The sequence below is a fragment of the Erpetoichthys calabaricus genome, chromosome 1, assembly GCF_900747795.2.
Source record: "Erpetoichthys calabaricus chromosome 1, fErpCal1.3, whole genome shotgun sequence".
Taxonomy (NCBI): domain Eukaryota; kingdom Metazoa; phylum Chordata; class Cladistia; order Polypteriformes; family Polypteridae; genus Erpetoichthys; species Erpetoichthys calabaricus.
The window spans coordinates 137225613-137297701 of NC_041394.2; positions in this window are offsets into that span (position 1 = coordinate 137225613).

The following is a 72089-nucleotide window of genomic DNA, read 5'->3' on the forward strand; positions in this document are numbered from 1 at the left end:
CAGAGCTGGAGGTAGCAGAGATAAAGATGCTAAGATTTGCGCTGGGTGTGATGAGGATGGATAGGATTAGAAATGAGTACATTAAAGGGTCAACTCAAGTTAGACTGTTGGGAGACAAAGTCAGAGGCGAGATTGCGTTGGTTTGGACATGTGCAGAGGTGAGATGCTGAGTATATTGGAAGAAAGATGTTAAGGATAGAGCTGCCAGGGAAGAAGAAAAGAGGAAGGCCTAAGAGAAGGTTTATGGATGTGGTGAGCGAAGACATGCAGTTGATGGGTTTAACAGAACAAGATGCAGAGGATAGAAAGATATGGAAGAAAATGATCCTCTGTGACAACCCCTAATGGGAGCAGCTGAAAGAAGAAGAAGATTGATGGTTGGATAAATATAAAAGCCTTAAATACAGAAGTAGCTCCTTTACATAAAATCATCTTAACCTGTTGTCTAATGGACATCTGCTCATCTTACAAAATGCAGTAGTTCCAATTATTAACATTTTGTTCAGCAAGAAGGTTGGTATCTAGTTTCTACCTGACAACACTCTTTTAAGTCGAACCTTCACCTGGTAAAATTATTTTCCTGAGGTAATAATCGATTTGAGGTCCTAATGATTGATGTAATTACTCAGTCTATCATAGTTCTATTACAACCCAGACTCACTTAAGGAAAGCAGTGTGCACAAGAAAGAGTGGTACATTAAAGAAGCTCATGAACTAACCCATAGAAGATGTATTTTTATGCTGTATTATGCATGTGTGCATTGCAGACAGCTGAAGGGCACTAGTGACTGTAATTATACCACCTCATTAGGGGTTGGTGCTGTACTTTAATGCCTTTCTCTCTTTCTTCCTCTGAAGACCAGATGATTGAGAGCTATGACATTACTGATGTATCTTCCTGTGTCCTTCCACTTGGACTGGCCTCTTCCTGTTCAGAGGGCTGAAAACTGGCAGCTCCACCATCTTAGCCAGTTCCATATTGAACTTATATCTGAAAACACCTTTTTCAATTGATGTTCTATCCTGAGTGGGACCCCAAACCTTACAGCTGGCAAAGGAGGACCATGTTGTGAGATCTTGAAAGACTATGTGCCGGTTTCTCAATTACACACGTTGAGAGTCTCATTTATTCACTTCTCACTAGTCTCTCACCAAGCTCTTTTGTCTGTTCCTTGAAGGCTTGTGAGAATATCACTAAGAATCAGGAAACTGTGAAAGACAACCACACGGGGAAAAAGAAAAAATTTCCCTTTAAGAGACGTGGTCTTCTAAAGTTTGCACCGGATCTCCTCTCAGAATTACATTTTTAATTTCGGCAATTACTGGCCTCCTTTTAAAGAGAACAATGGAACGATAATTCCTTAAAGTTTGCCAAGAATGTGGTTGTTCTGATAGATCAACAATTAATGTTAAATCCTATGCCAACAGGTCTTCAGTTTGTGCTTAATAATGATTTGTATCGTGTAGCCGAGCACGAGGGTGAAGTGAGGTCATTGCTGCTATTCCTGCAAAGTTACTGGCAACAGGTTTGTGAGTTAGCACATGCCCACCTCCTAGGTGCCCAATTGGGAGCTGAGAAGACACTTGAGTGGATTAAGCTTTGATTCCTTTGGTCAGGATTAATGAGTTGGTCCACCATTTTTATGCTTCCTGGCCAAAATATCACATGCAGCAGATTCCATGGAAGGATCACGATCCTTTTGTCCCCATTACGCTCATCAATGTCCCATTTAAGCACATAGGGGTTGATATTGTAGGACCCCTTGAACCCTCAGCTCATAGCCATACATATATATTAGTAATCATTGATTATGCTTCATGATACCCAGAGGCTAACCCCCTGACAGTAGTCAATTCCAAAAAAACATCTCACAGGAACTGGTAAGGGTTTTTGCACATGTCGGCATCTGTAAAGAAGTTTTAACGGACCAAGGGATGCCTTTCACCTCGGAGATGTTCAGGGAGGTTGTCAAGTTACTCAAGATTAAGCACTTAAAAACCTCAGTATATCACCCTTAAACTGATGGTTTAGTAAAGCTGCGCAAGGAGGTCACCGAAGATGGGAGGACCTGGGATCAGCTACTACCCCCCCCCCCACACACACACATTATTTGCATACCAGGAGGTTATTGTTTGGACAACAACCCTGTGGATTAATGGACATTCTTAAAGGGGGGTGGGAGGAAGAGGCACTCTCCTCCATTAAAATTTTGGAATATATCACACATTTACACGATAGATTTGAGAAAATCAGGCCTATTCTAAAAGAAAACATGGAGCATGCACAAATATCACAGGCCTGCAATTATGAATATGGCACGACCTTTCATGAGTTCCATTCTGTTGATCAAGTCATGGTCATCCCCTCTTCACATTCCAAATTACTGGCAAATTGGCAAGGCCCCTACAAAATTAAGGAGTGAAGGGGGCTGGTTGATTATTTGGTGACACAACTGAATCACTGGCCAGAGGAATGAATATATCCCGTGAACTTGCCGAAACCATTAAAGGACCGGGACCCTGATCGCTACACTGACCTGCCTCATTCCTTCTTTGCTCAGAAAATGACCCTAATTTCAGTATGGACTTGACACCCAAACAATGGGAAGATCTTAATCAAGTCCTCCAATTCGATGCTTACCTGATGCTGAGAGTGAATGAAGTCCTTAAGCGACTTGGGAAAACTTAATATTTGACCACTGTTAATGTGATGTAAGGGTACTGGCAAAGGAGAAGACCTTTGAAAACATTTTAGGTACTTGTATTGAGAAAAGCATTTTGGTCAGGAATGATCCATTTGCTGTTCATTTTTACTAGTCTACATCACATTAGAGCCTAAATACCTCCATGCAGGACGAAATTATATGTATATTTTGCTAATTAGACATTGTTTCATTGGCAAAATGTTACTTCATGTTGCATAATCTTGCATAAGTGTCCAGTTAAACACCATAAGTATGGATGCCTGCCACTGTCCTTCCAACCATGTATCATGTGGTCATTGTATGTCTCACAAAGCCATTGATTTCTTTTTTAAAGAACCTCAAAAGTTCATTGTTCATCAGGGTATTGTTTTACTAAGGAGTCATTGGATTTAATATTATGTTTGGCAATGGCTATTTTTTTACATTTTAACGACCTAAAAATGATCCAGCTGCTAAAAGTAAGCACTGAACATACTCATTGCCTTCATAGTGGCTTATGAATTGTTATATTATACGTTGACATATTGGATTTATTAGGGCATTCTGATAGCAGAAGCTGGAGAAATGCTATAGTGCTTTACCTTAGGTAAAGATGACATTTTCTCCTCCAGTGTTAGGTCTTGTCTCAAGGGCACATGTCTTCAGTTAGAATTTATGGCTTCGGCATCTGTTATGTTGTTTGATAACACTACTATAAGCAGTAAATGCACAAGCAGCGATGTGTCAACACAGAAGATGCCTAAATGGCATAACACCTAACTATTAGCTGAATGCAGAAGTGAGAAAACTAAAGCTGCCTGTTAAACAAACTTGTCATGTTTAATTAACACTTTATATGTGTGACTAAAAATGTTGTTTTAGTAAGTACTGTACTGTACATTGGCCACAAATATTGTTTAGTACTTTGGGCTGCTCTCCAGCTTACAAATATTAATTACTTTTGAACCTTTTACATTTCAATAGGTTTTGTGCATAGATCATATTTTCAATATCAGCAATTGTGCTATTACAGCATCTTCATTCATCCTTTCAGCATAGCATGAATAACAGTCTGTGTTCTCAAAACAGAGATGAAATGCACAGTGCAAAGCTTGATGGGGAGTTTAAACATTTAAGCATTTAAACATCTAGACCCAGCTATGAGTGTTAATGGGCCATGTATTTCATATGACATAAATCACTTTATATTGTGAAAAAATATTGACTGATATATTAGGTAGTTTCCATAATGGCACACTTCTTTGAATTATGATCATGTATGAGATGGTTTCATAATAGTTCTGAGAAAGCATAAGAAAAGACCAGATTAAAACAAAATCACACACTACAAATTTAATTTACTACTTCACAAAAAATATATGAATACTATAAAAAGGATATGTCCAAGTAAAAATTTAGCAAATAGTCAAAAGTGGAAACCCAAAATCAGGCAATGTGGCAGTAATCCACCAGAACAGCTTCTTTGATTTAATGGAACAGAATCAATAATTTCTGTGGGATTCATTCTTCCATAACAAAGAAATTTAGTTTAGGATTTTGTTGATGCAGCCAGAAACAGTGGTCCAAATATTTTTTCAGCATGTCCATTAAATGCTCTGTTGGATTAAAATCTGGTAATAGAGAATGCTATGAAACACAGATGTGTTGGCCTGATGCTTCCTAAATTGATGGTTCATTTTCTGTGCATAGCAGGAGAGACATCTTCCCAGCATACTGGGAACAGAAGAATGCAGACCAATCTTCACTTGTGGAGAATATTTTTTGAAGAATGAATCATTTAACCATGCCACGCGTATATACTGCTCAGTAGTTCACTGCCTGTGGTATTTGTACCACTGTATTAGTAAATGTAGTTAAAGTCCAACTGTGACGTAGTGTTCTGTAGTACACAGACCATTCGAGAAATAACTGTGTAGTTCATCCCTAGATTAAAGTTTGGAGTTACTTAATGTTTTAGCCTGCAACTGCTAACTATTGCACAGATAACAGTATATTTTTCTTCATCTGAGAACTAAAGCACTTCTCCAAAACTTCCTAACATTCAATGAAGTCTTTTATTTTAACTATAATTACAGGCATATAGGCTTGGCCAGCATTTAAATATGTAACTATGAAGTTGTCCACAGGTTTGTCAATTTAAATAGGAATCAGCCATGCTTAGTAGCACCTCTTTTAAATAAGAATAGAAGAGGTGTCCTGGGAAAAAGAGATCGCCAAAGGTAAAGCTAGAGAGAGCAAAATTCCTTACCAATAAACCAATCAAAAAAGAGGTCATGTACAGACCATTGTGCAAAGCTAGGGATCACTGGGGTAGGATACCCTAAGAAATATGGTGAAATTGGCAGTAGCACCATTATAAGAAGCAGAAAATTGAACACTGAATGGAAATATGCCATATCACTCCAAAATGCAGATCGAAAAAAATGGAAGAAATGAAGCAAATGATAGGGGTGTTCCAAACTGTCCTTTTGGAAAGAGAGAGAGAGAGAGAATTAGGCAGTGATTCAGTGGAATGAGGCCAAATGACTCATAGGTGGACGTACAATGTCTCTAGCAGAAGACATGGGGTCAATTTTGCCCATTTAAGGACAAAATCTGGGAGGAATGGCCGGATGCCTATACCTCCTGCCCAACCACTGGTTTAACACTAGAATTACCAAAGCCTATGAAAAAGCTTGTAAATCCGGCCCACCTTAAATCCCTTCGCACTTCTCAGTCAGCGTCTTTAGTCTTGTTAATGTGCCGATCAAAATAGACAGCAAGCAGCCTACTATTCCATCCCCCTGTAGCGGGGCCACATAGTTAGTGTTGTTAAATGTCAGTTCTGAGTGCATCTCGTTTCATTGTCCCGTTTGCTGTTTGTATGTGTATCAGTTAAGATGGAAGGAGACCACAGCCGCAAACCTGGAAAACACCTGTTCACGATTAATCAATTACCGCCGTCACAGGACTATTTAAGCCAGCAGGAGGAGAAAGAGAGAGGAGGAAGGAGAGGAGAATAGGAGATTTTTTCACATTCACGACCACGAGCCATCTGTACCTGTTATATTCCACATCGCGCATTTCCATCCAGTTTGTTTTTCTATCCGCCGGACTTGCTTCAAGAACCTCATCACGAGAGACCCCGGGGTCGGAATTAATCATCCACCACGCACCGAGGATTCACGGTGAGGCTGCTCCATTTTGTCCAGGGAAAATCAAACGACTCATTTTTCGCTAGTTCAGTCAACCGCATTCAGGACAGTTTTTTATAACCGGACTCAAGTTCACATTCATTTCCGTATCTCATTCAATTTTTGTTATTCGTGTTGTGTGTTTATATATTACAGGGACAAGGGAGGGTTTTTGTTGTATTTATATTTGGTGGTGTCTTGTTGTTGCTGGGGTGGAGGGATATTTATATTTATATCTGTTGTCTATTTTTTGCATGTCTTGTTGTTTCATTTAATACATTTAATCCATTTAATTTTACATCCTGCTTTTGTGTACTTATATTTACACCATCGGTTGTGGGGAAAAGTTTAATTGGTTAGAAGTACGGCTTGATAGTTAGATTCTTTCTCAGTAAATTATCCAGTGAAGCGCTGGAGTTTTAGAATGGAAATAATAGATCGCATGCATTTCATGTATGTTCCGTTTCTACAATAATCTGTGTAAACATATCGTTAAAACATAAACGTTTTTTATATTTTATTTATAAATTACAAAATGTAGACATAAACTATATGATGTGTAAAGCCTGAAGTGCAAAGATCAAATAAACACTTTTACAAAAGGTTCAAGGACGATACAACAGTTTCCGTGGCGCAGCGGTAAGAATTCCTGACTTGTAATCAAGAGTCCCCCAGTTTGATCCTGACGTCCTCATATATTTACTGTTTTGAGTAGTGAGCTGCTCTTATTGTTAATATTATACAATAACCACATACATTTGATTTGCGTCTGTAACAGCCGCTGTAATTGTATAGTACTTGTAAAAGTTACTGTTTTTTTTTTTTCACTTTTATTCTCTCAGTCACGATCACGATACATACTACACCCCCCCAAAGGGATCTGACACTGTTACTTTTTATCTGAAACTGGGAATAACTGTAGATGTAAGTGGTGTTTTGAGACAATCAAACTGGAAATTCTCTGATCTGGATGGATAAAAGCTGACACACAAACTCTGGTGAATCTGCCTTATTCATATCTCATTGTCACTTGATTTTTTTTATTCAATTTTATTAAGTATTCCTGCTTACGCTGAATTAGTATGCGCCTTATGGTCCATGATGTCAAAGCTGCACTGACAATAAAAACAGAGACATAGGTATATATGATATTTGGAATTATTAATTTTATGACCTGTATAGTACATTTCAGAAAACATTGTGGCATGGATGCAACATTATTCATATTATTCATATTCATCCACGAACCTTCTTGCGCTTGTAATCAGTGACCGTGTTTTTTTTTTTCCCTGATCTTGCCCAGTCTGCACAGGACTCCAGGACATGCAGAGGAAAGAATGTTCCTCTACAAGGTGAGCCATGAACGCTCTTCTTTTCTCAGTGGACCCCAAACATGTCTTGCACAGTACATGTGTTCCAAATAACAATATAGTATTTATAAAAGGTGTCATTTTGCTTGACTTCTCACTCTATACAACCCTAAGCAACTGACACACAGGTTGGGGGGATGTGATAGCAGGCTGCTTGCTGCTTATCGACACGTTTACAAGACAAAAGACGCTAATGGAGAAGTGCAAAGGGATTTAAGGTGGGACAGGTTTACGAGTTTTTTCGTAGGCTTTGGTAATTCTAGTGTTAATCAAGTATCCTAAAGCAGAGAGAAAACAGACGATTAACAACCAGCCTGGGGAACTAGCTCTGTACATCCATCCATTTTCCAACCCGCTGAATCCGAACACAGGGTCACGGGGGTCTGCAGGAGCCAATCCCAGCCAACACAGGGCACAAGGCAGGGACCAATCCCGGGCAGGGTGCCAACCCACCCCAGGACACACACAAACACACCAAGCACACACTAGGGCCAATTTAGAATCACCAATCCACCTAACCTGCATGTCTTTGGAATGTGGGAGGAAACCGGAGCGCCCGGAGGAAACCCACGCAGACACGGGGAGAACATGCAAACTCCACGCAGGGAGGACCCGGGAATCGAACCCAGGTCCCCAGATCGCCCAACTGCGAGGCAGCATCGCTACCCACTGCGCCACCGTGCTGCCCTAGCTCTGTACAATCATGTGGAAATACAAAGAACCAGGGAGACAAATTTCATCAGCAAACCTTTTTTTGTGAAAAACAGGTGGGTCATAAATTCAAGGGGAAAATGTTTAAGGCACATTGTACCAATGTAAGGTCCTGAAAAGACTCCAGTTATTTTTGACAGGTACCAATGACATTAGTGTAATAAAGAATCCACCATCACTACCACAACAAATGTTTGAAAGATGGAAACTTTCAAGGGAAAATTAAGCAACCAGGTCAGAAAGGTAGACATTATCACTGATATCAGTTAATGAAAACAAAAGAGGATTTTTTCACTAATCTATATACAAGCCAGCAAATTCTGGAAATATTAGTGTGCAAACTTCAGAAAAACTGACAATGGTCCAAAACTGTAGAATGTAGAGCTGCTTAGCACAATATAGATGCAGCATGGGTGTGTGTTCTTTTATGCTGCTCCATTTCATGTGCTTGTCTATAAATTATTTTCTCTTGTACTGTATGGTGAATAGAAATATCACATTTGGGTTAAGCTACCATTCAGTTCTTTAGATTTAAGAATTCCCTGAAAATGAGAGCTTCCTTTCATACTGTGCACATCATAGTCCACATGTTTTTCCACGGTTCCTTATTCATGGTATGTCATGTGGAAAAGATGAAAAGTTCTGTTGTGACTTAAGTCCTTGGATCATTGTTCAAATATCCCAAATGGTTTTACGTATAAACCTGCCATACATTCAATTACTTCTTAAAGAGACTTGTACCCAGGGATCCATCCACATTCATTTGTGGCAGGAAACCTTTAAATAGAGGTGAGTGCCCAACTCTGTTATTCCATAGCAAGTTTGTCACTATTGTGTAGTCATTTTGATGGTTGAGATCTTGCAGGCTGCATTGTGTATTCATGAACAGGCATGTGACAGTATGCTATTTTTTTAAAAAAAAAGAGTCACATAGACATGTTATGACTGTTGCTGTGGAAAAGAAATTCCTCTATTTTCAAAGAAATCACTCTCAGAGACCAGATGAAAATGCAGATCAATTCTTTATTTGTGCACAGGTATGCACAAATGTCTCAATACATGGAGTGAGCAATCAATAAAACAATGTATCAGCTTTTATGGTTTTTGCTTACATTACGTCATCCAATACACCACTTCATCTGAATCTTAATATGCATAATATGCAGAGCTTTTTCCAATCAACAAGTGCCACCAGTATTTTCTGATTCCTTTTGACTCTTCCATTAATCTGAATATAACCTTGCAAATAGGGGTGATCTGCATACTCATCTATTGGTTTTAACACCACTTCATAGATGGGGTGTTTGGGCTTTCCCATTAGTTTATTCACGATTTTTAGAGGGGTGTTTGTTACTCATTTACTTCATTTTTAACCTTAGCAACTATCTTGGAATTGAAACTATCTAACAAAAGCCTCAATTGACTAGGCTTAAAACAATATTTAATTTACAAATTAGTTACATTCAATTCTTTTCCTTATGTTTAATAATTCATTGTTACAACTTCATATAAGTATATACTTGTATTAATTTGTAAAATTATATCATGTATTGATTAAAATATTGATAACATTTTTAATTATTATGATTATTTAGGCAGCCAGCCACCACAAAGTTTTTAACTTTAATTTTATGTAGCAAATGACTTTTTACTTATTACACATCCTCTTTCCAGCACTTTGGTTTTTCTTTCTGCTCAGTAGAACCCAGTTCATTTAGATCAACATTCACTTTTGACCACACAATGTTAGGGTTAGGTAATGGTGAAGAAAACACAGATTATAACTAATTTTTTAGTACGGCATAATCAGATGAAATAGAGGCTTGAACACAATGTTATTTTGAGAAAGCAGATCAGAAAATGAAAAAAGGGAGAATCCAACCTTTTTGCTTAAAAAAATTATAAAAGTCATGATAATTATAAATAACTACAAAATCTAATTATGCAGTTTTTAGAGAATTCTAATTTAGCTTTGTAGATAATAGTATTTAGCTGCCTCACTTGGTTTGACCAAGAAGCTCCATTGGTATTCATATTTGTGTCTGAAAAGATACCTTTTCAGTGGTGTTTTGAGCTCATCTTTTTTGTAGTTACTGCGCTTGTTAATTCATATTTATCTACCATTAGTATCAGAGTTTACAACTTGTTAAGCATATTTTCACTCTTTCTTATTTATCTCATCGTATATTTTAGCTTCCTTGTTATTTTGCTGGGCTGAATTCAACAGTCAGTTAAAACTACCATATAGCCATTCCTTTCAGTTTCAAGATGGCAGCACTGATTCTTTTTTAGACTCCTTGTCATTTTTAAATCTACTGATCTTCTGTTGTTCTTTAGGTTATGTGCTACAAAAGTCCTACCCAATCATTTTGTTTTGTTTGAAAGTACTCTAATAAATCTGACATTGCCTACTTTGATTGCTCTTTTGGATCCTATTTAAAAAGACAAAAAAAAATATATAATATAAAGCTTCCCCTACAACATCTCTGACACTCATCCCTAAAAGCTGTCATGAGATCATTACAAATGTCATTGTAGTACCAGTACAGCTACATGGAGTTTGCTCAGGACACATGCCCCGGAGTATAATGTAACAGTGGCATTTGTTATGTAAAAGAAAATTGAAAACACAAATATTTTAAGCTTTTCTAATATATATCAGATTTGCTCTTTTACCAACATTTCTGGTTTCTTTGAACATTGTTTTAGATCCTTTTGGGTATGTGTCGTTGGGGGGTAATTTTGTTCTCTTTTCAGTACTATAGTTCTTGTTAATCCTAATTAGGAACTAGCCATGTAAGCATGCATTCACTTCTGACAATAAAACTTTAAAGAAGCCGTTATGGGTTAAATGATATGGCCTTCATTTTGAACTCCTTTCCTCAATCCAGCAGATTCTGTTAATAGGTGAATCTTTCTGTTACTGTAAAAAATAAGATCCGCAAAAGCACATTTTTTGGCTGCTAAGCCATGACATGGTGATGCTGAACCTATCGAGCTGTTAATCAACTCTTATCTTTAACCAACTGGGAATATTTTTACTTCTATGGACTTTCTTACTGTAAATATTTTTGTAAATTTGACAAGTCATGTAATGTACTTTTTTACTTTATTGATTTTAACTTTATTATTTTGTGCTTAAGTGCCTTGTGATGTTGTAAAATGTTATACTGTACGTATATGGAAATAGAGATAGATAGATAGATAGATAGATAGATAGATAGATAGATAGATAGATAGATAGATAGATAGATAGATAGATAGATAGATAGATAGATAGATAGATAGATATAACTTGTTTGGTAGCAGTGGGAAATATGGCTTTTTACAGAAGCTCCTTAAATACATATATTGTAGCGAGACAGAAAACAAGCACAAAAATGTTTTAAAGAGTAGAACAAAACGAGTAGTATTTTGTGACTGAGTCCCAAAACATGACTGAGCATGAAACAGAGGAGTGGTGGTTTTGTAGAGGAGAGAAAAGAAGAGGTGTGTCTTCAGTGGTGCACTCAGAAGTGAGGGCAGTGATGGGATTGGACAGGATGTCTGTATAGAAACAGGAAATGATGTCAAAAGCAGTACTGTAGGAGAAGTTGGAAGGAATTGGAAGTGGGATCAGGCAGATTTTCCTTCAGAGGATCTGTAGAGGAGGGAGAAAAGGTGTTAGTGTGCACTGCCAACCTTTGTTCCAGCATAACAACACATTTAGTGAGGCCTATCGACTGCCTCCCATGTGTGCATGTGTGACAATATACATAAATAGATAAATCAATATACAGTAGATAAACATATACTAGGCTGTAAAAATATGCCAGAATCATTAAAAAGATGCATCATGCACACTTCTGCTGAATAATTTCCTGGCTGTTAGTGTGTCAGAGAGAGGATGTGCAGCATTATCCATAATGGCACTCAGTTTTGGTTAAATTCTCTCCCCCGCTACTACCTCCAGGGTGTTCAAAATGTGTCCAATAACTGAGTCTGCCCTTTTAATTAGCTTGTTGTTTCATTTTGAAGTGATGTTACCAGCATAGCACACCACAACGTACAAAATCACACTGGCCATCACCAAGTTTTAGAAGATATAAAGGATGTCACTACCCACATTGAAGGAACCCAAATTAAAGTAAATGACTGAGTAATTCAGAATGTTGTGTGCCAGGAAGAAGTGAATCATTTATTAAGTAAATGTATTTTGTGATGAGCTTGGGCTGCGTGCATTAACTTTTTTGCACTGTCTGTTGTATAAGAGACTGACCCCTACTTATTTTAAAACAAAACTAAAAAATCCTGTAAATTTACGCCTATGTATTTTAATAAGATAGAAGAGGGCATTAGGGCCAATACATAGAGACTCCCACTCACAAAAAAACATTATTTGCATATATGTCTAATTGATTTATACATAAATAACATCAAAGAATGATTATTTAATTAACTCTTTTTTATGTGAATCATTACTGCACATTGTAATATGCACCTTACATGTTCATTTTTCTCACTGTGAAAATAACATAAATATTTAAATTTTTTAATGGTAACTATTTCCCTGAGCAGCTAATTAGCACTTAGAGAAGAATTTTAGTAATAAATAATTAGTTTTGAAAATATTGTGGAATTTGCTAACTTTTTCTCCCTTGGAAATCAACATATTGGAATGTCAGCACCCACAAATGGAGATTTGCTTTACATTAGAATAAGCAGAATGCAAAGTGATTGAAACTACAACTAGTGTATGGTGGCAGTTTCACACAGTATAGTGGGGGCTGAGTTAGAGAGAGAGCTCAGCTGATGTTAGTAAGACACCATTCATTTTATTTTCCTTATACTGTATTCCTAATGGAGTTCACCTTTAGCTTGCACTGATAACGGGGACTATTTCTGAGGGTCCTTGTAATCCAGATATCATGTGTTTGTGGCTGACCACCAGCAGTCACTACAGTGCGATCATGGCAGTTACTGCAGTGACTTCACGGCAAAACACTATAGAGGGATATATTTATCTTACTGTTGATTAATATGTATTCAAAACAAATCATGAGCACATAAAAGAAATAAGTATTATATTTTGTTAAGCATGAACACTTTAAAAATGAAACTGGAAAGTTTTAGGCCCGCTATTTTTCATGTATCTGAATAAGCCAGAAACCACCAATATATAGACTGCAAGTCAAGTGTGCGCTGAATGATAGGGAGAGTGAATTCTACTGCTCCAGATAAGAGATATGAACTTGAGGTTGTAAATATTGGTGGCGACAACTGGACCAGTACCAGGTGGGATTAGGCTCTGTCAAGCATATGTGATGTATGGGAAAGATGCTATGCCCAGAGTACTGGGAAATATTAGTGGAACCAGTTGGAGGCAAGATAGTAGGGAATGGAATGATAGGGTGACAGAGACAAATGTGTTGGGAGATAAGAATTGTAATAAAAGTATGGTTTGCCCATCCTTGGGAACTCATTTCACTAGATTTGAGTCAGTGTATGCATCACACAATAAATGCCTGATTCTGCTGCCTTCCTGAGACTCCCTGTGCCTTCTTGAGAAAAGTTGGGCCGCCGTGACCTCTGCCATGACATCACTGCCTTTGCACTGTGGATTGGTCGAGTGTGGTGGCAATGATATGCAGTACTGTGAGGGCAGCATAACAGAGTGAGGTCAGCAGTTGTCACCAGGAAGTGCTTAGCCTTGCATTGCTCATAGCCTGTCCCTGCCTGAGCAGTTAATAGAGTTCCCCTTTATCTTAGGCGGATAAGGGAGAGCACTTGTAATCCAGAAGTCGTAGATTCACATCTGAGCACTAGCAGTTACCACAGTGCAAATCTTCAAACTGAGATGGCTCATGATATGAGGTCACAGCAATACACTGTGCATAAAGGTAAATCATGTAAGACAGAATTATATTTGCATTGTTTATTTTCTACTAATACTACTGTAAATTAAACACGGGATTGTAGAATCGTCTTTGCTATAAATTATCAGTGTGAGCTTTATTTAAGTATGAATTCTCTTAAAATAGATAACACAAGTTTACCCCTGCTTCTTATGTATTGTAGGCAAGATATACACTTGATACTCTACTTTGTTTAATTACTTAATCTCATTTCAAAAATTTTATTTATTATATCAAGAATCCAAAAGTTTATCACCAAGGTTGGTACATTGGTTAACACTGCTGCCTGACACCTTAAGCTAATCTGGACACTTTTCTTTGTAGAGTTTGCACATTCTTCTTGTATGTAAATGTGTTTCTTCCCACATCTTTAAAGTGATTAGGGACTTAATTGGCATGGTAAAAACAGCAATGGTTGTGGGTGTGTGTATATTTGTGTATCTGCTGGCTTTCTGACGTACTTGCAGTCTGATCACTATATCTTTCTTGCTCCTGATCCTTGATGATTCTGTATTTGGAATAAGTGGGTTAAGAAAATAAGTGAATAAATTATCAATTCTGAGACCTGGTTTATGAACAATTAGATTTATTTCTACAGCATATGTTCATACAAAGAATATAGCTCACAGTACTTTACAAGATGTCAAAGAAAAAGCAACTGGAAGAAAAGAAAAACAAATTAGAATTAGATAAGAATAAGAATTAATAAATTATATATCAAAATTAGTTCATGAGAATAAATCAATATGCACAAAGTCCAGTCCTTATATACGTATAGGTTTGTTTTCAGGTCTATAATTATAAGTCCAATGCTATGCTAAGATGGCTAGGGAGGAGAGAAAAGATTAAACATTCCAGGGGCATGTTGCTGCAGAAAAAAATAAAATCTTCATGGGTTCCAAGACCAAAAGACCACCAATCCCCCATTGGGCATTCTGCCTAACATAAATGTGCTTAGTAAGTTAATATTGGTTTTTAATGCTTTGTGCTAGAAGATATATTATATAGAAAGAAATATCTGAAATAATATAAGAAGTATTTGGAAATCCCTCATTCACAATGTAAAAACATTCTCATTCATTGATGTTGTATACATGTGTTATTTGTCTGGGGGGTATTTTTTGTATGTGGATTACTCGTTTAGCTGGATGTAATTGTTGACGATTTGGCCTGATCCTGGATCTGTCGGTTTTTTGAAACTCTTGCTGGAAGTGTTGTCATAGCAACACATCCTAATCCTCAAACCTGCTTGGAGCAGGTTTGTTCTACGTAAACAAGGATTATTTTACACACGTAATCAGTGACAGTGCATGGAAGTCATCCAGTCATGGCTTCGCCATTCATGAATGAGTGACCGATTGATATTGGTGCGCAAATTATACGAAGAGAATTTCATATAGAGAGGGTTTTGCGCAATCAGCAAGATCCTTTATTGCTCCCGGAGGAAATCTTTTCGAAAGATACCGCTTTAGCCAAGGGGGAATATTGTACCTCAAAGATTTATTAGCACCTTATATTCGAAGTCAAACTCTGCGAAGTTGGGCTCTCACAACCACACAGACAGTATGCATTGCTTTGAGGTTTTTTACAAGCGGCACTTTTTTATATACTGTAGGTGATGCGGAAAATCTAACTAAAAGTGTAGTTTGCCAGGCAATTCGTAAAGTCTGTTTGGCTCTGAAATATTTCCTTCAGGTTTTCATTGTGTTTCCTGGACACCTGCGTGTGCAGACAATAAAAGAGGCGTTTCATGCCATTGCAGGTAGGTAATACACAGGCAAAAACACCCACAGTTCCATAAAGAATCTCACAATCAGCCTAACATTCTCATTACCAGGATTTCCAAATGTGATTGGGGCACATGGGACTGATCAGAGTGGAGTTTGATCAAACATTATTTGGAAAATGTACCTCTCCTCCTGATGAATAATCAGACACAGTGTCTTCATCAAATATTTGACCTTCGTCAATATCTCGTTGGTCAGACACAGGTTCAAGGGATATGACATTCCCTGCAACTGACCCAACAAAAAAGAGGGCTATATGGAACATACCTATGGCACACATGGAGGACAAATATATGCAATGACCATCCTTTACCTGAAATGAAGTGACCACTGCATCCTGCCACTGGTTCTGAGAAGGAGCTTCCCCCTGGAATGCCCTCAGAAACAGGGCGATGGGCATTTTGCTGGAGAGCCAACTCTTCTGCAGGGGTTAGGTCTGGACCGCATGGACCTCCACCTGTTTTTTGCTTGTCTGCCTTCTTATTAGCTTTAAAATTAATGTTTTTTTATATTATATATGATTATTTATGACAACAATTCTTTAAATAGTTATATACCAATATTTACCAGTTTGAAGTATATTCTTGCGGTGGGTTGGCACCCTGCCCGGGATTGGTTCCTGCCTTGTGCCCTGTGTTGGCTGGGATTGGCTCCAGCAGACCCCCATGACCCTGTGTTCGAATTCAGCGGGTTGGAAAATGGATGGATGGAAGTATATTCTTGTACTTCACTTTAACCTGTTCCCATGTTCTCCATGTGCTCACGTTTGATCTGGAATTATGACATATTAAATAATAATTGATCTGACACATAGGAAATGAAACGCTGCATTCAGTAAGTACAATGCACACTACTTAGCGTTTAATTTGTCGGCCACTTTTTGCCAGCCGTCTTTTCTGGTCTGGGCTACTTTTGCAGTGTTACCCCTTGTGCATATTAAATCTTGAAATTCTTCCTGTCCTTCGAATAAAAGGTCTTGCGGCGCGTGTGTGAAAAAAAAATGTGCCTGTTCTTTCGTCAGTTTGTTACAGCCTATCAAAGACTTGCTGATCATGTTTTCTAGACTCAATATATATGGGCTTTTCACTCAGCGCGGGCGCGCGCATTCATCTCGTATGATTAGATCCAGCTCGTCTAATCTACTACACAGCTGCGTTTGAAAAACCGACCTATGTCGGATGAGTGTCACCGGCATTAACTTATCCAAGATGAGGCACCTGATCTCAGATGATTTAAGCGACATACGAAAAATACCCCTCTGTTGTGCTATTATGCTGTTATGTCAACTGTCAACACTTGTGGTGCCACCAAGTAGTATGTAGGATAAAACAAAAAAATATTGAATCTAAAATAAAAGGTGATGTATTATTAACAAGATTGCTGTAGCAAAATCCATAAATGAAAATCAAAAAACAAGTAAATAAATAGATTGCCTGTAGCTGCGTTTTCCCAAAATTACCAAAGTTCTAGCATAAAAAATGGGATTCAACAAAAGCCTGACGCGCTGAAATAATTCCACAGACAAAATATCTTTGTTTTTAAAAGTTTTAGTTAAAATTCAAAGTAAAAAAGTTCACATAAAAAAAGAAAATTAACATAGCAAAAAAATAAAAGTTCTTGTTAAGAAAAGTTTTGTTCAAAGCTTAAATCTTGTTACATTTCAAATTGTTACAAATCACTTCAAAATGTTTCTGAACAATTTCAAGATGGTCAGAAAACTGTATGCCTAAGCTGAAAATGGGTCTTTTAAGTCCCTATGTACTGGGACCTGTTCTAAACAACAAGTGACTCGATTAACACACTTTATCTTAGTTATAGCATGAAACTTACAGGGGAGAAGACTATACCATTGACTATGACTATGAAACAAAATGATATTCTATTGAAGTTAAGCAAACACTAATATGAGTTTAACACTAATATGAGTTTAACTCAAAGCTTTAACTTTCTAAGATTGGCTCTTACACTGCCAATATAAGCACATCTTCAACTACAATACAGTAATCCCTCCTCCATCGCGGGGGTTGCGTTCCAGACCCCCCCGCGAAAGGTGAAAATCCGCGAAGTAGAAACCATATGTTTATATGGTTATTTTTATATTGTCATGCTTGGGTCACAGATTTGCACAGAAACACAGGAGGTTGTAGAGAGACAGGAACGTTATTCAAACAAACACTTTTCTCTTTTTCAAAAGTTTAAACTGTGCTCCATGACAAGACAGAGATGACAGTTCCGTCTCACAATTAAAAGAATGCAAACATATCTTCCTCTTCAAAGGAGTGCGTGTCAGAGAGAGAGAGAGAAAAGCAAACAGTCAAAAATCAATAGGGCTGTTTGTCCAGCGGTGCTTCGCATACTTAAAAGCCAAAGTAGCTGCAAGGAAGGGAGCAAGCATTTTTCAGCATTTTTTAGAGGAGCGTCCGTATCCTCCAAGTCAGTATGCGAACAGCCCCTCTGCTCACACCCCCTCTGTCAGGCGCAGAGAGAGAGAGAGCAAACAATCAAAAATCAATACGTGCTGTTTGATCTTTTAAGTATGCGAAGCACCATGCGGGAAGCATATCGCTTGCAAAGCAGCCAGCAAAGAAGGGAGCACTGTGAAGGTAATCTTTCAGCGTTTTTTGAGGAGCGGCCGTATCTTCTAGGGGTGCGAACAGCCCCCGTGCTCACAATATATTTGAGGAGTTTTATTTAATACATAATACGCGCTGTGGTTGGGTAGCTTCTCAGCCATCTGCCAATAGCGTCCCTTGTATGAAATCAACTGGGCAAACCAACTGAGGAAGCGTGTATCAGAAATTAAAAGACCAATTGTCCGCAGAAATCCGCGAACCAGCAAAAAATCCGCGATATATATTTAAATATGCTTACATATAAAATCCGCGATAGAGTGAAGCCGCGAAAGGTGAAGCGCGATATAGCGAGGGATTACTGTATTGTAACAGCACTGACAATTTGTATCAGCCTGGGGATGAGTCACTAACATTATGAACTGACATTTCGTTCTGCAAATGAGCAGCTTCAGAGCCAGCTGAAGAGGATCATATAAAAATGCCAAGCCAACAAGAGTGTGCATGAATTCCATCTAGTGCGACAAAAGTGAGTAGTCATTTTAAGGCTATCAAGCTAACTAATGGAACCTGGTAAAGAAAAACGAATTCATATTGGTATTTGGTGCCAGTGGTACAATATTAAGAAAATATGTATCAATATATACAGTATACACTGTTTGTATAAGAATATATATATATTGTAGCAGTAGATGCTCGTGTCCACCTCTTGAACCCTCAGGTACCACTCTTCGGACCAGGTGAAAGTATAATAATTCTTTATTATAATATTATACTGTGCACAAAGCACCCTCCACTCCACACTCATTAAACACAATTCTCTCTATAAACAATACTCCTCCTCTCCCAGACACGTCGCCACCCTACCTCCCAGCTCAGCTCAAATGTCTGGGCTCACCCAGAGTCCTTTTAAAGCCCCTGACCCGGAAGTGGCTCCAAGCCAAACCCACAAGTCTGTTTTCCTTCCGGGTCAGGGCGAAGTCCTTTTCTTCATCCCGGGAGCACATCGCTTCTTCCAGTCACGTGACTGGGATGCACTCCCGGGTTATAGGGCACACAAGAGCTTACTAGCCCCCCTACAGCGACTCCTGGCGGCCCCCAAGGTATCCAGCAGGGCTGTGTCAAAACACTACAAAGTCCATGAGGCCCTGCTGGAACTCAGGGCACAAATATGCTGTCCGGAGGGCTCCTCCTAGCGGCCTGGGGGTGACGACCGGAGTCCATAGCCGGTCGTCTGTCACAGTCCCTCCCCCTTAGCGACGACCAGTGGGGCGGAGCGTTGATTCCCGCGAGGGACGTCTTCCTCCAGGAGAACGCGAGATCCGGGCCGTGGTTCTGCTGTCTAGATCCCCCAGCGAACCTTGGGGGAACGGTGTATCTGGTATCTCTTCGCTCCCCTGTCCTCTGGGGACAACTCCTCCACACGTGGCTCGGTTGCCGGCAGTTATAGCACCGCCGACGTCCTCCTGGTGGCCTCTCTTCCCGAGACCTGAAGCACCTCGGGAATTCTGTCAGCTCCACCCTGTCCTCCGCCAAGGAGGGGTTAACAGCCGCTTTGCTGCTCTTTGCCCTTGTCTTTTCCCTGTTAGGAGACCCGCATTTCTGTGTGGGGATCTCCTGCTTTCTCTGGGGCTTGTGCACAACGTGAGGCTCTCTATGGAAGAGAGAGAGCCTCTTTGCTGTTTGCACGCCCGTTGTCCTATATAAATTCGGAGGCGGCGTCATTAGTACCGTATCGCTCCGGGTAACAGCACTATTCAGCTGCCCCGGGACGATCGGTGCTTCCCCCGCCTCTTCATTAACCAACGGCAACCCCTTTTCCACGCGGGTCGGGCTTATAACGTCCGCATTAGTCCAGAGCAGCGTCTGATACCGCTGCTCCGGTTCAAACGGACAATTTACCGACCCCTCCGTCATGGTGCCACACTCAACTGTCGGGCACACCGCGCTTTGGCAACCACAACTTATTAAACGCGGTGCCGATTCACACTGCGTCCCCTTATTATATACGGTACAGAGGGCACCTACCTGCACCGCCGCATTAATCGAGGCCGGGGCTTCACGGCCTAACTGCCGAAGGTATTCCTGTAGTTTTCTCAGCGGCGCTTCGACCGTGGCTCCCAGCTCCTCTAACCGTCTCCTCAGGTCCTCGATCCCCTGAAAGAAACCCAGTACGGGCTCGAGTATCTCTTCGAGATCCCGTATCATATAATCAGTTAATTCGGCCGGAGGAACATACATTTCCGTATTTTGGTCACCTACCGACCGGGAACCAATGAGCACGTCCACTCCGGGCACGTGCTCTGCTGGGCTTCGCGAAGGCTTCTGGGACTTGGAGTCTTTAGAGGAACGGGTAGCCTCCTGCGGCTGGCTGCGGTCTGCCTTTTTAATTTTGCCGGCAGACACTACAGTCACGTCCCGTCCCTCTTTATTAATTAATGGCGCCGCTTCGCTCGCCGCCCCCCTTCCCCTTCAGGGAGCTCAGACGCGTCGGGGAAGACGTGTCCTCACCTAAGGAACCAAGGAGGTCTTTCCCATCCCGGCATCCATCGCGCGAGGTCACGTGGTCGGTATCGGCGTATGGGCTTCCCCTCTGCAGTTTCCCAGACTGGCTCGCCGTCTTCTTGTCGCGGCCATCTTGCTTGGGTCTGAGGCAGGCATGCTCTCTGTCCGCTTTGTGCAGGCAGGCCTCTGCAAACAGAGAATAAACAGTCTCCGGCGGTTTGAGTGCTCCTCCAGCACTTACCTCGGCCCGTAGATGATCCCGCTCCAACTCCCGGTAATAATTGTCGGGAGTCGCGATTCTACGCGGCTCCGGTTGTCTGTCCGCTCGGGTTTGCTCGGCTTTGAGCCGTGCCTGATCCTCCTCACCGCCTGTTAGGTAAGTCCACAGCGTCTCCATCGGATCTGGGACCGAAGTCTTCTGGACAACTCCAGCCTTCTTCCCAGTCTTCTTCCCCATACTCGCCTGCTGTAGAGGACGGCTCTCAGCTGCAGCGCTCTTGATCGCGGGTGGAGTTTTCACCTCCGCGGCTACTAGAGGGACCTTCGTAGGGTTCTCTGCCACAACGAATTGAATTATTGATGCAGATCCTCTGCCAACAGACGGCCAGAGAATCCTGCCGACTACGCCAGTGTAGCAGTAGATGCTCGTGTCCACCTCTCGAACCCTCAGGTACCACTCTTCGGACCAGGTGAAAGTATAATAATTCTTTATTATAATATTATACTGTGCACAAAGCACCCTCCACTCCACACTCATTAAACACAATTCTCTCTATAAACAATACTCCTCCTCTCCCAGACACATCGCCACCCTACCTCCCAGCTCAGCTCAAATGTCTGGGCTCACCCAGAGTCCTTTTAAAGCCCCTGACCCGGAAGTGGCTCCAAGCCAAACCCACAAGTCTGTTTTCCTTCCGGGTCAGGGCGAAGTCCTTTTCTTCATCCCGGGAGCACATCGCTTCTTCCAGTCACGTGACTGGGATGCACTCCCGGGTTATAGGGCACACAAGAGCTTACTAGCCCCCCTACAGCGACTCCTGGCGGCCCCCAAGGTATCCAGCAGGGCTGTGTCAAAACACTACAAAGTCCATGAGGCCCTGCTGGAACTCGGGGCGCAAATATGCTGTCCGGAGGGCTCCTCCTAGCGGCCTGGGGGTGACGACCGGAGTCCATAGCCGGTCGTCTGTCACAATATGTATATATATATATATATATATATATATATATATACATATATATATATATATGTATATATAGAAAGAGAGAGAGAGAGAGTGACTAGAATAAAGGAGAGGGAACACAAAGCACAATTTGCCCTAAATTGTTATCCAGATGCCTTACCCAATCAATGCCTGGTCATAATGAGGCCATAAACAAACTGACAGGGTCACTTCTGTGGTTTGTGGCTACAGATCTAGGAGCTCCTATTGTCCCGTCAACCCTGAGAGCTTAGTTAACCCTTTAAGGTCCATTGTCACGCACTTAGTGCCAAAGCTGTCTGCTCTGTGACGTGTTACATTTTGGTTGGACATGCAAGAAACAATTGTACTGTACTCTGTGCACATGATAATACACTGCCATTAATATTTTGTTAAAGGGACTAATGCACGGTAATGGACAGGAGTTCATCAAGCCGGCTGTTAGCTTTTAATGGGAGAATCAGAATAACTAGATGCCAAGAGGTGTTATGACCTCCTAGAAGCCCTCCTTGCCCTCACTTTTTTTTGCGGAAAGGTAAAGGGGCCAGGTATTCCATTCCTCTGTTTGTTTGTCTCCTCCTAGTTTCTTAGTTTTTGTCAATGTCAGTAATCAGTTTGATTTATTTTTTTATTGTTGCATTTGTTTTTCAGTTGGTTTATAATTTTTATTATTATTGTTGATGTTATTTAGTTTTTAGCTTTTGTGTGGTTGCCACTGTTTTGTGTCAAACTTTGTGTAGCTGTGGCTATGTTGTTTATTGTTGCTACTTACCTGAAATGGTATGCCATCATTCCTGACTATTTAAGTTGGGAACACACAGCATAAGATATCCAAGACTCAGGATTCATTTCTAAAAAATCTGCTAAGAATTTTAAACTTGAGATACAACATTTTGCAATGTAGATTTTCAGTACGATTGTGGGGTTGCACTTGTGGCTTTGATACTCACTTCTGTCTGTTTATCTTGTTAACCAGATTCTATGCAGCTCTTCTGACTAATATTTTTCCTGCTCCTATTAGCTTTGTTTTATCTCTTTTTTTTTAAATTGGTGAAACATATTCCGCCCATCTCTCACTTTGCCACCTGTACTGATGTATGGCTCAACGGTCCCTGGCAGCTTCAAATTAACAGATTAAACAGGCAGTGTCCAATAAATACTTGCAGTGCAGTCCATCCTTTAATGCATAAATAAGCCAATAAAATTGTGTGCAAAGTGTATGTTAAAGACAATAATCAAACAATAAAAGTCCATTAAAAATAAGGTTAAAAATCCTGGGCATAAAAACATGTCTTTAAAAACACAATCTGGGCCAAGGTGCTTCCACTGTAAAAACCAGCATCTCCTCTGCTTACCCTTATAAGGTCTCTTCAATCTGAAGAGATTTCTACCAACCACAACCCTTAATCCTGACTCATGTACCTTGTGCCTGTCCTATAGTATTGTGTAGGGTGCCGCTCTGAGCCTACTCCTACTTCCACCACCAGACTTTTGGCATCTGTGGGAGCCTGAGCCCATGGTTGCTCCTGCTCCGTAAGGTGCTCAGTAGGAGCATCCTCTACCCACCCTTGGCCAGCACTTCTCTTGGGCTGACTCTCTTCTGCCTGCTTCCTCTCTTGACACTGCATGTTCTCCTCTGTGATCCCATCCATCTTTACTTTTGTTTCTGTTTCTTTAACCTCCATCCTATTTTTTTCCTTCTTTTGTCTTCCTGTTTCCTGCCAATGCTGCCTTTTATGCACCGATTGGGTGCAATTGCTGCAGTCACCTACTTGGAGGTTTAAATGAAACACTTGACCAGTCTGCTCACATTTGCACATGAATGCATGATCAGACAAGCAGCCGAATCAACCTCAGAGTGACACAGGCATGTTCTAGTGTTCACTTGCACCATTCTGGAGCCTGTACATTCTGGGTCTTTCATTTATTTATTTTAAAAGCTTAGCTCCACAATCCTCCCTCATCATATGGTGTTGCTGCCTATTTATGTTTCAAGGCACCTAGCACATGTGCAGGGCATACCAACCTTTGTTGGTCCCCTTCTTCCATCAGCAGTATCTTCAGGACCTCTTCAGCTGCCAGTGCAGCTCTTTCGTTCCTCTAGATGCTTTAAACAAGACCTAAGCCTACTATGTAATACTCTGGAAATGGGGTTCTAAGATCCATATAATAATAACGTAGCATTACTTTCTCATATCTGATTCATTGAACGTCATGTAATAGTGATGCCCAAAATAATTTAGTCTAGAGCAAATGGTAGGCTTTAGTTAAGATATTCCTTTTTTTAAAAAAAAAAAAAATTCAGAACTACAGCATATTTGTAATCCTTGAATTTTACATTTTATCTAAAACCCCTCTCTGCAAAAGTCCCAAAAGTATAGTCTATTAACTTCCTAGGTCAATCTAAAATTAATCACTGAAAAAGAATTTAATGTTCATATCCCAGGTGGGTTCTATCTCTGTTTAAATTTATAAATGCCTTGGATAAAAGAATGCAACATTAATAATCCCACATACTAAGACATATTATTTTTAAATAACCTATTAAGCTCTTATTAGAATCTTGAGATAATTTGGAACATTGTGACCTGTAAGAAAGTTACTTTCAACACAACATGAGAGAATGATAGTTGCAAAACCAGCTGCATGAAAATATTATTTTTTAAAAAGCATGCCCTCTGAGGCATCATTCTAAAAAGTTAACTGTATAGCCTTGAGCTTTGCCAAATCCTTTATCTCCCTCCTATGGAGCTCAACCATGCAAGCAAGAGTTTTATAAGCACAGCTACAGGGCAAATAATTGTTTGCACAGGGCACATTAATATAAGGATGGTATCTTTTTTGCTTGCTGGGGATGTGCAGCATCATATTTTGATTCTGAAGTACAATGAAATGGTTGCTTCCAAAGTTGGAATATTTAGGAAAATGGAGACAGAAAACCTTTGATAAATTAATTTACAAGACTGAGCAAAACACCCTAATACAGAGAATATCATAATAATATCATAAGAAATACTGCAAGTAACGCTTTGATTACTTGTATAGTGGATAATAGGTGTTCCTTTTGGTAAATGTAATGCACAATGCATTAAAACAATACGCCACACAGTGAAAAAGTAAAACCTTCATAGCTAGGCCATGTTATATCACTGATAATGTAAGGCACTACATACTGGCAGGAATAAAATCCTTACAATGGACTGGGTCTTTTTCATTAATTGAAGGAAATTATGCTTAGTTATCTTTACAGACTGTAATACATCTCATCTAATCAGGTTACATGTATTCAATTAATGGTAAAAATTAACCTCTAGAAGAAATAATTTGCTGATATGACTTCAATAATTTGCTCCATGAACGGCAGAACTACTGCATGGGTTAACCGGAGCTGCAGTCAAGGGCCCTGTAGTCTGTAAGGGCACCAAAAGTGATCAAGATCTATGAAAAAAAGATTGTTTTTTCTTCAAACAAATACTTTTGGTGCTAGGCTGGCTGATTGAGTCCTCTATAGTTAGACTTGAGATAACTTGTCCACCGTTAGCTGCACACACTCTATAATTCTTGAGTTTTCTCATCTCCAGTGAACTGCAGGTAGTGACAGAGGGTGGCTGCTAACACAGGTTTTGTAGCAGCAGCAGAGCTGAATACAGACTGTTGAAACGTAAAGCGTGTGAGGGAAAAAAGCAATTTTTTTGTATTATAGTAATGAAATGTGACAGCATGATAGATTCTAGTTCTAGTGATTGTGAAATATATGAAGGTGACAATTTTTTAGAAGCGGTAAACTATAGTGGCACTTCTGAATGTGTGTTATGTAACAAGAGTGTTAGGAGGCTTTTAAACATTCCGGCTAAATGATCTCCAGGGTGCAAGACACATGCATAAGGCACACATGTTCCCTTACAGAATTTGGACCTGTTCAGAAATGTAAGATGTGATTTGTGACTGAGCCCAAAAGTCTTGCATAACAGCACATACACTGAAACCTAATTCCGGGGTGCTCATGTGGCCAGATGTCAGTTATGACCAGCTGCTGGCTTTCTTTGCACTTCTTTTAGATCAAGGTGTAATTTGGAAGAATGAAGATGAAATAGGCCAATCAACAAGATGTTTATTTAAAACTACTTTTGGACAGATCATGAGTGAAAAATGTTTCAACTTAAGGTGTTTTGTTATAGAAGTGTGAAATCCCTTTTGAATATGACATTTTTCTTTGAAACACTGAAAGAGATTCTCTGAAGTCTACTGTTGTTGACAACTTCCTATGGTTTGTAAAGGACATTTGAAAAAAATGAAGCAAATACAAACAGTTAGTGAGTTGGAAGTGTCCCTACTAAATAGCAAGTTTATTGGAAGCTTGACTAAAGTGCTCAGGGTCTTAAAACCAGTGAGAAACTAAATCTGCTGATGTTTTTATTTATATTTATTTTTATTTTATCTTAAGGTTTCCATTAACATCTGAAAATACCTGATATAGTGAAAATAATTAGTTGCCAGAAAAGTTTTGTTTAAATATTTTCGTTCCCTCTCTTCTTCTCTCTCTTTCTCTCTCAAAGTAGATAGTCAAAGAATCAAACTCTTTGTTTTAATATTTGACATGGCATACTATGTTATATTATCTAAAGTACCAAGCTCTGACATTGCATTCTATCTTTATATCTATAGTCTTTATTTCGCTCATATTCTCAGATGCTGTTTCTATTTTCTTCAGGCAACTCAGACAAATTGTATGCTCCTGCTCTACTTGCTGTTCTTGTGTAATACTTATTTAATAGTTAACAGTTAGATTTTTTCGAATGAAGTAGGTAGAGCTCATAAAGTGGTTCAAGCTTATTGGACCTTATCCCCTTACTCCGCTCCTGTCTCCATGTTTATTATTATCAAATACACATGGAGCAAATTATTTATGGTGAAATATATTCTAACTTATTTTCATGAGTTCGCTTGTAGCCAAAATGAATGAATTATCACAGTATGAAGCTGAAAATTAACAGAATATTCACACATACACATTTTGTCAAAACCAAAAAATGAACCACTCTGCAGTTTCAACACAGAAAAGAATAAATGGAGGGTCTTAACTGAAACCCAGTGAGACTGGAGGTTATGACTGTTATGTAGGTCACACATATTTCATTTTTTTAATCTTTTACAATATGTCAGTATTTTAGAGCCTGGCTATCAGCATGCAAAGGTAGTATATTTGCCTTGACAAGAATGTTTAAACATAACTGTAATATTTTCTGTTTCAATTTAAGTGATAATAATTGAATAAAACAAGTGCCGATACTTTGAAGATAAGTACTTTTCATACAATAAATTATAAATGTTCTTTATGCCTCTGAAATAAATTATTCACTTTGATATTCCTAAACAAAAAACGATTAAAAAGAAAAAAAAATCAAAGACTATATTAAAAGAGTGGTTGTGATTAGATTTATTTGGAATACTAACTACAGTCTTTTGTATAAGGAGAAACAAAAAAACATCAGCTATGTGAAAATCAAGCCTGAGGTGCTGAATTGGCTGCTTTTCAACCCTGGAAAAAGAAATATCAGCAGGTAGCCTAATGATCGCAAATAAATAAAAGAATAACTTCATGCTTAAATGTGGCAAAGAAAATACATTTTATTCCACTCCTTGGGGCACTTGTGAGCAACAAACTCAGTCAGCATCATTTTCATCTCTGCAGAACCAACATCATAATAAAAAGTAAACTGCACCTAGTACTTACATCTCAGGTTTGTCCTTCCAGATCGCATCCATGTATATTACAATATATGAAAAGTATTTATGCAAAGTCCAGTAGATCAAGTAAGCTTCTTCAAGTGTCCACAGTCTAAGTGCCTAACAAAAGCTTATATAAGTTTTATTTAAATTCAAAACACAGTGGATGTACTTTATATAACATGCAAGCAAGGTATTATTACAGTTTGCTCTGAGGAAGGTTACAATGTACTTAAGGTATTACCATAAAAGCTACAGTAACTATTGTACCTTATTATATGTCAAGTGTATATAAATCTGCATATTGTGGCCACAAGGAGGCGCTGCAGCTACCCAAACACCCAACAGAAATGTTCAGACACAAATGGTTCTGAAACAAAGGGCTTTATTTCGAGGAGACTCTACCCTTGGGCTAGTGTTCCCACAGCACAACCACAATACAACAAATAGCACACAGCAATTCTTTTATCTTCTCTTCTCTTCTCTCTCTGCCTCCTCCACTCCTCTCTGCAAGCTTTGTCCACCTCCTCCCGACCATGGCTCCCAGACTGAAGTGAGGCTGCTCCTTTTATCCTATCTGGGGAGTGCACATCCGGGTGAGGTTGAAAACACACAAAGTAGGGACTCCCAAACCCCGCAGGTCCCCCAGTGGACCTCACAGAACCCAACAGGGCTGTCCCCTGGGACATCAATACTCAGCATGCCCTGTGGATATCTATGTGGGGATCTCAGCCTGGGTTGGCTGCCATCTGCTGTCTTGGTGAAGGAAGCAGCACAAGTAAGCTGTCTCCCCCTGTACCTTCACTGGGATGGCCTCCCAGCCAGGTGAGAATTCCTGTTCAATTCCAACCTGGGTGCCTGCCCACATAGGCCACCCGTCACTATATATATATTTATATATATATATATATATATAATAGGGCTGGGCAAGTTATCACATTAATTAATTAATGGCAACAATTATTTTATCATGTGCTAACGCAGTTTTTGTTATTATTATTATTATTATTATTTTGAAAGCCTCAGTCTCACTAGCAATCGATAGAGATCAGTGATCTTCTTGTTACAGCACTTTTTGATATGCTTTTGCTAGAAGTAAAGTTAGCTTTGTTGATTTGACCTCGATTCCTTGCGCGTTCATGAGTAGCGAAGAGTAAACAGCGTCTAAAATGGCATGTGGAGAGACACCAAAGTGAATGCTCAAAGCAAAACTTTTTTCGTATTATCGCTGAATTGTACTCTGATTTGTCGGATTCTGATTTTGATGCAAGTGATCTGGAGATGTAGGTCGAAAACAAAAGTGAAATACCGGCATCAGCTGATCGTGGTGCTGAACACGTTTGTGTAGCTGATGCACCTATGGCAGTGTTCGCCTGGGAGGACAAACACTTACGATGACAGGAGGTACAAACCATATTGTGTCTCACTGCAACTGCCAGGTGCACCTGTCTCACAAAGATAGCCAGGCAGCCAGCCCACCATGCATTCCTGCAAAGAGGGACCGACAGCAGGCAAAACAGGCAGTAATAGATGTTTTATGTTGATTTATGTGTGAAACCATTGCTTTGTGCTCTTTTCAGAAAACTGAGTTTTTTTGGAAAAATATTAGCCCTCAAAGAGTTGCTACTGAACATATACAGCTTATGCTGCTCCCTGATAAAAGAAAATGTTTCTGCTGGTATCTGTTCAGATAAAAAAGATAACAGATTTAGAAATGTTAACTTGCTTTTTCTCTGAAGGTGCCTGTTATAATGTTGTGATCGTGGCTCTGGACTCTGAGGGTAACTTGTTTTTCTATAACAAACTAGATAAAACATTAATGCCCTGGCAGTCGCAAGTAGCTTTGGTTTTGTATTTGATTTGATTACATTAATATTTAAGTTGAGATTTACAAGAAATATTTTAACTGCTACTATGTAAAGGGAATACTGCTGTTAAAAAGCACCTTATTTGTTTAAAGTGTTTGCAAACCAAATACACGCAATACACTACTTTTGAGTTCATTATTGGATTTTGAGCATAACAATGTGATTGTTGTGATTGTCTGCGATTAATCACGATTAATCATGATTAAAAATTTTAATCATTGCACAGCACTAATATATTGTTGTCCGCATATTGATTTGCCAAAATTTTATACGAGATGCCCTTCCTGACGTAACCCTCCCTATTTATCCGGGCTTGGGACTGGCACAAAGAAACACACTGGTTTGTGCATCCCCTGTGGCTATATATATATCATATATACATATATATACAATGGAACCTCAGTTTGCAAGTAACTTGGTTTACGAGTGTTTTACAAGACGAGCTAAAATTTTTACTAAATTTTGACTTGATAAACGAGCGAGGTCTTGTAGTATGTGTAGTATGTATATACGCTTTGTCTGCTGAATGTCATGTGATCACAGCTGAGCTGATGGTTCTTCTCTCTCTCTCTCGCTGCGGGATTGTTGGCAATTGTCTCCTATTCTCCGTCTGAGTCGGCATGCCTCACTCATATAGTCAACATCCGTACGAGCGTATGCTGTTTACTACAGCATTGTGACTGTATGTATGTGTGCGCTGTGACGTGCAAGTTCCCGTCTTGCACCCCAAAACATGAAGCTGAGTCTCAGTACTTTAGCAACACCAGCTTTAATCGGCTTGAAACAGCAACAGCGCGGTTATTTATTGTAGCGGGATCTGCCACTCTCCTATACACAGACACAGCAGTCAGGCAGGGTCGTGGCCAAGTAGTACTGTACCCTGCGCATTTATAATGTTCCTTGTTCCTTGTATCACCCATCGACAGCAGGCGCTTATAGCATGTCCGTGATCTTTTTGGATTCACTTTTACGGCGAACTGCTACAGCGCTGGGAGACTGTGATTGCTTTGGGACGCACTTCCACGTGTCGTCGCGTTGGGTGGTATCCCACAAGAGTTTAGAAACTCACTCACACCTGCCATGATTCTTTTCAAAGGTAAAGTGCAGGTTAATGTGTTTTATGTATTTTTACTTTATATTTTGTATTAATCATTTTTATATGAATAGTTTTGGGTTGTGGAACGAATCCATAATTCCAGAACGAATTATGCTCGCAAACCGAGGTTCCACTGTATATATATATATATATATATTATATATATATATATATATATATATATATATATATATATATATATATATATATATATATATATACTGTACTTTAAAAGTGCAGATGGGCAAAACTCGGACACAGCTAGCCGAGTCCTAGGCTCGAGACGCAGTACGGACGGAGGCCGCTTGTTCATTACCGACCCAATTAACATATTTAACGGAGGACGATGATATTAAAACATATTTTTTGGTTTTTGAACGAACTGCAAAGCGGAACACATGGCCAAGGTCGTAATGGGCCTACCTACTGGCCCCCAACCTGAAGGGGATAGCGCAGAGGGCTTATTATGATTTAACCGAGGAGCAGGCCGCAGACTATGACGTTTTGAAAACTGAGGTGTTTAAATGCTATGGCATTTCTCCAGAACAGCAGGCGAAGGAATGGCAGTTTGATCCCGAATGGTCTTTAAGAACACAGGTGTTTGAGGAATGGAGTAAGGTTTGTCGGTGGCTAGGGCCCAATATTAACCACTTCCACAAGATGGCCGATCTACTTGTGTGTGAGACCTTTGTTCATGCTCTCCCTGATAATATCGGCCAGCAAATCCGGAAGCAAAACTTTGAAAACATGGACACCTTGATCAAGGTTGCTGAACGTCACTGGGCGGCTTGTAAATCGGGGCGATCAGAATGGTTCTCTCACCGTACCCAACGGGCACGTGGGGCAGCCCCTGAGCCCTCTTGACAAGTTCTCAAGCCTACAGTCCGTAAAAGAGACAGACAGTTCAGCCTTCCCCACTGTTTCAAGTGTGGGGAGGTTGGTCATCTGTCCCCAAATTGCACTAACGAGCCCATGGATTACTCACTGGTGAAGGGAGAAAGGTATTGTGTCACTGTGATTAACCCTTTGTTTCTTTCTTATACAGGTGCATTTATTATAAATGACCAGAAGGTAAGGGCAATGTTTGATTCCAGGAGTAACATTTCCATTGTTGCTTCCTGATTCATTTTACCGCAACAGTGGCTTAAAATAAAAACTAGCCTAAGATGTATTCCTGGGGATGTCCGGTATTATAAGACTGCTAACTGTATATGATTTCTGTGGATCACGTTATGACTCAAATGACCATGGCAGTACTACTGGATCCCCCATTTCCAGTCATATTAGGGAGAGATTGGAAAGAAATTAATAGCATTAAAAACATAACTGCTCCTGGAAAGAATTTGGGCTTAATAATGGAGAGTTCTTCTACTCCGACTGCCTCCACGCCGTGTACAACAGTCGCTAGGACCCATACAGGTACCCAATGTGAAGGAGTCGATGTCCCATCGTCCTCTGCGGGAGGTATCACAATTAACGTAGAGGACATGGTGGCAGAAGCCCCTCCCATTGAGGTCAATAGAGACCCTATTCAAAATTTATCAACCCAATTTCTAATTACCCCTTCTTCTTTTAAAAGACTACAATGGAACGACGATTACTTAAAATTTGTGAGGAATGCAATATTATCTACAGAGGGTCATACAACCCTAGATCCCATGCCAACGATGCCTTTCTTTGTAATAAAAAATGAACTATTGTACCGAGTGGCAGAACACTGGGGTGAAGTGACAGCATTGCTGCTAGTACCGCGTACTTATCAACGACAAGTGTGTGAACTAGCGCATGCTCACCTTTTTTTTTTTTAATATTTTTATTTTATTAATTTTCATTGTAATCATTCCATACAAACAGATCAATTTATAACCCAACAAATTTGAAGACTAATCAAACCCCACCCCTGAGAAAGAGAGCTTAGCTAAAGGAAAATTGCTTTAGGCTTTTTAATAAGGCAACATTAAACAAAAGAGAGGCAGCAGTAAATATCTATGTAAATAAGAGATGGAGAAGGGAGTTAAATGCAATAATAGTTATTTCTCTTATTCTAAAATAATATTGATTAAATCCTGCCATGTTTTGAAAAAATGTTGTATAGATCCTCTAACTGAAAATTTGATTTTTTCCAATTTCAAATAATATAAAACATCGGTTTCCCACTGACTTATAAGAGGAGAATTAGGATTCTTCCAATTTAACAAAATAAGTTTGCGTGCCAAAAGTGTAGTGAATGCAATCACCGTTTGCTTGTCCTTCTCCAATTCAAGTCCATCTGGAAGAACCCCGAACACAGCTGTTAATGGGTTAGGAGGGATTGTGATACCAAGGCTGTCTGAGAGGCACTTAAAAATTTTTGTCCAAAATGATGTTAGTTTGGTGCAGGCCCAAAACATGTGACCCAGTGAGGCAGGAGCTTGGTTGCAGCGCTCGCAGGTTGGATCCTGGCCTGGAAACATTTTGGACAGTTTTAAGCGAGACAGATGAGCTCGATATATAATTTTTAGTTGAATAATTCTATGCTTTGCGCATATAGAACTCGAGTGAATTCTCTGCTTTGCTACCTTCCACTCCTTTTCTGATATATTGATTAAGAGATCTTCTTCCCAATGTCCTCTTGGATCTTTGAAAGGTAGGGACTCTAATAAGATTTTATATATTGCGGAAATAGTGTTTGTTTCCTCGAAATTGAGCAGTATTTTTTCCAGCATTGTGGAGGGTGCAAGGTGGGGGAAATCGGGCAATTTCTGTTTAACAAAATTTCTAATTTGAAGATAGTAAAAGAAATGTGTAGCTGGGAGGTAAAATTTTGAACGTAATTGTTCAAAAGATGTAAATATGTTGTCTATATAAAGATCTCTGAGCATTTTAATCCCAAAACTTTTCCAGGTATTAAAAACTGGATATACTTGCGAAGGTTGAAAGAGGTGGTTCTCTTGCCTCTGATAAAAGATTTTCCATCTTAAAATGCTTCCTAATTTGGTTCCATATTCTGAGTGAGTAAAGCACAATTGGGTTATTAGTATATTTGCGATAACTTTCATTTATTGGAGAGCAGAGCAGGGAATATAAAGAAGTACTACAGGATTTTACTTCTGTTGCGGACCAAGCCTGTGTATGTGCATTTATTTGTGTCCAGGTTTTTATGGCTTGTATGTTTGCTGCCCAGTAATAAAATTGAAAATTAGGTAAAGCCATGCCACCTTCTGCCTGAGGTCTTTGTAGGGTCGCTCTTCGGATACGTGGGTGTTTTGAGTTCCAAATGAATGAGGTTATTATTGAATCTAACTGTTTAAAAAAACGATTTATTGATATATATTGAAATGTTTTGAAATAAAAAGAGAAGTTTAGGAAGGATATTCATCTTAACAATGTTAATTCTTCCGGCTAGAGTGAGATGAAGGGTTGACCATCTATGCAAGTCTTGCTTAATTTTTTCCATACAGACGGCAAAATTTTGTTGATAAAGAGCTTTATGTTTACTTGTGATATTTACCCCTAGGTATTTAAACTGATCTGCTATGGTAAAAGGTAGGGTGTCTAATCTAATATTATATGCTTGTGAATTCACTGGAAAGAGTATACTTTTATTCAGATTAATTCTAAGACCAGATATCTTTTGAAATTCTGTTAGTGCTGTTAAAACAGCGGGGACAGTGTTTTCTGGGTCTGATATATATAAGACCATATCATCTGCATATAGAGACATTTTCTGTTCCAGTCCTTCTCTGACAATCCCCTTTATCTGATAAGAATTTCGGCAGTGAACCGCCAGTGGTTCAATAGCGATTGCAAACAATAGTGGCGACAAGGGACATCCTTGTCTGGTACCACGTTCTAGTTTAAAGTAGTCTGAGCAAATGTTATTAATACAAACTGAAACTTCTGGATTGGTATACAGTAGTTTGATCCAAGCACAAATATTCGGGCCAAACCCAAATTTCTCCAATGCAGTGAAAAGGTAATGCCATTCGATCATGTCAAATGCCTTTTCTGCGTCTAATGATAGTAATATCTCTGGGGTGTTTGATTTTGCTGGTGAATATATAACATTAAACAAGCGTCGGAGATTTGAAGATAGGTGTCGGCCTTTAATAAATCCAGTTTGATCTTGTGATATTACAGAGGGCAGCACTTTCTCCATCCTTCTAGCTAGGATTTTTGAGAGTATCTTAACATCATTATTCAGGAGTGAAATTGGTCTATATCATGCACATTGTAACAAGTCCTTATTTTGTTTAGGAAAGACGATGATTAATGCTTGTCGAAATGTTTGAGGTAGTATTTGGTTGTCTCTAGCTTCTGTGAATGTTGCCAATAAGAGTGGAGCTAGCTGAGTGGAGAATTTCTTATAAAACTCTACAGGGTAACCATCAGGGCCTGATGATTTCCCGCTTTGTAGTGACTTTATAGCGTCTAGTAATTCTGTTAGCGTTAGAGGTTTATCCAGTTCCTCAGCACTTAAAGCATCTATTTGTGGTATTTGTGAATTATCCAGAAATGCTCACTTTCTAGGAGCCCGTTTAGGCTCTGAAAAAACATTGGAGAGAATAAAGCTCCAATTTTATTGGCCGGGAATTAATGAGGAGGTCCGACGATTTTGCACTTCGTGTCCAGAATGCCAACTTCGTCATGGATAAAGAACAAAGCCCTATCTCCAGTGTCCAGAAGGAAAACAATCTTCTGAGGCATGCCTCTTCACAAAGAGCAACAGAAGACAGTATTTGGAGAAGAAGTGCCCACCACTGTCCCTGTAACCAATGGTTGTGCAAAATCCTGCTCCTCTGCGAATATCCAGTTCATATAGGGTTTTAGGTGCCACAGATGATATAATGGATGAAAAATGAAGAAGTCAGGAAGTCCCTCCACAAATCTTCTCTTCCGGTTTTATATGTACAGTGCCTACAACTACAAAATACAAATCCCACATGCCCCTCTGCATTCATGCAAATCTCTTTAAAGACCCAGACCACGTATTTGCAAACCAGGTGTCTGAGCTATCAGTGTTGTAACTAACATTTAACAAACTCACTAAACTCCTGTCACTAAACAGGACATACTATACAAAAATGAAAACCCCCTATGTGGCAACGCTACATAAGGCTTGCAGTCCTGCTCAAACAGTTCAATTTTTTCCTCATCAGATCAGAGAATCTATTTCTTCATGCACTGAGAGTCCCTTAGATGCCGTTTGGCCAACTTTGGGTGGGCGGTCATAAATGTCTGATGAATGAATTGTTGCTGAGAGGGTTGGTTATCCTACCAACAGGTTCTCCCATCTCAACAGAGGACTTCTGAAGCTCTGTGAGAAATGCCATTTGGGGCAAATGGTGCTGAGCTTTTTGTACTTCTTTACTGACTTTTGCTGAAAAGCCTTGACTTTAAAATGGCTCATTGAAACCTAAAGTACAACCACATAATTAAAAAAGGAACAGAAAAAAAAAGTTGTACGGTAGGGACTGTATCCTTTGAGCTGTATCACTGAACTGAAACTTCAGGTTGGATATGTGCCAATAAACCCAAATATAAATTGATAATACTGGAAGGAGAAAAGAGTTAGCCTGGTCAGTCATAATTAGGCTTGCAGTGCAAAGATAACTGCACATACTCCCATTTTTCTAGAGTAAAAACTTCATCGAGCACACCAACACCTGATCAAAGCATCATGATGTCCCTACATTGATGGATTGAAGGGCAGAGGTCCACATGACCATCATCATCTAATTCTTCCAAATGAAGCCTGAAATCCATGAGGACTGATTGAGATCATACAGTATGTTAGGTAGAATGCCCAGAGGGGGCTGGGTGGTCTCATGGCCTCGGAACCCTTGCAGATTTAGTTTTTTTTTTCTCCATCCCTCTTTTTTGTTTTTTCTGTGCTCCTGGCCATCGGACCTTACTTTGTTCTTTGTTATTTAGTATTGCCTGATCTTATTTTTATATTTTTCTTTTTTCTTTCTTCATCATGTAAAGCACTTTGAGCTACATCATTTACATGAAAACTTGCTATATAAATAAACTTTGTTGTTGTTGTTGCTGTCTTTTTGGGTCACCCAGCTGAAAATCCAAGACAGCTGCAGTCGATTCAGCTTGGTCAGCTGTACAGAAACAAAGCTGAAATAAAAATACAATGCCCAAGGCTTATATAAAACCCAGTTTGTGGTACTCTTTTCCATATCAGTCTCTCAACTCAAAGACCATACTCCCAAACCAAGAGCTTTCCTAAAGCAAAAGAAAACTTTTCTGTCTTTGTTCTGATTTATTGATCTTAGATCTTGAATGATAATTTTGATGAATTTGCAGGAAATGTGAGCAGTATTTTTGATACTAATGTATAAATGTGTGAAAATGCTATCTTCTCTACATTTTTAAAATCTCTTCATTAGTGTGAGAGAGAGCTATATATCTTGGTTGAGAGCATGCACGGATACAGGCCAGAGTAATATTTAGAAAATAAAACTTGAAGTTTGCATGTTCTCCCCGTATCTGCGTGGGGTTCCTCTGGGTGCTCCGGTTTCCTCCCACAGTCCAAAGACATGCAGGTTAGGTGGATTGGAGATTCTAAATTGGCCCTAAATTGGTGTGTGCTTGGTGTGTGGGTGTGTGTGTGTGTGTCCTGCGGTGAGTTGGCACCCTGCCCAGGATTGGTTCCTGCCTTGCGCCCTGTGTTAGCTGGGATTGGCTCCAGCAGACCCCCGTGACCCTGTGTTCAGATTCAGCGGGTTGGAAAATGGATGGATGGACTTTGTGGAACTTAGTAAGGAATATGTTGTAAAGTTCCAAAGTTAAGCCTGAGGAGAAGGGTGGATTAGCTATATTGAACTGACTGCTTTAGGCACCCTGATTAGATGTTCTCAGAGAACTGCCATTGTAACTGTGACACACGATTTTATGCTCGACTCCTGGACCTTATCCAAAAATGATTTTACATCTATAAAGACATGATACTGAATAACATACATTTTGTTAATTATTTTATGCAGTTGTATTTAGTGGACATTGCAACCTGCACCCCAGGACTGGGAAAGCAGATTGAAAAATAGATGCATGGTTTTGTTGAATGTATTTTGCAAGCTATTTTATGCTTTATGTGTTTGCTTGCTTTATTTTGGACAATTTAATATAAGTATTGCATTGTTCTTCTGGCATATTTCAGATAAAATAAATATAAAAAATTGCAATAGGAGACAGAACCTTTAGTTATGAGGCCTGCAATTACTGAAATAATTTATTTGCCCAAAGAAATCTGCAAATGAACTCAATATTTAAATCAGGAAAGAAGACCCATTATTTTAACATAACGTAGCATCCTCCAGTTAGAGCTGTTGATGAGAAAGCTCATATTGCTTGTTATAATGATAGCAATTATTGAATGCCTGTTACCCTCTCTGTGCTCTGCATTGTCACATTTTCTCATCAGTTCAATCATTAGGCAGTCTTTGTTCTTTTCTGGAATTTGTTTGGTTTCTTTTCTTTGTCCTGTTTGTACTTGTACTCAGGACATCACATGCACAGTAAATAGACTGCTGTATTACAGCATCCACCATAAACTCAGCACCTCTTTCTGCTTTGAGCTGTTATGTAGTAGCACTTTTTCAATAAGGTCCAGTGGGGCACAGCCCCAATTACCATTGTGCAAAATGTGCTTCCCTCAGTAATTTAACTTATTGTTAAAATGTTAATAACAATCTTCAACTTTGTCTTCTTAAGCAATTTATTTCAGTTTTCCAACATGTGCTCGATGAAGTTTTTACTCTAGAAAAATGGGAGTATGTGCAGTTATCTTTGCACTGCAAGCCTAATTATGACTGACCAGGCTAACTCTTTTCTGCTTCCAGTATTATCAGTTTATAGTTGGGTTTATTGGCACATATCCAACCTGAAGTTTCAGTTCAGTGATACAGCTCACAGGATACAGTCCCTACCGTACTACTTTTTTTTTCTGTTCCTTTTTTAATTATGTGGTTGTACTTTACGTTTCAATGAGCCATTTTAAAGTCAAGGCTATTCAGCAAAAGTCAGTAAAGAAGTGCAAAAAGCTCAGCACCATTTACCCCAAATGGCATTTCTCACAGAGCTTCAGAAGTCCTCTGTTGTGATGGGAGAACCTGTTGGTAGGATAACCAACCCTCTCAGCAACAATTCATTCATCAGACATTTATGACCGCCCACCCAAAGTTGGCCAAACGGCATCTAAGGGACTCTCAGTGCATGAAGAAATAGATTCTCTGATCTGATGAGGTAAAAATTGAACTGTTTGAGCAGGACTGCAAGCACTATGTAGCGTTGCCACATAGGGTGTTTTCATTTTTGTATAGTATGTCCTGTTTAGTGACAGGAGTTTAGTGAGTTTGTTAAATGTTAGTTACAACACTGATAGCTCAGACACCTGGTTTGCAAATTTGGGGTCAGGGTCTTTAAACAGATTTGCATGAATGCAGAGGGGCATATGGGATTTGTATTTTGTAGTTGTAGGCACTGTACATATAAAACTGGAAGCGAAGATTTGTGGAGGGACTTCATGACATCTTCATTTTTCATCCATTATATCATCTGTGGCACCTAAAACCCTATATGAACTGGATGTTCGCAGAGGAGCAGGATTTTGCACAACCATTGGTTACAGGGACAGTGGTGGGCACTTCTTCTCCAAATACTGTCTTTTGTTGCTCTTTGTGAAGAGCCATGCCTCAGAAGATTGTTTTCCTTCTGGACACTGGAGGTAGGGCTTTGTTCTTTATCCATGTATACCAGAAGCAGTTTATTAAAAGGGATTATTCCATTACATCCTTCTTTTTGATAACATTTCTTTGCACTTCTGGTTCCACACGCATCACTTACTCTAAAGACTTTTTCAGGATTGTAACTGTTTTCAGATGGTTGTTTGTGGAATTTGTTTTGTACTTTTGCCATATTTTGTTGCTGTGTTTATAAATAGTTCTTTTAGCAAAGAGTTAATATACGTATATATAAATATATATATAAACTAGGGGGTTCACCCCTGCTCACTTCATTTGCCAGCCACTTCGCGTCTCTGCCACTCGCATTGTGAAGAGGAGGTTGAATGCATCCCAAGGAAACACGGTCGCTCCTCTGAAACCCCCTCTTAAACGGTGATACAATGGGAAACAAATATAGTTTTTTTTACCTCTTCTTTGCTCGATCAGCTGCTGGCTTGCTGCTGCTGCCATGCTGCGTGATCTGCATCTCGCATGGCGCTTCGAACATTTTAAAGCCTGTACAGCAGCTGTCCTACTCTTTGTGTTTTATTTCCGGCCCCGAGCATGGTTAAATCTTTTGGCACAAAGTCCTGTCTCGCAGGACATGAGTTCTTGATATTTTTTAGTTTATAATTTAAAAACGGAATAAGAATCTGAAAATCTAACAACATCAAATTAAAGTTTGATAAATTCTGAAAAGAATGAACCCAAACATATATATGTAGGTTTTAAAATAAGCCTGATGTAAAGCGTGCCAAAAAACATGACATAAAAACGTCATTGTTGCACTTTTAGGCTTAGGATTTTATATATATATATAAAACCACCCATACAGCTTAACCACTCATACAATCAGATTGTGATTCAGACTACGAATGCCGTGAATGTAATTACCCCGATCTACATGCTGTCAAATAAACGAACCACACGCCATGGCGCAACGCTAGGGGCTTCGCCTCTAGCGCCGAGGTTCGATTCCCATAAGGGAGTGCAGTGAGTGTGTACGCCTGATGAGCCTAGAATTAGGGCAAAACACGTGTCGTGTACTCTTTGCATTATTTGACAGTACAGTGATCCCTCGCTATATCGCGCTTCGCCTTTCGCGGCTTCACTCTATCGCGGATTTTATATGTAAGCATATTTAAATATATATCGCGGATTTTTTGCTGGTTCGCGGATTTCTGAGGACAATGGGTCTTTTAATTTCTGGTACATGCTTCCTCAGTTGGTTTGCCCAGTTGATTTCATACAAGGGACGCTATTGGCAGATGGCTGAGAAGCTACCCAACTTACTTTTCTCAATCTCTTTCTTGCGCTGACTTTCTGTGATCCTGACGTAGGGGGTGTGAGCAGGGGGGCTGTTCGCACACCTAGACGATACGACGCTCGTCTAAAAATGCTGAAAGATTATCTTCACGCTGCTACCTTCTGTGTGCAGCTGCTTAGTGAAGCGCTTGCTGCATGGTGCTTCGCATACTTAAAAGCTCAAAGGGCACGTATTGATTTTTTACTTTGTTTTTCTCTGTCTCTCTCTCTCTCTCTGTCTCTCCCTGCTCCTGACGGAGGGGGTGTGAGCTGCCGCCTTAATAATAATAATAATAATTCATTACATTTATATAGCGCTTTTCTCACTACTCAAAGCGCTGTCAACAGCTTTGTACCGGCGGTGCTTCGCATACTTAAGCCAAACAGCCCTATTGATTTGTTTGCTTTCCTCTCTGTTTCCTTTGAAGAGGAAGATATGTTTGCATTCTTTTAATTGTGAGACAGAACTGTCATCTCTGTCTTGTCATGGAGCACAGTTTAAACTTTTGAAAAAGAGACAAATGTTTGTTTGCAGTGTTTGAATAACGTTCCTGTCTCTCTACAACCTCCTGTGTTTCTGCGCAAATCTGTGACCCAAACATGACAATATAAAAATAACCATTTAAACATATGGTTTCTACTTCGCGGATTTTCTTATTTCGTGGGTGGCTCTGGAACGCAACCCCCGCGATGGAGGAGGGATTACTGTAAACTATTTCAACCATATATATATATATATATATATACAGTATAAATATACATATATTAATGTATTTGTTGCTGAATATATTTAATGTTTAAACATTTTTCTGGTGTGTGTTGGTAATATTCGGGTGTTGGGGTAGAAATACTGAAGGGCTTAGTTGTTGGCCTGATTCCATCCATCCCTCATATTAAAAGCGTAGTGGCTTCTTAGCTATGCAAGTCTGTTGGCAACCTCAGTACCCTCCAGAGTCGGAGTTCACTACAGCTATGTCTCATGAAGACCAGTCACTACTAATCAACTGCCTAATACCGTCTCTACAGTGAAGCATGGTGGTGGCAGCATCATGCTATCAGGGAGATTCTCAATGATGGGGACAGTGAGACTAGTCCAAATTGAGGGAAGATTTAATGTTGCCAAGTACAGAAGCTCCTTTGAAGTAACCAGCTCCTCAGTCACACAACCTCAAACTGATGGTTCAGCTTACAGCAAAACAATAACCTGAAGCATACAACCAAAACAAGGCTGAAATAAACGCTGTCACTGAGTGGTCATTCAAAGCGCAGACCTATACCTCATAGAACATGTGTAGAAAGTCCTGAAGATGACCATTTACAGATGCTTCCCAAACAATCTAACAGTGCCTCAGTGGATCTGCCAAGGAGAAAGGGATGAGCTGTCCAAATCCAGATATGCAAAGCTTCAAGAGTCTTCCCAAGAAGAAGCTGTAATTGCTGCCAAAGTGGCTTCTGCAAAGCACTGAATTAAAGGAGTGAATACTTACATAAATGAGAGATTTCAGAGTTTGATTTCTAATACATTTTCAAACCTTGCTGAACAAATTTTTACTTTGTCATTATAGGTTATTATGTGTAGATTGATGGACTAAAATGGCAAACGTATTCATTTAAAATTAAGTCTATGACACAATAAAGAGAACTTTATTTTGTCCCAAGGGGGAAATTCGACTTTTTTACAGAAGCTCTTCACATAAATACATAAATAGATAGGCACACACATTATAGTCTGAACATACACCAGAATGTGTAAAGTGGAAGAAAATGTTGAAAAAAAAGAAAACTTTTGACTTGGCAGTCACAGATACAGTGACATGTTATGCAGATTTATTGCTGTTAATATAAAGGAGTCCTCGTAGCGTTTCTTGACACACTTCTGCTGAATAATTTGTTGGCTGAAGATACTCAGTGTTAGTGTGTCAGAGAGGGGATGTGAAGCATTGTTCATAATGGCACTCAGTTTTGTTTTAATTCTCTCCTTTGCTACTACCTTCAGTGGGTCCATAGTGTGTCCTATAACTGAGCCTGTCCTTTTAATTAGCTTATTGATTTGGTGGGCCTCTCTTGAAGTGATGTTACCAGCACAGCACACCACAGTGTAGAAAATTGCACTGGTCATCACAGAGTTGTAAAAGATGTGAAGGATGTCACTACCCACATTAAAGTACCAGTCCAACCTGTCATTGATGTAAATGTGACAGGTGTCTAGTTACACTTACAGGTAATCTAACTTAGACACCATTAAAATATCCGACTACGCCACCCAGTTTTATTAAGAGACTGGGAACTCTTGAAATTTACTGATGATAACACAGGTTTCTTTAAATTGGGTGGTGAGTAAACACACAATGAAAGACACAACAGTAATTTCAGAAGAAAAGCAACAGTAAGTTATATTACACAAGACAACATAAAGTACATTAAAAAGATAAACGAACATAATAAAATCTAAACATATCAGGAACAAATTTCCTTTTTTTTAAAAGGAAAACACACAGTCCACACTCTAAAAGTCCGTTAAAAACAAGGTTTGGAGGATACAACCTTTAGTGGTGCAGAGTCCAGTTTGCACACTGTGTTACCCTAACACTTAATCGTTCAATTGTACACGGATGCACTGTGTTCACCGGACACTCGTTTCCCAAAAGAAATTGTGTCAAATTGTTGAATCCCTGTCAGTGTCTCTTCTTCGTTCCTTTTTTTTCCACTCTGGGCTCCTTGTGTTGCTGTGACCTAGGCATGCCTCATTTCTTATCTGTCAGTTTTGCTTGGTCCTTTCATGTGGCTTCCCTCTCTCGCTGAACCCACATCCGGCGTCTCCTTGTGGAGCTGTCTCTTCCTCCCTGGAAGTGTTGCCGTCCTTGTGCCTCACGTCGTGCCAGCCAGGTACCCTCGTCCCCCTGTGCTCTGTCTGAGTGTCTTGGTAGCGTTCACAGTGGACCATCCCTTCTCCTTGCTTTCTCCTGCCCAGAAGTTTAAATCTCCTTCAGTCCCTGCCATTATCAGTTCTGGACAATCGGATTAAACAATGGCACATCCAAATTTCCTGGGTTTAACAATTAATGAAAACACAAGTTAACAAAAATGTATTGTTACCGACCATTAATGAGTACAGATCTGCTGATTAGAAACCAATATTTCCAAGTCAGGTAAATACAGACATCCTCCAAGGAAGGAGCAGTTCTGTTATCACAACTTGGTATTGTATGTAATCTCAACCAGCCATAAACTTCAAAGTGGTGACTCCTTTACAATACAGCAACACCTACATCCTGCAGACAGCCTTTTAACTTCTCACCCCCAGTGTACAAAAAAATATCCCCCTCTGACATCCCCCCAGACTTAACAATTGTCAGTCCCAGACAATCGGTTTAATCTTTTTATTCACTGAAACGGGCTGGGGGCCTCCCCAAATTTTGCCTCCTTGATCTACGCAACTCCACAGCTTCTCTGTCTGGAACATCACCATTTTCTCTGGGGGCTGGGTTTCTCATTGTCCAAAACCCATATATGGGAAGTCCAGGTGGAGATGGTTTGACCATTGGGGTAGCTGATGCACTTAGTGGAGAAAAACAACAAGGCTTTAAAGCATTACGGGGCACATTTTTCTCTCTACCTCCCCCTTCTGGTCTCACTTCATACACAACCCCAGAATCCCCTACCTGGCCCAGCACCACATAGAGTTCTTGGTTCCACCAACCTGTCAGCTTCCCTTGTCCTTGTCTACCTCTAATTCTCAGCCATACCTTTTCTCCAGGAAGCAATGGAATAGCCCGAGCTTTCTTATGCCGTGCTGTATTATGTTGTGCTGCCTTATTCATCCTCCCCTTAGCAGTTTGACCTGTATTTGGTAGATTCTGCTGATGTTCTTTCACCCATTCTTCCCTCGTGCCCCCTCTGGCAGGGACCCCCACACTATGGCAGAAGGCTGGTTGTACGTATCTGCTGTATCTATCATTTTCCCGGTGTGCCTCAGCATGTTGACACACAGCAGAGCTGTTAGACCCTGCTTCCTGCGTACTGTGGGCTGCTTGAGACGTACAACTGGTGACTCTGGAGCCTGAAAAACAGCATGCCAACAAGCAGAGATCACATTCATTCCAATCAGCAATGGGCTTGTTTGGACCTCATCTCGCACAATCACAACCCCCCTGGCAGGTAACTTCACTGTAGCCACCTCAAAATCCATTGTGGCATAGCCAGTATAGTGGATATCCAACCCATTGGCAGCTTTCAGGGTTAGAAGAAACGGGGCCTGCCCGACTTCTATCTTATCTGTAAAATGCTGCTTGAAAAGGCTCTCTTGCATCAGTTTAACCTGGGATCCAGTGTCTAACAGTCCATTTAATGTTTTGCCTTCAATGGTGACCTGTACCACGGGACACTCACCAATAAGAGGGGATATGGCCTTTTCGGGTTTCACTGTCCAACCCTGCTATCTGGCGCACAGCTGCAGGATTCACAAGTTCAAAAGTAGGGCGCCCCCTAGAGGATGGACAATTCCGTGCCAAATGACCTGCTTGTTGGCACTGATTACAAATGGGCCTACCTTGAGAATCCCAGGCATAACGGCTGTTAGTGCAAGGCCTCCTATCTGGCTGAGAGTGTGCTAGTGGCTGGGCAGCATCAACCTGTGGAACTGCTGGCCTCAATTCCTTCAGCAGCTCCTGAGTTCATTCCTTCATCTGTGTTTTCAGGTCACCCAGAATCTCTGCCTTGAATGCTAGTCTCCAGTCTGCCTGTGAATGAGAGTTAGTTGCAGAGAACTCACCAAAAGCTCCGCAAGTTGCTTCTCTGTGTCCCGTACAATTACATTCCCCTTCCAGCAGCAGTGCCTCTTGATGCACTTCCCCAAAAGTTTTATCTGGATTGTGGCGCACAAATGTCCGTAGTGCTTGTTGCAGTCCACTGTCTTGGAGGCCCAACAACAGCTGATCTCGCAGCTGTATATCGGAGGGGGCTTGGGCTTCACTATGCCGTTGTAACCTGCAATGAAGTTCCCTCAATCTAAGAACAAAAGCCCTAAAAGGTTCATTAGTTCTTTGTAGACAACTGTAGAACTGGGACATCAGAGTAGCCAATGGGACTTGGTCACCATATAATCCATCTAGAACAAGAAAAATCTTTGTAACCCTATCTCTTTCTTCCACACTCAACACACTGACTTCCCGTTTGGCATCGCCAGTCAATGCTCCCATCACAATACTGACCTTTTGAGACTCCCCATATTCAGCTTCTTCTAATAATCCCTGCATCTGTTCTTTCCACTCAGCATATTTCAAATCACCTTTTTCCCCACTAAACTTGGCAATCCAAGGTGCACCAGCAAAAATAGGCATCATCATGATGATAATAAAAAAACTCAGTAAAACTACCCCACAAAATCAATAACTAAATAAAAATGATTTAAAAAAAAAATGCCTAGTATTTCCAAGTGTGTTACTCACAAGCCCAATCCTGCCGACTACTGCCAAAATTATGTGACAGGTGTCTAGTTACACTTACAGGTAATCTAACTTAGACACCATTAAAATATCCGACTACGCCACCCAGTTTTATTAAGAGACAGGGAACTTTTGAAATTTACTGAAAATAGCACACAGGTTTCTTTAAATTGGGCGGTGAGTAAACACACAATGAAAGACACAACAGTAATTTCAGAAGAAAAGCAACAGTAAGTTATATTACGCAAGACAATATAAAGTACATTAAAAAGATAAACGAACATAACAAAATCTAAACATATCAGGAACAAATTTCCTTTTTTTAAAAAGGAAAACACAGTCCACACTCTAAAAGTCTGTTAAAAACAAGGTTCGGAGGATACAACCTTTAGTGGTGCAGAGTCCAGTTTGCGCACTGTGTTACCCCAACACTTAATCGTTCAACTGTCCACGGATACACTCTGTTCACCGGACACTCGTTTCCCAACAGAAGTTGTGTCAAATCGTTGAATCCCTGTCAGCGTCTCTTCTTCGTTCCTTTTTTTTTCCACTCTGGGCTCCTTGTGTTGCTGTGACCTAGGCACGCCACATTTCTCGTCTGTCAGTTTTGCTTGGTCCTTTCATGCGGCTTCCCTCTCTTGCTGAACCCACAACTGGCGTCTCCTTGTGGAACTGTCTTCTCCTCCCTGGAAGTGTTGCCATCCTTGTGCCTCATGTCGTGCCAGCCAGGTACCCTCGTCTGCCTACGAGCCCCTGTGCACTGTCTGAGTGTCTTGGCAGCATTCACAGTGGACCATCCCTTCTTCTTGCTTTCTCCTGCCCAGAAGTTTAAATCTCCTTCAGTCCCTGCTATTATCAGTTCTGGACAATCGGATTAAACAATGGCACATCCAAATTTCCTGGGTTTAACAATTAATGAAAACACAAGTTAACAAAAATGTATTGTTACCAACCATTAATGAGTAGAGATCTGCTGATTAGAAACCAATATTTCCAAGTCAGGTAAATACAGAGATCCTCCAAGGAAGGAACAGTTCTGTTATCACAACTTGGTATTGTTTGTAATCTCAACCAGCCATAAACTTCAAAGTGGTGACTCCTTTGCAATACATCAAATACCTACATCCTGCAGACAGCCTTTTAACTTCTCACCCCCAGTGTACAAAAAAATTATCCCCCTCTGACATAAACACCCGAGTACTAATTGGAGTGGACCATCTCTACATCACTCCCAGAATAGTGACTGGGAGTAGAGGCCATCTGGGGAGGTGAAAGTCAATAACAAGTTCCTTGGTTTTGTTGATGTTAAGATGCAGACAATTCTCTTTGCACCAAGAAAGTTCTCCCCTTGACTCCTACACTCTGTCTCGTCCCCCTTATCAATACACCACATAGGTGCATACTCATCTAAGAATTTCTGCAAGTGACATGACCTGATGTTATATTTATAACCTGAGGTGTACAGAGAGAAGAGAAAAGGTGACAGGACTGCTCCTTGTGCTGCATCAGTGTTGCTCACATCCATATCAGAGACACAGTCCTTGAGTCTCACAAACTACGGTCTGCCCAACAGACTAGATAATATACTAGATAATATATTAAGAAATACATGGACTGCCAGTTGGAAAATAATGTTAAGCAGGTTATAAAGATTAACATAAAAGAGCATACCTTTTAAGTGTAATTTCAATTATTTAGTAATTCTTCATATTTTTCCAGATTCCTAGCTTCAAAATCACATAACTGTAGACAATAGTATGGTTTGGATTGTCAGTAAAAAGACAAAGTCAAAGAGATAAAGGCTATTGGCTGATGTTATGTGACAATGCCTTAAAAAACAGGTTGACATATTAAGAGTATTGCACATTTTATGATTATATTGCCAAGAAAAAGGAACACTGTTTGTGTGGCACATTCTCACTTGGTCTCTGGGATTTCTTCTTTGTGTATTTAGGTTTTCTACCAAAGATGTGCACAAGAGGCTTTTTGGTGATTATAAATGTGAGAGAATATGCACTGTGACGAACTGGCTCAGCACCAAGAGTGCCTGCCTGCTTTGCTTAGTGTATGGATAAGTCTCAGTGTCATGATTACTATACAGTAACACAACAACTATACAACACTGGGCACATTTTCCAGTCCTCTTATAAAGTTAGTTAAATGTTTATTAAGTATGAATTCATCAGTAACACCTTTCACACACTGTATACGCCTATGCAAAGCCAAAAGGTTAACTACGTACTGTAATTACATTGCATTCTAAGTTTCTCCATTTATTCATCAGCTTATGTATTCATATTCAAACCTTCTTAAGCAATTCAGATAAGTAGGAGGTCATGGCCTAATCTGGCAGGATGAGGAACAAGCAGGAAACAAGACTACATGCAGCGCCAGTCCTTCACAGCACACTTGCACACAACATGCAAACATTCTCTACCACTTAGACAATATCCATCCATCCATTTTCCAACCCGCTGAATCCAAACACAGGGTCACGGGGGTCTGCTGGAGCCAATCCCAGCCAACACAGGGCACAAGGCAGGAAACAATCCTGGGCAACCCACTGCAGGACACACACAAACACACCCACACACCAAGCACACACTAGGGCCAATTTAGAATCGCCAATCCACCTAACCTGCATGTCTTTGGACTGTGGGAGGAAACCGGAGCGCCCGGAGGAAACCCACGCAGACACGGGGAGAACATGCAAACTGCACGCAGGGAGGACCCGGGAAGCGAACCCAGGTCCCCAGGTCTCCCAATTGCGAGGCAGCAGCGCTACCCACCGTGCCACCGTGCTGCCCCACTTAGAAAATATAGTATTTGCAAATTAAGTCAACAAGACAAGTCTTTGGGACGTGGCAGCAAAAGTTCAGCTCTGGTGGAACACATGTGGATGCAGAGAGAATATGCAAACTCCAGAGAGGTGGTGCTAATGCTAATGCTAGAACTCAAACTCTGTGAAGCAGTAGTCCTAAATGTGCCAGCCTCTTTTCATTTGTATTTTGGTAATTTTGAAGGCTGTTGAGTGAGGACGCACTGGGAAGTACTGCTTCCTTCAATGCTTTGAATGTTGTTATAGTGTATAAAATCTACAAATTATTCTCGATATTTTTATTATTATATTTTGCTCAGTCCCAACAAGATGAATTCAGATGTAGGAGGCATTATAATAAAAAGGCATATCCTCTTCCCTTACACCTCACTTTTATAACAGTTGTTCACAGCATAGTGCTAAAATGGTTTTACAGCTTGGGAAAGGAAGACTGAGCCATGCCTCAGGATATTGATTAATTTATGGAGGAACATCTGGGACAACAATTTGGTTTACAGTCTGGGAAAAGATAGATTAAAGAAGTCTGAGCAAACTTCATCCATCATATTGACAGCCAGCCAATCAGGTGCATGCAACAATCATGTGTTGTGAAACCATGGTATGAAACTTTATAATAAATATGCCTCATTTGAAAGCAACGTCAGAAGAAGAAGAGAAACAGCGATGACAAAAGAATGACTTCAGAGAAGAAAACAAACACACGTGTTACCAGTTTTCATCCGATCGTCAGTTAACAGCATTTTCATGAACATCGATTGCTAAATCAAACGCCGCCCTGGAACATTCATCCTTGTCATCTGTAACTTTTTTCGTAAGCATTTTTTAAAGACTATATTTATACAGACTTTTCTATCAGTCTTATTTTCTATTATTCTTTGTTCCAGTGGTATTATTATTATTATTCCTGTAATAAATATCATGCTGCTTTTAACTTTCTATGCTTTGTCTTAATGTCTAGAGTGACTGAAGTAATAAGTTAGCTTTCTTTGAGCACCTGGTGCAGCCGGAGATTTGCCATTACCTCTGTGCTGGAGGTTTATTAAGGCTGCGAGTGAGAACTCCACTCAATAGTAGAGAACAGTATGTAAAGTAGATATTCTTGGCTGATAAACATTTATAGTCAAGAGTGCTGAGCCTTTGTATATTTAAATGTATTCTTGTAGACCAAAAGTAATATTTAGGCCTGAGATATCATTAAAACATTGTATGTTGTATGTATGTTGTTCGTGCCGATAATAAGCAAGTCTCTTGAAGTGCTGAGTGATGGGCTGTGTTATTCCTAAAGCACTTGTGTGGTTTAAAGTGCTAAAGGTTAATCAGCGTGTGTGTGTGTCATTCATGTGGCACTGTTGTGATTAGGGTCTGTGTGTATGCGTATAGTTATGTATGTGTGTGTTCATCTTAAAGTGTAACAGTAGACCAACCTGATAACGAACTTGACGAGAACACTTACCCTCAAGAGAACAGGGTAAGTAGAGGGAAATACTACAATAATACAAATGTAACACCTATTTTTATACCTTAAGGAGTTTATACCTTTTTCCCATTATGCATGTTTTTTTTTTTCAATAGGACTCTCAGGCAGATTCTAGTTCTCTTCTTTTAAAAGTATAATAAATCAAATTTCTGTTTGACTTTGTATTCTTACGGGTGACATTGACCCCCACTTTTCATTTATGAATTGATTACAGGTACCTTACAGACTGCAGGGTTATGTCTGGCACTGGCTTCCTTTAACTGACCAATATTTTGGACCATGCATTGCTCTTTACCGGGCAGAAAATATTCTGGTCTTCTGTCAATGCTTTGTGGTCTCATTTTCTGTCTGGTCATTTGCAACCAGGATCCTACAAGAATATCGCCTTTTTCTAACCAGACCACACTTCTGCTTAACTGGCATCTCAATAACTTTATTAATGGATTTTATATTGTTATGGTTTGTTCTTGTTAATCATTGAGGTTGCTCAGCTTTACATTTTGCTTATTTAAATTTGTTCCTTTCTGATTCTAAATGCTTGTAGTGTTAATGAATTATATCAAAAATACATTTACATACTCTGAATCTGTACTTAGTAAAGAACATTAAGCAGAAATAAATGAAATTGAATTGTCCTTGTGTTCTTTTACATAAAGCATGATGCTCACTAGCCACACACATGTACAGTATGGTGTAGGCTTTTCTCTCTCCCTTGTTCTAGTCCTGACTGAGATCTACATACCTAATAGTCAATCACTTACAAGTTTTATTGCTGTATTTAAAGTATTTTACAAGACACTGGTAGCAGTATTCTTTACACCGTGTAGTGTAACTGTGTAGTCTTATAAGTCTGTCAATGTGATTTGTACAATATAAAATAAATTGAATTTAAGCCATTCGATATAATTGTTTTTAGTAAAAAATATTTGCTTTATTAAACCTTTTATATCTTGCTAAACAAGCAAATAACTATCTATTGATTCTCTATAATCATACTTAAGATATACTCACCGAGGACTAAATTTGTACAAAGTGTTAATATCTGAAATTTGATCAAGAGAACACACAAGAGAAACCTAAAAATCAAGTGAAACTGGCTGCTGCCCGTTCTCCACACTTGTTATCAGAAAGCTTTGAGTCAGAGTTTAAACTGGGCTCACTTCATACATTGATGATTCAATCATGGATTTGGTCAGATAACGCAGTGCAGATGCAGTTTAATTTGAAAACCTTTATATGGTAGAATATACATGTCAGCTTTTTAAAACAATAATATACATATATACAGGAAAAATAATAATTGAATATTTTAAGTACCTGCCCAGCAGGGCATAGGTTGTTAAAAAGCGGTGGCAGACCAAGTACTCAAACAATTTACTTAAATACAAGTACAAATAAATAAGCAAACATTTACTTAATTAAAAGTGAAGTACCCCATTCACCTTTCTACTTAGGTAAAAGTAACAAAGTACTTGCTTGAAAATATACTTAAAGTATTCAAGTAAAGGTACTTCTCGAATGTATTAACTGATTTAACAGTATAATATACATTAGGTGTGCCTACTAAAAGTTTATTGTGTTATATACAAAAATAGTACAAATTAGTACAAATTATTTTGATAAACATATTTGTTTCTTGTTTATATATTCTGTTTAAAACTATTCAAATTAAGCATTGTACAAAATAGTGAATATATTCTCATTTAAATGTGTTGTTACTATATTGAATTATGATGATTTAGTTCTAAATAAAATGAATCATGAATCAGACATGTACCACATTCATCTGCACAATAAACATCTAAACAAAAGTGGCTGACAGCATCACATATGCATTCTAAGCCTTTAAACCAGCAGCTCTTAAACTTTTTAATCTGAGGACCATAGTTAGAAAATCTGTACCATGGTGGGACCCAAGAAGAGTGTTATTATCATAGTAACAACAGAGTCAGAAAGAGACAAATCACAAAATTACAGTTTGTTTGTCCTTCTCCACTTTAATAATGTTTTAAATCCAGACCTGGATAGGTTCTCAACTACAGTGGCGATAACAACACTATTGTTATATCCGACCACGCCCCTCTCATCAGGTAGCTTAAATCACTATGCCATACATACTCATCTCATACCTGGCACTTTAAACCCCTGTCATTAGCTGATGACAACTGTACAGAATTCATATCCAAGCAAATAGATAATTTTTTTGAGACAAATGCATCCACAGAGGTCTCTGTAGGAATACTTTGGGAAACACTGAAGGCATTTTAAGAGGACAGATTATTTCATATTTTACCAGAATATATCTAGAATACGCCAGGTCTACAAATTAGGCATTATATAGCAAAAGACAGGTTTTGAAATCAAAATTTAACCTTTTAACAACTAACAAAATGAACAGCTCATCTTTAAATCGTGATATCATTATTATGAACATTGAGAGAAGGCAAATAAGACCTTAGCTCAACAAATACTCAAAAAGGAAGTCCGCAAAGTAATAACAGTAATTTCCAACGAAGACTGAGATAAAATCATTGACCATAAAAATATAACCCACACATTTAGAGAGTACTATAAGTCCTTATATTGTACTCGGTTTAAAGAATATAAGACTAAATTTAATGGGTTTTTGATTCATTACAGATACCACAGTAAGTGCAGAGGAAATGGGTAAACCTCTGATGATCTCAGAATTACTAGACACTATAAAGTCATTTCAAAGTGGGAAAGCAGCAGGCCCTGACTGAGTGAAATTTTATAAAAACATTTTCAAGTTAACTCTACTATTATTGGCAAACAAACTTCTACATCAATCTTTTTGCCAAGCATTAATTACTGTCTTTCCTATGTAAAATAAGGACTTACTATAATATATATCATACAGACCAATCTCACTCCTGAATAATGATGTTAAGGTACTCTCCAAAATTGTATCCAGAAGGAATGAGAAAGTGGTTCCTTCTGCAATATCACAAGACCAAGCCAGATTTATTAAAGGCAGACATATATATTCACCCATTAAATCTAACACCCCAGAGATCTTATTATCTTAGGATGCAGAAAAAGCATTTGATATGGTTGAATGGGACTACCTATTCACCACATTGCACAAATCTGGGTTTGGCCGTAACATATGTGTATGGATCAAACTACTCAATACTAATACAGAAGCCTCAGTTTGTAATGACAATATTATTTCAGACTACTTCAAACTAGAACATGGTACTCGACAAGGATGTACTCTTTGCAATTGTCATTGAGCCATTTGCTGTATACTTTTGAAATGTATAAGAGGTAAAGGGGATCAACAGAGAAGGACTTGAACAGAAAATATCATTATATGCAGACAATATGATACTGTACATATCTGACCCACAAAATTCCATGCCAGCAGTCCTAAAAGTACTAGCAAATTTTCAAAAGATATCTAGACTCAAAATCAATTTGAATAAAAATGTGCTCTTTCCAGGGAAATCTCGAGCAGACAATTCTGGACTGGAAACATTCCCATTTATCTTAGCAGATCAGTTTAAATACCTAGGGGTAAATATTACAAGTATATATAAAGCTCTGTTTCAACCAAATTTTGCTGTCTACATGGAAAATTTAAACAAAATGTGAATAGATGGTCTGCCCACTATCTCACATTAGTAGGGGGAAAGAATCAAAACTGTCAAGATGAACATTCTTCTCAAGCTGCTCTTCCTATTTCAAAGACAAAAAACAATACTCTGCTTGTCCATATTCCAAATGTGTTTATTCAGAGCAGGGTCATGGGGCAGCTGGAGCCTATCACAGCAAACACAGAGTGCAATGCAGGAATGATCTCTGTACAGGATCTCATCCCATTACAGAGTGAGCTCAAACACATGCACAAACACACACACTAGGGTCAATTCAGCACCGCCAATCCACCTAAACTGCATGTCTTTGGACTGTGAGAGGAAACCAGAACAATAGGAGGAAATCAACAAGAACATGGGAGAACATACAAACTCCACACAAAGAACACCTTGTGCTTGAACCTAAAACAACTGTTATCATTCAAAACTGGAATGGATTTCTCAGATGTATCACTGCCTGTGGAAATGCTTGGTTTAAGCTATAGTAAAGCTGGGGGAAAGAATTTCTTGGTGTGTGGTGCGAGGATATGAGGATTTTGAAAGCATATTATGAAAGGTCACTTAACTTTGTCGTTTTACTCATGGCACCAGTTAGGAATGAAGTACTTAAAACAATTATTTATTTAATGCAGCATATTTACCTTGTCTTAAACAATATTAAAACATTAACAGTTCATTTTTCTAAATGAGTTTGCAAATAGTTTAAAATACTCTGTGTGAGACTTGCCCGGACACCACCAGTCGGAAACCACATCTTTATAAAAAGCACACGTTTATTTAATCACAAATAAACACAGTCCCAAACACCACACAATGCAAACAGCAATAATCACCACTATAACTCTCTTTCTCCGTCCTTGGCTGCCTCTACTCTCCTCCTGGGAGTTTCGTCCTGCTCCCACTCCTGACTCTGGCTCTCAGATTGCTGGAAGGCGCGCCTTTTATCCCTGCCCGGATGTGCTCCAGGTGTCTAATGACGTCCTTGCGGCAGCACTTCCTGGTGTGGCGGAAGTGCTGCCCTTTGCCCCGGAAGCACTCCAGGCGTCCTGGGCAGATTCCTCCGCCATCGTGCCGAATGTGGCGGAAGTAACTATTTTCAGGTCCCACAAGCTTTAAGGTGCACTCTGGCAGTGGCCATGGGTCCCAAAGAGTTAAAACCTTTTCTCTCTTTTCCCATGGTCCTCTCCTGCTCCAGGGCGGTTGCCCCCTTAGGCGTCCCGGCCAGGTCAGAACCCCAGTCGTCTGTGACATCTGGTTTCCTTTTAACTGTTAATTTAATTGGAAAAAAAGCTAAATCATTCCTAAAAAATATATACACTATGTGTACTTTATATGGGCGATAGGATAAATCTTGCTGAAAAATTCAGTGAACAGTTCAGTTTAAAATCTTTAACTCTTCTCACTAACATTGTGCTAAATGCCTACTGCTTGTCTCACCCTTTTGATATTTTCTGGTGTTCTTTCAGTTCTCGGTGGATAAAAAGAATATGTCTTTCACACTATGAGTAGATTGATGTTTATGAACTACTTTAAAAAAGTATGACAAGAAGGAATTTTTTCTAATCAAGGCATGTTAAACTTAGTACAAAGTCTTCATTGCACCTCAGTTGCACATTTAGATTCAATGTATGTTGCTAAGTTGAACACATATTGAGGGATGAACCAGTTGTATCTGACCACTGAAACTTCATTTTGTATGAAACACTATCACGGCACTATATATACCCTCACTCTATTGACTCACTCCTCACAAAACCATAAAAGTCATCTCATCCCTGGCCCACACCTGCTATTTTTATTTTGACCTTTCAAATTAGCATCATGGTTCCTTCACCTCAATAGCTCATCTGTCATTTCCTCTTCTCTCCCCCTTCCTTATATATGTCTGTGTTGTCAGTCTTCTCAGTTTGATTGCTTCACTGGTTGTGAGATGGAAGGTGAGAATGCTTAATATATTTAGTGCCACAGAAACAAAAGGTCTCTGTGGTGAAAGAAAGGTATTGTTTAACATACTGCAATGCCTCAAACAGTACAATAAATGCTATAGCTGGTAGTTTATCACTCAATATAGAATTTGCACTTGGACAAACTATATACCCATCACAGATATGTCTGTAACCCACATTTTAAAAAACAGTGCTCTAAACAAAAGAGCCTGATGCTATCACACATGCATTTTAGCTCTCCTGTGGAGATCTAGTGAATGAACCATTCTTGCACTGTCATGTAGGAATGTAGAGAAGTAGAAAGTCGAGATATTTGCTGTAAAATGTGGTGAAGTAAAAGTAAAAAGTATTCACAGCTAAATTTACTTAAGTAAAGTACATATATGTGATAAATGTACTAAAGTACAGTAACAAGGTAATTGTACTTTGTAACTTTCTACCAATGCTAAAAAGGAAAAATTGTCATCAGCTAGGTGAGGAGGGAAGAAGGACTAGAGCTAAATAAAAAAAAAAAAAACTACACAAATTGTTAGAACCAACTCTACATTCTAGTATACCTACTGTATATCAGGGTTATCTGGGGTTAGTAGGTCAGGTAAACTACCAGATATTTCATAAGGTGCAGTAACTTTTAATGGCATCTAATGTGTCACGTCTGCAGCATACGTATCTCTATGTCGAACTCCAGTCCTGGAGGGCCACAGTGGCTGCAGGTTTTCTTCTTAATTAGTGTCCAGTTTTTGCTGCTACTTAACTTCTTTTGTTTTAATTAACTTAACTCTGGCCCCTTATTTGTTTCTTTTTTCCTTAATTAGCAGACATAGTAGGGAGCAGGTTGAGAAGACCCTGGATAGGTGTAGATATGCTGTAGAGAGGAGAGGAATGAAGGTCAGAAGGAACAAGACAGAATACATGTGTGTAAATGAGAGGGAGGTCAGTGGAATGGTGAGGATGCAAGGAGTAGAGTTGGTGAAGGTGGATGAGTTTAAAAACTTGGGATCAACAGTACAAAGTAATGGGGATTGTGGAAGAGAGGTGAAAAAGAGAGTGTAGGCAGGGTGGAATGGGTGGAGAAGAGTGTCAGGAGTGATTTGTGACAGATATCAGCAAGAGTGAAAGGGAAGGTCTACAGGTCGGTAGTGAGACCAGCTATGTTATATGGGTTGGAGACGGTGGCACTGATCAAAAAGCAGGAGACAGAGCTGGAGGTAGCAGAGTTAAAGATGCTAAGATTTGTATTGGGTGTGACGAGGATGGATAGGATTAGAAATGAGTACGTTAGAGGGTCATCTCAAATTGGACGGTTGGGAGACAAAGTCAGAGAGGCGAGATTGTGTTGGTTTGGACATGTGCAGAGGAGAGATGCTGAGTATATTGGGAGAAGGATGCTAAGGATAGAGCTGCCAGGGAAGAGGAAAAGAGGAAGGCCTAAGAGAAGGTTTATGGATGTGGTGAGAGAGAACATGCAGGTGATGGGTGTAACAGAACAAATATACAGAGGTCAGAAAGATATGGAAGAAGATCTGCTATGGCAACCCCTAACAGGAGCAGCTAAAAGAAGAAGAAGAAGAAGCAGCCAAACAAAACTGAAACACAAAACAAGCCACCACATGACCAGCTCACCCGTGCCCATCACACAACATCTGAAAATAAAGAAAGGTGAAGGTGTCAGTAAGATTGATGTCTCAGGTCATCAAAACATTTTGATGGTGTTCTCAGAAAAAACTGAAAATCAACAGTTTTGGAACAGTTTTTGTCTATTGTGGCAGAATGAGAGCAGCAACAAGCCATGGAATTAAATAACAGGTTTAATTAACAGCAAGAATCGGCTTCTCATTAAGAAACTAGATGGAGTGAAATTGGCTAGAGTTTGTAGCCCCAATTTAGCTGGTCATCTGTTGCCTTGTTTTACATCTCATTTCTATTTGGCTGTCATTTAATGAAAGAAAGAATCAATTCAGAGGACTGACTCTTTAAAAACAGGGCTATTGAAATGAAGGGAAAAGAAGTTAATTAGCAGTGAAAACTGGTCACTGATTAGGAAAAGGGTCAGAATGAAAACCTGCAGCCACTAAGGCTCTTCAGGCCTGGAGTTTGACACCCATCCACTATGGTGCTTCAATTTTCTTGCACCCGTGTCACCATTAGATGGCACCTTGGAGCCCAGAAACATGAACATATAGTATAGTATAGTATAGTATAGTAGAGTATAGTAGAGTATAGTAGAGTATAGTATAGTATTTTTTAATACCTTCTTGATTTTTTTTGTTCAGCTATTGCTACTCTTTAAAGGCCATCCTTTAAACAGATCCTATGCCAAAATGACCCAAAATGAGAATTAAATCAATGTAAGGAAAATTAAAAATATATATAGTCTAAATAAATGCACAATGTATGACCTACATATTGCTCACATTGTGCTAGAAAATAGCATTAAGTGGAATAGACAGGCTTTGATTTTAATTAGAAACTAATTACTTTTGCATTCTTTTGTAGTTTTTGAACTTATCACCCATTTTTTTCAAGTATCACTGACCTGCAAGATGTATTTATTGTATAATAAAGGCATATTCATTATTTATCACTGACCAGAATGTTTTACTTGTCTCTTACTTGTCTTATTGTTTTAACTTTGCACATTTGTTCATATAAAGCTGGCAAAAGCATTGCTTGTAAACAAATGTATCATCCACAATGATCTAGATTTTTTATCTTGTGTGCACAAGTTAATTATCTTATGGGAACAAGTTATTATTTTGTGAGCACAAGATAATTTACTGTAAATTCATATGTGTCTCTAAGGACTTCAGAAACATAGCAGATCGACTGTTTGAATGAATCAATGAATTCTTCCATGTTTCAAACATACTTGAGAAATCAAAAAAACTCTTAAAAGCTCTAAATGCAACTTGGTGTAAAAGGTGCAAGCCTGAATGCCAAAATGAACTTGTTACCACATGACAGCTATTTTGTTCCCACAGAATAATAACTTGTGCCCATAAGATAAATAACTTGTGCACACAAGATTAAAAAAATTCAATGACAAGAAAAAGAGTGGTCAAAAAGACATGGTGAGGCAAACAATTTAAGATGAGAAGGATGAGTGAATAAGATATCTGAAAAGTAAAGTACTCCCCAAACTTGTAACAGTGTCCCATATTGTAGGTGGACTTATAAATGTGTCATATATTAATTTATGACTTGTAACGTATGTATTTAGAAAATAAATGTACACACGTATCAAGCCAATTTATATATATGTCTTATCTAGAATGAAACTTGAAAGTGTACAAAACATCCAGAAACCAACAGAAACAAAAGTGAGTCGTTTGTCAGTTGATCATACAGTCTGTTGGACAGATAGATAGTGAGACAAAAGTTAAGCCATGACAAGTCAACAGTCATAAGAAACACCAGGCAAGGAAATAGAAGTACCTGAAGTAGATGAGAATTATTGTGTTTAGAGGATTTACCTGCTGTTTCCTACTGTCCACCAAAGAAAGGATATAAAATACATAAAGAATTACAATCACATAAATGTGACTTAGCTCTGCTTCCCTTAAAAACTAACCTGTACCATGTAATTCATCCATTTTCTTATCCCACTTATCCAGGACAGAGTCACAGGAAAGCTGGAGCCTATTCCAGCAGGATCAATTCCTGGACAGGATGCCAAGCCATACACCATACAATATATATCTATGTTTAATGAGTACTTTTTAGTAAACAGTCCTGCACACTAAATTTCCTAAAATGGCTGGTGGTTTTTTTTTGCCATCTGTAACAGTAAAGTTTGATTTGTTTTATTTTACTTTATTATAGGCTGTCTCTTTTGTGTGGTTTTCAGTCTTGTTATTTGTAGCATAGTTTGATTTCCTGTAATTGAATAACTTTGTAAATTACATTGAGTAACTTTTTGATGTTTTTATTTGGATAAGTGACTGCTGGGATATCCATCCATCCATTTTCCAACCCGCTGAATCCGAACACAATGTCACGGGGGTCTGCTGGAGCCAATCCCAGCCAACACAAGGCACAAGGCAGGAACCAATCCTGGGCAGGGTGCCAGCCCACCACAGGACACACACAAACACACCCACACACCAAGCACACACTATGGCCAAGTTAGAATCGCCAATCCACCTAACCTGCATGTCTTTGGACTGTGGGAGGAAACCGGAGTGCCCGGAAGAAACCCACGCAGACATGGGGAGAACATGCAAACTCCACGCAGGGAGGACCCGGGAAGCGAACCACTGCGCCACCGTGCCACCCCTGCTGGGATATTGGACAGTTAAACCACAAGGATTAGAAGAGAGAAGAAAGGTGAGGTTTGTACTGAAGAGAGGGAGAAGACGCAACAAAACACTGTCATTTGCAGTTCTACGGTTACAGGAAGATGCTATTGCAATGAGATGGTTACCCATGTGAAGTGATGGTGTTAAAGACATTACAACATCAAGGAATAAGATAAAGAAAAATGAAGAGACAGCATTTGAGGAGATTGCTTAATTTTATTTAAAGGTCATCTTTCTTGGAGTGTACAGTCTCTGTTGTGGCAATGTTTTAACAATGTTGCAGATGATGTGATCTAAGGACAAAGAGTTTCATTCAATGAACGTCAAGCACTCATTATCAGCAGATGGAGGGAAAATCTCTGTGCTGTGATAATTGTTTTTTTATGAGGGATTCAGTTCAGGAGGAGGCCTCCTTTTTGACGTCTGTTTGATGGAAGTAGTGGACTTGTGGCTAAGCGATCATTCTGATTCCTTCTAAGAGAGATTAGAGGCATCAAGCTAAAGGTCAAAATACAGTATTAGGATTGCCAGAAGAGGAGGCTCCTGAACGCTCAAAACTTGTGTTTTTATTTCATTAGAAGGGTTTGTTTTAGATAGATAGATAGATAGTTTTATGCACAAGTTGTAATCTTGATGTTGTAACTGGTCATTCAGGGAAGTGGAAGTCCTATACATCCATCCATCCATCCATTTTCCAACCCGCTGAATCCGAACACAGGGTCACGGGGTTCTGCTGGAGCCAATCCCAGCCAACATAGGGCACAAGGCAGGAAACAATCCTGGGCAGGGTGCCAACCCACCGCAGTCCTATACATTTATTTGGATAATTTTAAATGCATGGATAGAGGTGATAAGGAAAACAGTTTTTGATTCCTAATCCCCTATACTGTACCTTCACTAGGTGGCATAGCCATTAAATATTACAGATTTATAGTATCCCAACTGTGACATTTTATTGCATGGTTTAATGAAATAACATGTGGAGAGGTGTGTGTATATACCGAGATGCAGCATAAACCTCCAGTCAAGGAATGCCAGGTGAAGCTGATATCAAAACTGATCAGAGAGCTGTGTCATTTAACATACTGTCAAAGAGGTGATTGCTGTAGTCATTATGCAGTTATAAATATACAGTCAAATTAAAGAAACTTGGGAAAATACTACAATATAAACTCAGCCATCATAACAGACCAAGGCATATTACACATAGAATTCAAACAAGTTATTCCAAGGCTTTCAATAAGAGAAACGTCACAAATGAAAACATCAGGGAATTTCGTCCTTTTGGAAATTTAGTTCCTTTGCTGTCTCTGTCTATATTTTTTTTAGATGAACAAATCATTGCAATCTCTATTGTGAAACCCATTGTTTGCACATACCAAATGAGTAATGACCCATTTGATAATCTAAAAATTATTACATTTTGAGGAAAGCTCCTTCTTTCTAAATTATAGGAGGTAGTATGCATAGGCCTCCAGCTCAGTAGGGGCAACTCAGAAAATATGTCATCAAGCTGTTAACGATGAGATTCTATGTGCTTCCAGATGTCCTGTGGGTGACACATTAAGTTGACAACCTGTCTAATTTGTGGTGATAAATATCTCATGAGAGTATGAATATTATCATTAATGTCCTTCTAGCAGAAGTGAAATAGGGAGTTATTTTTCTTAATACAGCATATACTGGACTTTAAATACAAAACTAAATTTAATCAAATGCTAAAACATTTAAAAAGGATATATTCAATGTCAAATATTTTTTAAATATGATAATATTTCTTATGTGAGCTTTTTATGATAGCACACTGTCATATTGGCATGCTAAGTAATTAGTAATGTTTTGTTACGATATGAATCATGCAGTGTACTTTATTAGTATATTGTAGGAATGCTATAAATAGAGATACAATCAATACATATATGAAAGGGCAAGAGCAAGCCAGAAAGAGCAAACGTAATAATAAAAATTCAATGTAAGATTTAAAAATTCATAACAATAGAAAATAAATGGAACTTTTTACTGGTTTGTAAATCTGTGATGATGCTTGCTATGAAAACACAATAAAAATACACTAGGTAGTAATTTGCCCGGACTTGACTCTCAAGCATCTTTATGGATCTGGCATGATACCAAAGATGTGATGGTTTGGATTTTCACCAGGCACTTCAGTTTCCTCCCACACACCAAAGGTGTGCACATTAGATTAATTTTCAAAAGTAGGAGTTATGAGCACTCTCAGGATATATGAGCACTTGAATGGAATTTCGAAACTTTACTTTACAAACAATATGATTTTATTAATTTTTTTCTTTTTTGGTTTGACTTCATTTATTAAATGCTGATGATGCTATCGGAAGCACTTTTGCTATGCAGGTTGTATTATAACTTGGCTTCACAACCACCATTTTCTCTAAAAAGAATGTTGCAACACAGCTTATTTAATAACATTTTGATTGTGGTTAAAAAGGTTTTAGGGTGTAGATCGAAAGATGAAAAAACAAAAAGCATTGCTAAGGAAGAAGATAAATATATATATATATATATATATATATATATATATATATATATAGTATATATATATATATATATATATATATATATATATATACTGCGGTGGGTTGGCACCCTGCCCAAGATTGGTTCCTGCCTTGTGCCCTGTGTTGGCTGGGATTGGCTCCAGCAGACCCCCCGTGACCCTGTGATCGGATTCAACGGGTTGGACAATGGATGGATATATATATATATATATACTGTGTATATTATATATATAATATATATATATATATATATATATATATATATATATATATATATATATATATATATATATGTATATACAGTTAGGTCCATAAATATTTGGACAGAGACAACTTCTTTCTAATTTTGGTTCTGTACATTACCACAATGAATTTTAAATGAAACAACTCAGATGCAGTTGAAGTGCAGACTTTCAGCTTTAATTCAGTGGGGTGAACAAAACGATTGCATAAAAATGAGGCAACTAAAGCATTTTTTTAACACAATCCCTTCATTTCAGGGACTCAAAAGTAATTGGACAAATTAAATAACTGGAAATAAAATGTTCATTTCTAATACTTGGTTGAAAACCCTTTGCTGGCAATGACAGTCTGAAGTCTTGAACTCATGGACATCACCAGATGCTGGGTTTCCTCCTTTTTAATGCTCTGCCAGGCCTTTACTGCAGCGGCTTTCAGTTGCTGTTTGTTTATGGGCATTTCTGTCTGAAGTTTAGTCTTCAACAAGTGAAATGCATGCTCAATTGGGTTAAGATCAGGTGACTGACTTGGCCATTCAAGAATTTTCCACTTCTTTGCTTTAATAAACTCCTGGGTTGCTTTGGCTGTATGTTTTGGGTCATTGTCCATTTGTATCATGAAACACTGCCCAATCAATTTGACTGCATTTAGCTGGATTTGAGCAGACAGTATGTCTCTGAACACCTCAGAATTAATTCGGCTGCTTCTGTCCTGTGTCACATCATCAATAAACACTAGTGTCCCAGTGCCACTGGCAGCCATGCACGACCAAGCCATCACACTGCCTCCACCGTGTTTTACAGATGATGTGGTATGCTTTGGATAATGAGCTGTTCCACGCCTTCTCCATACTTTTATCTTGCCATCATTCTGGTAGAGGTTGATCTTGGTTTCATCTGTCCAAAGAATGTTTTTCCAAAACTGTGCTGGCTTTTTCAGATGTTCTTTAGCAAAGTCCAATCTAGCCTTTCTATTCTTGAGGCTTATGAGTGACTTGCCCCTTGCACTGCACCCTCTGTATTTACTTTCATGCAGTCTTCTCTTTATGGTAGACTTGGATATCGATACGCCTACCCCCTAGAGAGTGTTGTTCACTTGGTTGGCTGTTGTGAAAGGGTTTCTCTTCACCATGGAAATGATTCTGCGATCATCCACCATGGTTGCTGAGTTCACCAGTGCTTGCTTTCTTTCTCAGGATGTATCAAACTGTAGATTTTGCCACTCATAATATTGTAGCAATTTCTTGGATGGGTTTTTTTCTGTTTTCGCAGCTTAAGGATGGCTTCTTTCACCTGCATGGAGAGCTCCTTTGACCGCATGTTGTCTGTTCACAGCAAAATCTTCCACATGCAAACACCACACCTCAGATCAACTCCAGGCCTTTTATCTGCTTAATTGATTATGACATGATGACAGACTTTCCCACACCTGCCCATGAAATAGCCTTTGAGTCAATTGTCCAATTACTTTTGAGCCCCTGAAATGAAGGGATTGTGTTAAAAAAATGCTTTAGTTGCCTCATTTTTATACAATCGTTTTGTTCACCCCACTGAATTAAAGCTGAAAGTCTGCACTTCAACTGCATCTGAGTTGTTTCATTTAAAATTCATTGTGGTAATGTACAGAACCAAAATTAGAAAAAAGTTGTCTCTGTCCCAATATTTATGGACCTAACTGTATATATATATATATATATATATATATATATATATATATATATATATATATATATATATTTATTCAGGGCACTACCTCCCCAGGAGCCCTAGATGGCAGCCCTGCTGGGTTGCAGTGATGCCTCACACTCCCACAGGGCTCCATGGGAGTTGGAGTTTGGCGCAGCCCTGTTGTGTTCCATCGGCATCACCAGGTGGTGCTGCAGGTACTGCTGAGCCCTTGGTTACAGCACTGCCACCTCACCTGGAAGTGCGGCTGGAATAAGGCCATGGGACAACTGGAGCACTTCCAGGTGCTCTATAAAAGAAGCCAACTACTACCACTTTGGGAGCCAGAGTTGGGAGGAGGTGGACAAAGCTTGCTGAAGGAGGAGTGGAGGCAAAGAGAGAGAAAGGAAGAATAGATAGATGGATAGAAGAAGTCACAAGAAAAGTGTTCATTGTACTTTGGTGCTTGTGAGTGGTGCTGTGCAGGTGGGAAACAAGGGAAAGCATTTCCCATGAGAAAAAAAAATTAAAAAGTGTGTGTTGCACTTGTGTCCTTCATCTATTTGTGTCGTGTTTGGGTGGCAGGAGTCACTGGTATGAATGTCTCTGACCAGACAATCAGAAACAGATTTCATGAGGGTCCTCTATTGGGCCCTGTACTCATTGCCTGGCACCATGGAGCTCGACTGGCATTCGCCATAGAATACCTGAATTAGCAGGTTCACAACTGGCACCCAGTGCACAGATGTGAGCAGGTTCATCCTGAGCACATGTGACAGACGTGAAAGGGTCTGGAGAAGCCGTGGAGAACGTTATGCTGCCTGTAACATTGTTCAGCATGACCGGTTTGGTGGTGGGTCAGTGATGGTCTGGGGAGGCATGTCCATGGAGGGACACACAGACCTCTACAGGTCAGGCAATGACATCAATGCCCGTCAACGAAAATGCCCGGCCTCATGTGGTGAGAGTATGCAGGCAGTTCCTGGAGAATGAAGGAACTGATACCATTGACTGCCCCCCACACTTGCCTGACCTAAATCCAATATAACATCCCTGGAACATTATGTTTCAGTCTGTCCGACACCACCAGGTTGAACCTCAGACTGTCCAGGAGCTCAGTGATGCCATGATCCAGATCTGGGAGGAGATCCCCCAGGACACCATCCATCATCTCATTAGGAGCATGCCCTGACGTTGTTAGGCATACAAACAAGCACGTGGGGGCCATACAAACTACTGAGTACGATTTTGAGTTGCTGCAATTAATTTTCTGCAAAACTGGACTAGCCTGACGCATCATGTTTTCACTTTGATTTTCAGGGTATCTTTGAATTCAGTCCTCTCTAGGTTGATCATTTTCATTTCCATCAAATGATGTGGCATCCTTTCATTACTAACAAATTACCCAGTCCATATCAGTATAGAAAAACAGCATGATTTTTTTTCCCATTGAGATCTGATGTGTTTTCAAAGTGTTCCTTTAATTATTTTGAGCAGTTTATATTCATGTTTAGTTATGTGCTCTGTTACCTTAAAACATATATATATACAAATTGTTGGCTAAGCTTTTAGCGAGGCAACTACAATTTGTTATTCACACACAGACTCGACCAGATCAATCTGGTGTTATTAGAGCTCGCCATCCCATCTGGCTTTATTTTTGGCTCTGAATGCATAAAAACCCTTTGACTGGATGAACTGCAGATTTCTGTGGTAGGTCATGTATTTGATAGGGTTCAGGCCATGTTTTATAAGCATGATCAAGACCTTATATTTATCTTCTAAGGCAGTAGTTCTCACTAATTTCCATCCATCCATTTTCCAACCCGCTGAATCCGAACACAGGGTCACGGGGGTCTGCTGGAGCCAATCCCAGCCAACACGGGGTACAAGGCAGGAACCAATCCCGGGCAGGGTGCCAACCCAAAGCAGTCTCACTAATTTAAATATGTCTAATCCTTTCTGAAATTTTAAAGGAGCAAGGCAGGGATGCCTTCTGTCTTAGTTGCTCTTCAATCTCTCTCATGAGCCCTTATCAATTGGCATGAGAACTCACCAGTTAATTACCTTAATGTTTGGCTCCTACCATAAAATTTCACTTTATGCAGATGATATCCTACTCTTCTTGGGAAATGGCCCTAGTGATCTCCCACACATTCTTAAATTATTTACCCTTATGAATGCCTTTCAAGTTATGGAATAAATTGGTAAAAACTAGCTATTTTACCTCTAAACTCACTTTGTAAAATTTGCTCCTTTCCCTCTTGCATACCTTTAGCTGCTGCAATTAAATACTAGTTTAAATACAAGACACTGACATTTTTCTTTTACTGCAAGAAACAATTACTCTCAATTATTGCCAAAAACTCAATAAGATGATAGAATCTCTGAATTCATGGTCATCTATGCCCCTATCTTTTGATATCTATTTTGACTATTATTAAAAATGAATATAGTCACTTGCCTAAAATTTTATTATTAAAATGCTACAAAACACAGCACCAACTTATTGTAGGTTCACTTCTATCTACCTTTCTGTGCAACAAAAAAAGACAAACCATTAAACACATCACACTGATTCGAGACAGAGGTGACTGCACCATATACAGCATGGCAGTGTATGTCTCCCCCTGCAGCCCCCCTTTATGGTTGCTGCTGAAGTCCAATGGGGGAATCCCCAGGTTCTATTCCTGCACTTCTCTTTTCTAGTAAAGAGCTTAAGGCTTCCAAGATGTCTAATCACTTACGCTTTAGAAATTTGGTGTAGGGTAGAGAGGCGTCTTGGCCTTTGTCTAGCCTGGTACACACACTCTTATTTTCACAACCCAGCCCTGCACATTGGAGATAGTCCCACTATATTCCAGCCCTGGTCTGGATGATGTATTTGATGGAACAGACTTTCCAGTCTTCCAATCTCTAAAATTTCCCTTTTCTATGCCCTCATGTTTCTTTTTCTTTTAATTACAACTTAGATCTTTCTCTAAGGCATGTGTGGTTCCTATCTCTTCTGCAATTGCTTCACATTGTTTGTATAATTTCTCTTTTACTTTATCTCCAGGTCGCAAACCAGTGTCCACATTATGCACAATACTTTGTAAAACATCCATTGCTTTTTTTCTAAGAAAAAAAGTGGGGGTACTCACATTAACTTTTCTATGAATGCCATTTTACAAGAACTACCATTTTAGAAGAACTACCATACTTTTGACATATCTCTGGATACTCTTTCTGCTTCTCTTGATTGCTGCTTGCTCTGAGTATCTACTGCAGAGTGACATCCTCGCAGGAGCTAATGGTCCTCATCTCTATATGGGTTGAACTTAAGAAGTGGAGGTCATACGATTTTGAGGAACATCAGTGCAAAGGTTGTCTGTATTAACAAAGACAATCTTGATGGGGTGACCATAAGATTCATCTGAGAAAATGCTCTTTTACATTCACTGGATGATATAGCAATGGTGTTTAAGGTGTGTGTTAACCTAACATTTTATCCTTCATGTAAAGCCACTCATTGCTCTGGAAGAAATCATTTTTATGAGTTGTTGTCCAGCAGTCAGACCCATCATTACCAGAATTGTGTCCCACTTTATTTATACTACCAGTACTAGCAATGTTGGCTTGACTTTCTTGATATTTTGCAGGAACAGATGATAATTCTGCATCTTCATGTTTTCTCTTGTGGCAAACCAGCATGAAATAACTACATATTTTATTCATCTCAGAAAATCAGTAGATTACTTTGTGATTAAAAACAACTGATATTGCATGTAAACTAAGCTGGTAGCTGCTACTAAGTGGAAATGAAAGTGAATATATGTCCAAGGCGGAAATGAAGCAAAAGTGTCAACATAAAGAAAAGAAAACGGAAATGACATTTAGAGTACAGTAAAACCTTGGATTGCGAGTAACTTGGTCTGTGAGTGTTTTGCAAGACGAGCAAAAATCTTTAATAAATTTTAACTTGATAAACGAGCAAGGTCTTGCAATACTAGTAGCACGTATACGCTTTGTCTGCTGAGCGTCATGTGATCACAACTGAGTCGATGGTTCTTCTCTCTCTCACTGTAAGATTGTGGGTAATTGTCTCCCATGCTCGGTCTCAGTCGGCATGCCTCACTCGTATATAGTCAACATCCGTACGAGCGTATACTGTTTACTATAGCATTGTGACCTTGTGTGTGCGTAAAGCATTTTTTTATTTTGTGTCCGAGCGATGAATCTGTTTAACGACAATGCAATGTCACCTCAATTGTGAAATCCTCAAAAGGAGGCAAAAGCAACTGTCATTGGATAGGTTCCTTGTTAAAGTCGCAAAAAAAGAAAAAGATTCCAGTGAACCAACAGATGGTAGTGATTCCATTAGTTATAGTGAAAGTCATCATACACAATAACCCTCCTTCTCATTTCCTCTCTCTCCTCTCTTTCGTCTCCCTCACACCAGCCATGATTCTTTTCAACGGTAAAGTGCAGGTTAATTTGTTTTAGGTATTTTTATTTTGTATTAATCATTTTTATATGAATATTTTTGGGTTGTGGAACGAATCATCTGAGTTTCCATTATTTCTTATGGGAAAATTCGCTTTGATATACGAGTGCTTTGGATTACAAGCACGTTTCCAGAACAAATTATGCTCGTAAACCAAGGCACCACTGTACTTCCCTTCGACCATCAATTGGAATCAATCTACTGTATATCAGGGTCAGCAGACTTTTTTGGTGGCTGGCCGAATTTTCAATAATGACTCAAACAGCCACATAAAGTCTAGGCGTGCCTATGAACTCATGATAATAAGCACACCTAGATGTGTTTCTTATTAACATGTGTGTTAATGGCAAACATTAGGTTTTAAAATACTTGAACAAGAAATGGCTTAATAATAAAAATTTGAGAACTGATTATAATAGCTTATAATACAAACACCTGTAAGAGAGTAGTTCTAAAGCAGAGGACTTTTCACTTTGACATTGTTCTGGTCTGACATTGTTCTGCTCATAAACGTAAAACTGTTTGCTTCTGCACAGATTGTTAATATTGTAACCACCTACCTCCACAAAGCAAGGTGCCTCATATGTAGCTGGAAAGAGGTATGCAAGTAAGAGCTGTTCAAAGCACCACGGTGGGTTAAGCACAGTGAGTTTCACTCTGCCTGCACTTGATGCAAAGCAGCAATTGGAATGCTGAGATCAGAGGACTGGGAATAAAAATAGGGGGCACCAACTATAATGGGCATGCTTTTTCTTTAAGCAGCATTGCTGGTTGAAGTGCTGGGGGCTTGGTTGCATGTGTGCGGGGCAGCAAATTTGTCGGCTGTTATGCTTGCACCTGTCAAATGCAGTAGCATCTTGTTTAGAGAACCTCACAAGGGCATGAATGTGTGATACTTCTACAGTTTGCCGACTCCTGATCTATATCAATTTCGAACACAGGAGTGAACCAATAGTCCCAACCTAAACAAAAGAAATTGGAAATGGCAATGTAACAAATTCATTGACAGAAAAGTGACATCTAGCATCATATTTATCAATAATTTTATTTATTATTATTATTATTGTACAGCAAAAGGGTATTGGTACTATGTACTGTTGTGTACCATCAGAAAAAAAAGCACTGAAGACATCATAATGAGAAGGTTTTTCTCCTTCTCTTTCAATTTATGGAATTCAGTTCTTTAAAATATGTCATTGGATTTAAGGCATCCTAATCATCAGGAATCTCAATGTAGAGTTGTCCACCAACTATATGTTACCCTATGTACTGAGCAGGCTCCTGTCAATCATGGAGAATCCACTGCATCCACTGAACAGTATCATCTCCAGACAGAGGAGCAGCTTCAACGACAGACTGCTGTCACTGTCCTGCTCCACTGACAGACTGAGGAGATCGTTCCTCCCCCACACTAAACGGTAACATTATACAATTTTTTTGACTGCTATACCTGCCTCGCACTCTCCACTTTGCACGTTTTAACTTGCACTGTGTTTTTATCACTCTTTAATTAATGTTGCTTTTATCAGTATGCTGCTGCTGGAGTATGTGGGGATTAATAAAGTATCTATCTATCTATCTATCTATCTATCTATCTATCTATCTATCTATCTATCTATCTATCTATCTATCTATCTATCTATCTATCTATCTATCTATCTATCTATCTATCTATCTATCTATGTAAATGATATGTTTGGGGATTGTCATCTGACCCAAATTGTCACTTTTATTTCCTGAACACCCCAAGTACATTTATGCATATGTTTTGAGACTTCCCTTCTGTGTTTAGTTTATGGACTGGAATGTCTGATTTTCTTACTTTCATACTCTCTATTAGCATTCCCTTGCTTCCCCACATGTTCCTACTTCTAGACTTTTCCTTACTTTATTTATTTATTATCTGGCAGAGGCTATTTGCATTTGGGACAATAACTGCTAGAGTTGTGGTTGCCTCTCAATGGAAATTTCATGATTCTTTTTCTCTTTCTGTCTGGAAATCTTACTTTTGGAGTTGTCAGCAGAAAGGATCAATGGGGCATCTGGCTGTCATATCAATAAATGGAAATATATGGAACAGATGGTCGAAACAGGAATGCACCCCAGGTCTTGGCCACAAACCTAATCCTTAGTTTTTCTTCTTCATAATGGGGTAGATGCAGTGCTGCCCCCTCACTTGCTGGTCCTTATGGACTGCTTTATCCTTTTGTTATTGCTATCAATTTTAAAGTAATTGTGGGATTCAATGATAAAGTTTTACTTTATTATTATTCCTGTCAAAATGGGTTATGCAACCCTTTAAAGTGTTTACTATGTATTTCAATAAAGATGTAATCACAAAAAAAAGTGTTATTTTATCATTATGGATATTGAGTGAAGATGGCAAATGTATCCATTTAAAAATAAATCTACTCCACAATATTTTGTGCAGAAAGTGAAGGGGTCAGAATACTTTCTGAATCCACTATATATTCCTTTTCCAGCTGTAATTGTTGACCTGGCACTTTTAAATTTACCTGTGATATTTCATTCTTGCTAATCACCATTACTTTAGACTTTCTTGCATTCATTTCCATATCAAATAGTCCTTGCACACTTTGCAGATCCCTTCCAGTATCTTCTGCAAATCCTTCACTCATTCTTCACTTCAATCATCTGCATAACATATTTTTGTTATCTCTTTTCCCTTCATCTTTATCCCCTCCTTCTCTTCTAATAGATTTTTTATCAGGAAATCATTGTACATGGGTGATAATATGCATTCTTGTCCAATTACTATCCACTTCCTCTGTCTCTCCTCATATTTGCTGTTTCCAGTACAAATTGACTATAATTCTTTTCTAGTAACACTGCATACTTTGGTATTTTGGAGAGATTGTGTCACTCACAGATAAAATCTCCCAGTCTAATTCAT